General features: G+C 45.2%; 4 protein-coding genes across 4 annotated transcripts; 1 reads left to right on the top strand and 3 right to left on the bottom strand.

Annotated features, from left to right (window-relative positions):
• Positions 1-26,302: 26,302 nt before the first annotated feature.
• Positions 26,303-29,085, top strand: LOC136496636 (G-type lectin S-receptor-like serine/threonine-protein kinase At2g19130). The gene has a single exon (XM_066492366.1). The coding sequence runs from the start codon at positions 26,417-26,419 to the stop codon at positions 28,790-28,792; it is 2,376 nt and encodes a 791-aa protein (XP_066348463.1). The 5' UTR covers positions 26,303-26,416; the 3' UTR covers positions 28,793-29,085.
• A 2,715-nt stretch (positions 29,086-31,800) lies between these two features.
• LOC136495780 (uncharacterized) lies at positions 31,801-32,835 on the bottom strand. Its single transcript, XM_066491611.1, has 3 exons — positions 32,448-32,835; positions 32,251-32,369; positions 31,801-32,133 (listed from the first exon to the last, which is right to left on the bottom strand). The coding sequence occupies exons 1-3, from the start codon at positions 32,833-32,835 to the stop codon at positions 31,801-31,803; spliced, it is 840 nt and encodes a 279-aa protein (XP_066347708.1).
• A 155-nt stretch (positions 32,836-32,990) lies between these two features.
• On the bottom strand, positions 32,991-33,632 carry LOC136495781 (uncharacterized). Its single transcript, XM_066491612.1, has one exon. The coding sequence runs from the start codon at positions 33,630-33,632 to the stop codon at positions 32,991-32,993; it is 642 nt and encodes a 213-aa protein (XP_066347709.1).
• A 17,266-nt stretch (positions 33,633-50,898) lies between these two features.
• Positions 50,899-59,328, bottom strand: LOC136496362 (uncharacterized). Its single transcript, XM_066492019.1, is given in 8 exon segments — positions 50,899-52,120; positions 53,662-53,733; positions 53,952-54,137; positions 54,220-54,310; positions 54,623-54,639; positions 54,641-54,778; positions 56,488-56,566; positions 58,454-59,328. Coding segments are annotated over 8 exon segments (1,863 nt in total). The 5' UTR covers positions 58,915-59,328; the 3' UTR covers positions 50,899-51,301.
• Positions 59,329-70,805: the final 11,477 nt, after the last annotated feature.

The raw sequence follows: 70,805 nt of genomic DNA on the forward strand, positions 1-70,805 counted from the left end.
ATGCTCACCTTGATGATCTAAGTAATGGGTTTCGGAGAGCTTCAGTCGAAAATGTCCGACCAGGACCCGTGCTCATTATTTGTGATGGAGTCGGCCTGGCCTACATGGGGCGCCCCTTCACTTCCTTACCTATCTCTTGGTGTCTATCCTGAGTGATTCGATCGACTTAGGGGGTCCTGGTGATCTCCCTCGGTGGAGATCTTGCTTGGGTTTCTCAAGGTCTGGCCTGGCGAAGTGAGGTGCCAGCCCGCGTGTGGTGTCGCTTTGGTTTTTGTGCCCGGCGTGCGGTAGTGGTTGGTCATGCGGTAGTGGTGGGCCTAGCCTAGGCCACGTCCTAGTCTGATTAGGAGTTGTTCCATCAGGCAGGGCATATCTCATCGGTCAGGGTGCGTCTCATCTGCATTAAATGGGAAAGAGAGAGAGCTCCTCGCTCCACCATTTTGCCTTCTTCTGATCGGCGCGCCTTCCCTAACTGTTGTTCCCTTTTCCTTAAGTAGGAGAGGGGAAAGGGTTTTTTTGCCCCATTCTTTTGCCTGTTCCTCATCTGGCGCCACCTTCCCTCTTCCTTCTTGCCATGAGCGTTCCTGAGAGCCATGGAGGTTTCTAGGAAAGAAAGGGGAGAGAGTGAGGAGGAAGAAAAGAACTCACCAATCCTCTTGTGATCCTAGAGCGAAATGTCGCACTAGAGGTCGTCCACCGTGAGGAAGTCGGTGTTGGAGGCCTTCGTCAAGAAGGGGTTTCTACCACCGCAAGGAAGTGGCACACTAGAGGGTTCCTAGGGGGAGGAGTTTCCACAGCCTTGGCCCAACGAGGTGGTGTCCTTCCTCACCTTCCATGAGCGCAGGTTGGGATACCCCGCGCACTAGTTCTTGCACTGGACTGCTCAATGAGTGGGGTCTGGAGCTATAGCACCTTAATTCGATGGGGGTGCTGCACATCACTAGCTTCGTCACCGTCTGCGAGGCTTTCCTCGGGATGGAGCCACACACGGATTTCTTCCAGGTGGCTGTTCTCCGGGAGGACCCTGACGATGGGGAATTCGACCAAAACCGTGCCAGGTGGGAGGTTTCGCCTTGCAGAGGAAGCCGAGCGTGGGAGGTTCGTACCCTGCATACACCCCCTGTGACTCCAACCGGGGGTGGCATAGGGAGTGGTTTTACATTAAGAATCCAGTGGCGGCGCTGTTCCCGACGTTCACCTGGTGGGAGAGCGGAGAAGTGGGATAGCTAGGTCATGGGGTTGCGCCTGCACAAAGAAGCACAAGGTGGGAGTCATCGAGGAGGAGCTCTGGGAGCTTGTAAAGCAGGGGCCTTGACTGGGGTGCGGGTGTTCCACACCCTCTACCACCGCCGGGTTGCGCCTTTGGTGGAGAGGACATGGCCGATGTGGAGGTACAGCGGCCAGTCAAACCTGGACCGTGCATCACTAGAGGAACTGCTAGACGATGAGGTCTGGAGTGGCCTAGGCCAGGGTGCTGCAGCTAAGGCCCAAGGAGACGGTTGTGGGGAAACCCATACCGTTCAATGCCTCGGTCGTATCTAGACTGGTATGATCCCTTCTTTTTCGTTCTTGTCTCTTCCTCTGCTTTTCCTATTTCTTGATTTTGGGTCATCCGTTCTGTAGGGGCTTGAAAAGTACAAGTCCTGGCCGTACCTTCCTAAGGGACCGGAGGGCGTGGCTCGGTAGGCCACCCAGAAGGAGGCGGCAGATGCTAGGAAGAAGAAGAGAACTAGGGAGGTTCGGTGAAAGTAGGAGAAGGAGCGGGAGGTCACCCGATGTGTGAAGGCCGGGGAACATAGGAGCGATGTCAAGTCAGAACTTGCGTCAGATGATCCTACAGATGTGGACAACATGGTCTTCTTCGACAAGGAGGAGAGTCGGGAGGTCGTTGTGACCTCAGCGGAGCGTCGTGACCTTGTGGCGACATCCACTGGTGAGGAGCATGAGGCAGCACGACGTGCGGTGGTTCCCATGTCGAGGAATCATGCGGCGAGCACGGACGCCGTTAGCGGACGGGGAGCGAAACGGACGCGGTCACCGCGCCCCTTGGCGGTGTTGCCAGTCCTATCATCGCCTGTGGAGGACACGGTTGAGCAAGCCGGGCGGTCCGAGGAGTATACTGGTGCCTGTATGTCGCATGACTTGTAGCCGATGGATGCTCCTCCTGTTGCCCCAGTCCGAGAGTCCTGAGCCGGAGGTCGTAGCGACCCGGAGACCGGGCAGGAGCCAGTCGGGATGACTCCGCCCCCGTCTAAAGCGAGGGGACGCAGGTCGCAGCCTAGGAGTGGTCCTCTTCCTACAGGTCCATCATCATCAGGGCCTGCCTTAGAGTCATGCCGCTCACCTCTCGGTGTGTTTCCCTTTGTTGCTCTTCGATCTTTTGGTGGTTGAGTCTTTTTGGAGTGTGACTTACCTGCAATTTCTGTTAGCGGCCGAGGGATGATGGGGCTGAGCATCACCTTGACTCCCATGTAGGAGACCTAGAGGCCCACCCTACAGTGTGCTGCGGCGAGCAATGGGGGGAGCAGGGTGGTGGTGCAGCGAGCCCTTCCCTTTCAGTGGCGGTTGCTGCCATAGAGATGGTGGCGGTGTCGACTTTGGTGATGATTTTGGTGTCGATGGCAGGGGCTGCATCGGAAGTAACCCTCGCGGCCCCTCCTCCACCGGTCATGGCGGAAGAGGAGAGGGAGACCGACCTCCTGGCCTCACCGGGCGGAGGGTCGCCCGGCTCATCCTTGCCGCCAGGGCTAAAGGCGCCGGAGGAAAGTGCGGCCGGGATGAAGTCGGGACGCCCGGTGGTGGTCCACGCGAATGAAGTGGTGGACATTCCGTTTGATGACGAGGCGGATATCGTGGTGGGGCTACCAGTGTCACCACAGGAGCTGGCGGTGGTCCCATCGGAGGCTAGGCCCTCCGGTGGGCTGCCGGAGGGTGACCTAGAGTGGGCCTGCCCTGAGGACCAAGCGGCGGCATGGTTTGTCCTTTGGGATTCCCAAGAGCGTCAGCTCTGGGACATCCTTGGCACGGTGTCTGAGCTCACCAACCTATCCGAGAAGCTTGGAAACACCCAGAGGTAGGTTAGGTTTGCTCAGCAGTTGGTGGAGGTCGACCTACAGCTTACCGCAGTGGTGAGTTTTCTATACTTTGTCCTTGACCTTTGAACCTTTTGTTGGTTGCCTTAGCGTGCCTGTTTTTTGTAGAGTCTAAAGGAGATGTCATCCTGCAAGTCTCGCTTCCTCCGGACGGAACACGCCCGGATGGCCAAGCTTGAGCGTCGGGTAGAGTCCACCTACCGCGAGTCCTAGGACCGGGCGGCTGAGGCGGCCATGGCACGGGCAGAGGGGCAATGTGCAGTGGAGCAGGCGACTACCACCGAGCAAGGGCTCAAGGCGGCGAAGGCCCGCCAGGCGGAGACTGAGGCCGGGTTGCGGGAATCCCTAGCAAATACCAAGGCGGCACTTCAGGAGGCCTTGGTGGCCCTTGAGCTGGAGCGGAGCGCTTTGGCATCGGAGCGGGTAGCCCTGGAGTCAGCACGGAAGGCCCTGGAGGTGGAGCGGAGGGCCCGATCAGAGGCGGACCAGGCGGTGCTCGTGCTCTGGGGCCGGGTGATGGGAATGGAGGGCGTGAGTGCCTAGATGCGCGAGCAGGCGGCCCAGAAGGCGGAGGATCTCTCCATCCTTGAGAACTTCCACGTCAATACGTACTTTTTCTGTTCTTCGTTGTTGGTTTTTTCCTTTAGCCTGTTTCTGAGCTTGTCGCTCTTCTCTTAGAGCTGGGTGGAAAGGTGAAGACGCTGGAGCAGGACTTGGAGACGATCAAGGCGACCCTCAACCAGAATGCGGAGGAACTGGTCAAGTCACGTGAAGAGCGACGTGCTCTCGAGGGGGATCTTGACTAGATCCATAACGTTGCCCAGCTTGTCATCTCAGACGTCTTTGGGTCGGTGCCTAGCACTAGCGCACCTGTGGTCCAGCTGGCGGAGGTCCCGGATGCGGTTCAGGACCTTATCAGGCGTGGGCTGTTCTACGGGGCATCGAGGGTGCTGACATCGGTGGCGATGCACCATCCGAACATAGACTTCGCCGCCATCTGTAGCAGGTATGCTGAAGGCTTGAGCATGGAGGACATCCAGTCGATCGGGGAGGGCTTGCTGTCGCACGCAAGGTCGATGGCGGAGCAAGTCTCTGCCTAGTGGGTGATGGATGTCCGCCATGAAGATATGGCCAGAAGCATGCGCGGAGAAGATGCTGCCCAGTCTACAGACGGCGCGGAGCCTAGGTCGGAGGCGAACGTCACCCCGGCCCCAACCGAGCCGAACATCGTGCCGCCGGGGAGTGAGCAGCCCATGCCCTCGTCGGTCGTATCGTCAGCAGATGTCGCCGGGCCGGTCCAATAGCTTGCAAAATATAAGTAATTTAGTGAAGGTAGAAGTTTAAGTTTGTGGGGGAGCCCCCATGTAAATATTACTGTGTGCTTAATGACTATCGTCGGTTTTGTTTTCTGTGATGGAATTGCTCCGTTCGGGGGAGCCTGTTCCCTTTCGTTCCTTAGTTTTTCCTTAGCATAATTTTGTTTTTTATTCTTTCTTTCTCATACCTTCCCGTTTGTCCCGTAGGCCATGACCTTGGGAGCTCGAGGCATGGTCCGCGAGGCTCGGCTGCTCGTAACCATAGGGAAAGGCGGGGTGCGATCGGTTGGAATGTTTTTAAAGCAAAGCTACGTAAAGCAAAACTAAGGAACAAACTATCCTGTTGGTTGGGTAGAAAGGAATTTCACCATATGTAAACAAAACAGGGAGGTAGTCATTAAGCATAATGATAGTAGTGTACTCTAGTGGAGCCCCTGAGCGCCTCGGGCCGAAAAGTGTTCGGGTCGGGGTGCTTTTGCAGGAGTAAGATTGAAGCTTAGGAAAAACAACACAGCTGTTCCAGTAGTTCGGAGAGATGGGTGTCATTGTCGTCCTTCGGTTGGTACATGTCCAGTCGGATCACTTCGTCCTTCAGGTCGTTCGGATCCTAGCCCGCTACGCCCCCTTTCTTGGTTGCTGCTTCCTTGCCTTTTTCTTCCTTCAGCCTGCCGGCCTGCCATAGAAGGTGCTTGAGGAGCTAGCAGTCCTTGTAGAGGTGTTTTACGGGGTAGTCGTGGTTGGTGCATGGGCTCTCCATGAGATCATAGAAGTGGCCTGAAGGGCCCTGCTAGGGCTGCGTGCCTGCATGATCAGCCATGGCGACCAACACGGAGTTGGCCGGTCGGCGGCAATTCTTTCTGTTCTTTTTCCCCCTCTACGTGGAGGGGCCTTCGTCCTGATCTCGGTGCTTGGCCTTGCCCTTGCCCCGGCCTCTGTCGGAGCACGGCGGGAGCGGCGTTTGTTGGGGGTTTTGGACGAAGGTTTGTGGTCCTGGGCCATTAGGGCTGGGACTCTAGTCGCTGCTGCGTGTGTCTCAATTCAGTTCGAGCATGTGCGAATATAGGCGGTCGGTGCCGAGCGGTCGTTGAGTCAAGACGAGGTGCCAGTGTGGCCTCCTGTGCCACACTCGGCGATTGTAGCGGTGATCGGGTGGAGCGACCCATCTGCCGCGTTCTCATTCCCCTAGGTGGAGAGAGAGGACACGTGTTGGTGTTGCGATATGGAGCACTCTGCTTGTTGAACGGCGGTGGTCTCCACTAGTGTCCAGAGGTTCCGGTGGATCATCTGTTCATGAGGGTCGTTCGGCTCAGATAGGCCGCGCAGAAGCATTGCGGTGGCGGCGATGTTCTAGTTCAGCCCGAGCGAAGTGTGGGGGATCGTTCCCCCTATCCATGGTGTTGTGCTGAACTTGATGGGTGCGCCCTCGGGCATAGCTCACCGGTCTATGCGCGTGGGGCGCAGTGTGGTGCGTCGGGCGTGCCGACATAGTTGGTGGCTGATGCAGCCACCGTCATCATAGTTCCTCCCTGTTCTCAAGTGTGAGCTTGGGGTTCTCCACATGAGGGTCCGGAGAGGTGAGTCCATGAGGACTTTGCTTCCACCGGTGGGTGTCCCAGAGGGTTCGCCATGGCGCACTCCTAGGATGGATGGTGGCTAGGTGCCATGTCGCCGATGCTGGAACTGTCACTCTCGCCATCGTCATCCATGAGGTCGAGGAAATAGGTGGGAGCATAGCTCACCATTCCCATTAATTCGAATGCGAGAGGGAGCGGCGCAGGCATCCTTCGGAGCCCCCAGGCATATGCGTCCGCGGAAGATGCGAGGCCATAGGGGAACTAGTCGTACGGCGATTGCGTTGGGGACAACGGGGTTCTGCCGGGTAATCGGCGGAAGATAGAGAATAGTAAGTAAATAACAGCATGTATATTACTCATAGCAGGGTTTGAGCAGGAGAGTTTGCTTGGAAAGAAGCGTGGATGCTGCGTCGTCGAAGTCGTGCATCCCAGGAGTCGATGGAGGACGTCCCTCCGACAGGGTGCTGGGTCATGAGCCTCCTCGTGGAGGTGTAGTACGCCGAGTCGGTCGACGATGAAGTCCAGGCTTCCAAAGAGGAAGGCCTGGGATGGCTCGAAAATGGGTGGAACCCGCATCCCGGTGGGCGAGAGTGCGGGAAACTCCAACGAGCCAAAGCGAATCATATAGCCCGAGCCCGCCACGGCGAGAGTGGTGGAAAAATGGATCATCTGATGACCAAAAAGTGTTGAACGTACAACGTCTTCCCCACGGTCGACGCCAACTGTCGGTGTAGAAAGTGACCAACTAGTGAATATGTGTAGTTTTGCTGTACGTTGTGATCGGAGGTGGCCTAGCACTCAATGACACAGGATTTATACTAGTTCAGGCAACGTGCCCTACGTCCAGTCGGGGTCGGTCGGTGACTTTATTCCTGGGCCCTAGGTGCTCAAAGTTTGCAGTGGGGTTACAAACGAGGAGAAAGATGGGTTGTATAAGAGGTCCGGTCGGAAGGGCCGAGAGTGATAGAAACTTCGCTATGAGCTAAGTGTTCAAGCGGATGCTTGAGGTCCGAACCTGGAGGTTCTGTGGGTGTGAGCTATCGATCTAAGGAACTCTGATTAACTAGAATCGGTCCTCTTCGTTGGAGGGAGCGCACCCCCTTTTATAGATGAAGGGACGGCTTTACAAGTGAGAGGGAAAGGGTGCGTATGTTACCGAGCCTTGCGGCCCACGCCTACCGAGCCTTGTTGCCCACACCGGCGGGTACAAGATAATGGTAGACGCCTACAACACTATTGATGTCACTGTAGAATGTCAGATGCATGTGGGAGGTCGTGCTGCCTTCTCCAGAGATGGTAGACGTCGGTACCTGCAAATACTGTTTGATGCCCAGAGGCATGTGAGGAGTCTCACCACGTTCACCCAGTACGGTAAATCCCGGCGCCCATAACGCTATCGATGCCTACAATACTGTAGAGGGAGATGTCGGCGCCTACAATACTGTTTGTGTCAGGGTGGCTGCAGAGTACTGTTCCGTGCAGGGTATGGTCCCTGGTACAATGGTTTTGACTTGTGAGCCTTGCCTTGCTTTTCTCCGCACGTCTCCTGGTTCCTACCGAGCGGGCAGTCCCCGGTCGGATGGATCCAGTCGGCTCTGAGTGCGCCGGTCGGAGAAGAGCGGTGAGCAGGGTTCCTACGAGCCCCGGTCGGAGGGACGTGGGGTCGGAGTCGGAAGTAGCGCTTTGGGCCAGGCCTTCCGATCGGAGAGGGCGTCTGGAGGCGGCTGGAGGCCGAAGCGAGTGCTCCGATCGGAGTGGTGGGCCGAAGGGGTCGACGAGCGAGCGGCCGCTCCTTTTGGTCCAGACCTTCTGGTCGGTGACTGGGCCGTCCTTCCGGCCTGTTGTATTTAGATTTTTGGGCTGAGCCTTGACGCGGAAGCCGGTCCCCGAGGGACCCCGGGTTTATGAACCCAACACACGGCGTGCCTCACCATCTCCTCTCCTCTCCCTCCCCTGCCTTCCCTTCCCTCAATCTCACCGTGGCAGTTCAAGCTCGGTCGACGAGCGCGCGAACGTCGGGTAGGTGCAGCAAGTAGGCGCGGGGTGGGCAGGGCAGGCGCAGTAGGCATGATCAGGAACAGTAGGTGGGGTAGGCGCAGCAGCTTGCATTGGTGGTGAAGTAGGCGCAGCAGGCAGGGCAGGCACGGGCGTCTGGATGGGTGCTAGCGTGCGGACGTCCGGGCACTAGCCATACCGTAAATAAATTTGTTTTGTGTTAATGTAACATGTAATATATATTTCTATGTACCCTGAGATTTGTAACACGCATGCCGGGCTTTTATGTGCCAATAGGTCCTATCATACAAATACAGTTAGTGAATGTGTCATAAACAAGCCTCTATGTACCTCATGTTAGTTGGGATCGAAGTTTATATTTATATGTTGCAACGAAAACATTCAGAATCATGAATAATACAGCAGTAAGCAGTTGGCTTCACCCTACAGTTACGCTGATACATGGAGCAATAATATTTTGAAATAGTCTGTGAGAATTAGTATATTTGGAAGAATATAATACTAAGGTTAAATAGTCTGTTGGTTAAATACTCTGTGGAGCCTTCGAGTTCGAACGTTCAGCGGCTCACAGCAGGGGCCACCCGATTCAGCTGTAGTGTTTCTCCATTGGGATCACCATCCCCATCTGAATACCTAGCTTCTTCGTTCAGCGTTGGGTGCGGCAGAGGTGGGCCGACGTTGGTGGCTGGGAAGGGTGCACGGCAGCGGCAACAACTGGGTGTGTGAGTCGGCGAGTGCAGCCCAAGGCTCGGCGTCGCGCTTAGCCGTGCGTGGGAGGCAGCCGGTGGCTACTAGGTGACCCCGTGTCACACTTAGTTTTTTAAGAATAAAACCAAGTGTAAAATCATATGTGTGCTTAGGAATAACTCACACATACAACGGCAAATTATGAAGTATCAAACAAAGTGCTTTATTACATCACAAATAATTATCCATTACATAAAACATAGTCTTAACAAATAGAGGAATCGATAAATCTAGACTTCTAGAGAGCCTCAAGGACGTCCACCGGTGAAACACAAGTCTAATAATCTTCAGCAAACTCATCAACATCACCACCATCTGATACCCATCCATGATTTTGCCAAATTAAATAGAAAATAACAAGCGTAAGCAAACCACTGCTTAACAAGTATAATAAAAGGGAATGCATGCTCAAAAGGCTAGACACGGTTGAATTACGTAATCACTCTTAGTTGGTCAAGTTTCAATTATTATAGAGCTATATTGCTATGTTATGCTTAAGCTTCCCAAGTATCAATAATAATTAACGATAGATCATTATTAAAGATGACCAAACCAACCAGATACCTATCCATTAAGGATCCAGGCCACTCATGACTGAGAGCACGACTATTATAGAAATTCAAAGACACTCTGCAGAGGTTGTACAAGTTTACCCATATGTCATGATTCCCATTTTCCTGGGTTAATTACTACCAAATTACACTCTAAGGTGCACAATGGAGTTTCACTATAAAGCCTTTCAAATGTCCCTCTAACTAGTTAGTAGCCGTGAGGTTTTAGATTTACCAGTAAATATGGGTACCCTTGTTCCTGAAGTGGCACACACCATCATGGTAGTACACACAAGGTTAGAAGCCAAACTATACCCATCACAGCCCCCCTCCCCACCTCTTGCGTCTTTCGCTAACTACTAACAAGCTAGAAAAACTTAGTCAACTTAGCTAAAGCCAGAGACATATAGCCCTCATGGTTATACGATAAATCCTAGGTTGCCGCTAAATGAGAAGACCATATGGAGAGAAAGAGCACCATAAGAAAAAGCCCAATGCTCTAGCCCCTGGATCCAAGTTGCTAAAAAACATGTTTTAATACCAAGGTGCATATATCTCAGTGATTTTTTAGAAGCAAGCTAAGCAATACTACCTACAAGCATAAACCTAACAGGTCACAAGGTATAAGGTAAACAATAGCAAGGTTCAGGCAGTTCATTGGACACATGCATATGGCTAGGATTTCATTATCAATGAATTGGAGTCAAAGCGCCTCATATTATATATATACTTGCCTTCTTCAACAAATTACTACATAACCTGCAAAGGAGAATTAAGTTTTTTCTTTTCAAAAACAAAATCATTCTTGTGTAACCAAATAGACCAACAAGTTACAGCTGCCCCAAGCAAAACTAAAGGTCTCAGATGTTTTGTAACTCCATTTAGCCAGCCGCCAAACATATATGCTACACTATGGGTTTTGTTAGACAAATGCCACTTGAGAAAAACTCCAAATGAAGAGCACATAACGGCGGTTAAAAACAAGTGTTGAATTGTCTCCTCTTTGTGACAAAGCAATAAGTTTTGCTTCCATGCCAATTACGCTTAAGTAAATTGTCCTTTGTTAACACTACCCCCTCCTAACGTACCACAGAAAAATCTTTAGCTTAAGAGGCGCTTTTAATTTAACCTGGGGTTTGTTTCTGTTGACGGTCTCTACAACAAACATAAACCGTCAATTTAACCTGCATCTACCCTTGAAATCAATCACCAACATAGAAATAGAGGCTTAAACTAATGAATTCCACAAGTTTTGGTGAATATTTGTATGCAGGCCAATTTATCTAGAAAATGGGCCATGTGGGCCATGCCATGACAGTAATACAAGATTATCCACGACGAAACATAGTCCATAGGCCTCTAATCCACTGACATAGACAAACCACCAAAGATTGACACGAGTGGATGGCAGGTGGGGTCAGCCGACCCCACCACCTGGTCAGACGTCCAGTGGGCCAGGGGTTTCAACCCCTCCTTCAATGTGAAGCCTCCACTGCCTTTGAGGATCAATCTCCACCATGATTGAAGGTCGGTTCATTCTAAGGGACGAGATAGCTCATTGCCATGGATTCATGAGCCCACAGGATGCCTGTTGACCCCTATAAAAGGACCTCCAGGCCCCCTCCAGAAAAGCATCCTTTAGGATCATAGATTGCAATTGAAGAGAAGAAGTAGTCCACTAGTAGGATCTATTCTTTGTACATAGAAAATAGTGAGCTAGAGAGTGAGGGAAGAGTTTGGAGGAAGTGCTAGGATTGTCGGTGACTTGTACCTTGGCGGATTTGGGTTCTTCGAGCCTCCAGTCGAGATAACTCTGGTATTTGATTTCTGATTTAAAGTGGTTTTGTGCTTTGGTGTTTATTAGGATCACAACTCTTTTGAGTGCTTTAATCTATAGAAGCTCTAGATTGAAGTAGTAATCATTAGTGTAAGCGTGATTCTTAGACTCTTAGTTACTTATGGATGCACCCTATATTCTGGAACATCTGATAGGCCACGTGAGTGATAGTTGCCTTGGTCCTTTGTAATCCATTTCCCATCTATAGGACTAGTAGGACCTGGTTGCGAGGGAAGAAGTATATTTTGCTACGCTCTTCTTGAGTAATGTCCCTTGGTAAACATTAGAGTACAACACTAACTTAAGTTACAAGTTAAAAGCCATAGAAGTCCTCTCTATACTCCTATTTATCCTAACCTTGTTGCTATCTCCGGTTGAATTAGATTGTAATTAGTCCAACACATTTCTCTATGGATACAATACTTGGAATACTTTGGGTGAAAAGCTACTACGATATCTGTGCGCTTGCGGATTTTCTGCGTGCCACCACAGGTGTCAACAGTATTATTGCTTTGTGATGCGATTTCACCGAGAATTGCCCATTCGGATGCAAAGACCAATAAAAATCATCATGACCTTGTAACAACGCAATATTGGTTAGGCATGCTAATAGATAATTCCACTCCACTAATTTAGGACCTATTTGATCTTGTCTCTTGGAAAAAATAGGTGGGTAGGAACTCAATGCTTCTGAAATTGTGACAAACTTTGGTCCTAACAATGTTGTATAAAACAGGATACTGGTTCATCAAACTATCATTGCCTAACCATTTATCTTCCCAGAATTTGCCATGTGATCCATCTTTAATAATAAAAGATCTAAAGCTGAGAAAATCATATTTCACCTTCAACAAGCTAGCCCAAAAATGTGGGAATCACCTTGTTTTTGTTCCACTTGCACTAAAGGTTTAGATCCTAGATATTTATTTCATAGCAATTGTTGCCAAATATCATCTTTCATTAAGAGCACGGAAAGCCATTTACTCAGCAAAGCAATGTTCTTAAGATGTAAGTCAACTGTTCCTACACCACCCTGATCCTTTGGCTGGCAAAGAATAGACCATTTTGTTAGTCTATATTTTCTCTTATGTTCATCACCTTGCCAGTAAAACATGGATCTAAAATAATCCAGTTTCTTAAGAACCCCTTTTGGAATTGAAAAAAGGACAGCATATACAGAGAGTACTCAAAACGGAGTTTATCAATGTCAATCTACCCCGAATTTATAGATGTTTGCTTTTCCAACTGCTGAGCCTTTGCTCAAAATGCTCCTCTACCATTCTCTAGTCAACATTTCTTAACTTTCTGTAATGTATGGGGGTGCCCAAATATTTAATTGGGAACTCTCCGGATTTGCGACCAAAAAGCTCCGCATAATCATGTCTAGCATCTTCAACATCCTCGAAACAGAAGATTTCAATCTTGTGGAAGTTAACCTTCAGTCTAGATTCACTCTTGTGGAAGTTAATCTTCAGTCCAGATAGCTGCTCAAATGCACATAGCAAAAGTTTGAGATTTTTTCCTTGTCTAGATCATGATCCAGAAATAAAACAGTATTGTCCTTGTACTGGAGAAGAAAGACCACCATCCACTAGATGAGGTATAATGCCATCAAACGGACCCTTCTCTTTTGCTCTATTAATAAGTATAGCAAGCATATATGCAACAATGTTAAATAAAATTGGTGACAAAGGATCTCCCTATCAGAGTCCCTTCCTGGTTTGAAAGAAATGACCAATTTCATCATTGACATTGACAGCAACACTAAGCCCAAAATAAAGGATTTAATCCAAGATATCCACTTAGGCGAAAATCCCTTCATCCGTAAGGATTGGAAAAGAAAAGACAATTTTACTTTGTCATACACCTTTTTGAAATCAATCTTAAGGATTACCCCATTCAACACAAACTCAAAACCAAACATAATACAAAATCAATGCAACAACATTAATGCATCAACTCATTTCTATGTACCTCATATTTGATTCTATTTATGAAATTTTAGTTCTTAGATAGGTTCTATGCATACCAAAATGCATAATGAAATCATATTAACCCAATTTCAAAAATGAGAAAATTTAGGGTGTTACACCCTGCCTAGGCATCAGCCGGGCGGGCGGGCAACATCAACTTATAGGGCGAGAACGGCCCCAGGGCTAGGCATCATGTGAGGAAGGCAGCATGCCGCTGCTGGCTCGGCAACCTCACCTGGGCATCAGCCAGGGGGCCAAGTGGTCGTAGATGGTAGGGCGAGTGCCCCGGTCGCTGAGCCCCTCTGTCCGCACTGCACACTCTTGCGGTGTGTGTGGCTGCATGTCACCCCACGGCTAGCCAGGGCTGCCTTGAACTCCCATGGCCAACCATGGTGAAAGGATATATGGATGGCTAGAGGGGGTGAATAGACTAATTAAAAATCTACAAGCACGAGGACTGTAGGCAAAGTTGATTAGTATATATAAAAGACTATCCTAATGGCCTCTACTTTGCCTAGCCTACACAAAGCAACGCAAGCCCCTACACAATTCAAGTTGCAAGGTTAACTAATTAAGCACTCAAGGACACCAACAACTAGAGGCACTACTAATCAACTAGTGAGCTAGAAACAAGAACAATTGAAGTGCACTACTCACTAGAAGACTAAGCTACACTATAGCAACTAACAAACTAAAGAGCTACAACTGACAAGCAGCAACACAAACGTAAGATATGAAAAATAATTGCAAGTGTTGAGAATGCAAACCAACAAGGGCAAGTGACACAAAGATTTTTTTTCCCTGAGGTTTGGTTGCTTGCCGGCAACCTATGTCCCATTGAGGTGAATCCTTATATCACCACTTCACTTGGCCTAGCAAGCACACAGGCTTGACCCCTACAACATAGTGAACCACAAGAAACCGGTAGATCACCAGGGACCTCTCTAAACCTCGATTGATTTCACAAGAGTTGTTCTTGGCGAATCTCCTGCAAGGTGAACCCAAAGCCCCCTCACAATAGCTAATGATCGGGTGCCCCACACAATCTCCAAGTGGTGCTCATGCTCCCACATGCATCAAGCCGGCTAGGTGACGATAATCACCAAGAGTACATACTCGTTGTCCTGGATGACTCTGGTCAAAACCAAGTGTGCACTTGGACCGGTCAGGATTGGATGACAGTGAACAACCAGCCAACACATCAATGTGATGTGTATGCTAGTCTGTGGCCCTTTCACGGTCTTCACTTACAATGCAGATCTGCAATTGCATGAAGGGATTCTCTATGAGATCACCTGCGGATTGAGAGATTGAGAACAGATCAGGCGGGTCCATCAGAAACACTCCACTCAACTGCAGGGCTGATGATGGAAACAAGACAGGTATGACAGACAAATTCTACTCTACGGCATCAGGTTGCCCCAGAATGGCAAAATCATGCCAAATGCATCAAGTGCTAAAGAATGCACACAAGTTTGTTTGGGTAATTGCCCTTGCACTGGATATTCTTATGGTAAAGATGGTTGCTCTATCTAGCATGATGAGTTATTACTTAATGTAGCTACTGACGGTGATGACGAAATGATTTACCTTCGCCTTGCTGCAGTAGAGTTAGAGAGCGGTAAAGACAATAGGAGTGGCATGATCATTGGTGTTGCCATTGGCACAGCCATTGTCGCTTTGGTTTTTATTCTCCTCATATATAGTGATTTGGAGGAGAAAGGGGAACACGTCTAGACCCACAGTAGACAATGATCAAGGTAGCATTGGCATAATTGCATTGAAATATGCTGACTTGCAGTATGCAACAAAGTTTAACAATACAATCGACTATTCCACAGCAATTCTAACCTCCTACGCATAATCATTAGGCTTTTATTTTTCAAAAAAATAATCATTAGGCTTTTGAATATTATGAAACCATTTAAACAACTCAGGTTTGCCTTCACAAGTACTCCCTCTGTCCTGTTATAATGTGTAGTCCTAGCTTTCTACCAGCTACAAGAAAGATACTCCAAATTTAGACATACCTTGTGTCTAGATGCAAGGAACTTGCTGTCAATCTAGACACCCAAAAGCACTGCTAGAACAACTGATGTAATGGGATAGAGGGGGTACTCCTCTGTCTAATAAATAATGCAATTCTAGGTGCATTCTTGATTAACATATCTAAAGTTGGACGAAATATATAGGTAAAAATACTAAAACTGTAACACCCTAAAATTTGCATTTTTGAAAATAGGATTAAAATGATTTATTTATGAATTTTTGTGCTCATGAAATATAAGAAAAAGAATATTTTTCATTATATTAAAATTCATCATAAGGAGTAGCAACATGGTTGTGCATACATGTTGGTGCATTTGATTTATTTGGTTGAGTAGTTTTGATTAAAATTCAAAATGGTTTAAATTGGCTCTGAAAATGAGTTTGAAAATGGCTTTGAAGTAAAAGAAAAGAAAATTTGAAAATAAAAGAATTTAAAAAGTTGTAAAATTTATTTTTGGAAAGCATACCAAAATTTGCTCATTTTTATTTTGAATTGAAAAGTGTGTTGGAAACCCCATTGGAATTGATTTGGGTCATGTCTGGAATTTGGATTGAAAATGGGAAAAAGGAAAAAAAAAGCATTTCTTCTCCCTCCTTCGGCCCAGCAGTCGGCCTGCTCCTCCCCGTCATCTCCCTCACTCTCCCGTAGGCCCAGCTCTCCATCACCGCACGACCTGTTTTCATCCCCCCCCCCCCCCCGCATCGGCCCAGCACCACCCGCTCCCTCTTCCCTTTTCTTCGCGCTCCGCTCAGTGGGCCGGCCCAGCCAAAGCGAAGCCGCGCAGTTTTACTGACTGACGCGCCGGGTCCACATGTCAGCCATTTCCTCTTCCTCGTGTCGTCGCCGCTAGGAGTTCATGCTGCCCTCGCCCCACGTCGTTGTCGTGCGCGCCAAGCAGCTCAGTCTCTTAAATACTGAGCCCTGCACTCTGCTGCCTCCCTACCGAACCTTAGCTTGCGCTGCCTCGCCTCAAGCCGCACCTGCCGCCGTAGAACCCTAGCCGCCGAGTCACCATCGACCCACCGAGCAAAGCGCCGTCGCCATCCGCTCCACGCCGTAATCTTTGGCCTCGGTGAGTTCGCCTTGGTCCCCACTTGCCCTCTGTGCCCTCGGTTTTCTCTCATGTGGCCTCTAGGGTTGGTTTTAGGTGCGCCGATGAGGTCTCTCGCTGTCGGCTAATGGAGTCCGCCGTGTCTGGCTCTGTTCCGGCCGGATCAACCGTGCGAAGCCACCACAGCCATCCGATCCGTGATCAACGATCCAGATTAGAATATACCTCTTCGCTGGCAAATTTACAAATGAGCCCCCATAAGATTTTAAGTATAAACCCGTCGTCCCTAGATTCTTTCAAAAGGGACCCTATCTTTCTTCAAAATAGGATCCACAGTCCTCAGCCTGATTTAAAAATCAGATTTTATTTATTTTAATTTGAAAATTAAGTTTCAACTATTTACAAAATTGCCACTACCTTCTGTAGACCATATTTTCTTCGTTTTAACTCCTGATTTGATCCGTTCAACTTGCGTTAGGGTCATAATTTCATAATATACATATTTATACTACTGGTAGATATGTTTTTAACTTTTAAATTTCGAGGTTAGATTTAATCTATTATTTTACTAAAGGAAATCTTGTTTAATTCATATCTCCTACGTTTTAGCTCCGATTTGACCTGTTCAAGTTGCACTAGATTCATTACAACGAGATCTACGCATTAGTAACAATGTTTATCATGTCACTATTTCTAGAATTTCATGGTTTAAACTCTAATTTGAATAATAATTATGCAACTAGATTTTATAAATAAAATATGATTTGTTTTACTTTAGTTTTGTAATTCAAATCTAAATTTGACTTAATTCAATTTATATATGCTTAAAACACGTGAAGCTTATAGTTTTATATTTTCTTTTATGAGTAGATCTTTTGGTAGCCATTTCTTTCAAACCGTAGCTCCGATTAGCATGCCTCTCGCGACTGTGTGTTTGTAGAAATGCGCATAATCGTATTTCAAACTCTTTTACTTATTTTTCTATGATTGGTGTATTGTTCTAATGTAGATGTAATTATATGCTATGCATATATGTGTATGAATGTTTGTGTGGTGTTCTACGATTACGTTCAGTCGGTGAGATATATGTATTGATCAAGAAGAAGAAGAAAAAGAAGAACGTTGAAGATTAAAGCTTATCGAAGGATCGATGTTTAAGGTAAGTATAGCATGGGATCTTCCTTGTTGTCCTATACACCTTTAATCATTTAATTCATACTACATGTGTCTACCTTGATTATCACTAAGGATTTTCTAGTACTTTATTACCTTATGCCTTGTTACCTATGGGGTATTGCATTGGGTAGTATGATGCTAGTGCTCAATTAAAGACCATGATCTTGTAACTTGACTAATGGTATATGCAATAAATATTAAAAGATGCTTTTTTAGCAACATGAAACAAGGGGGCTAGAGCATTAGGCTATTTTATGGTGCTCTAGATTCCTCTCCCTAAGGACTTATCTGTAAGTGGTTATCTGGGACTTACAGTACAGCTGTGAGGGCTACATGGCTCTGACTTTAGCTCAGTATGAGGATATTTTCTAGCTTGTTAGAGGTTACCTTTATGGCATAAGAGGGGTGTGTTTCGGATTGGATATAGTGCGGCCTCTGTCCGTCAGTGTATAGGTTGTGTGTCAATGTGTCCTATCGGAAGGGGAGCCCTACATTCACAGGCCACAGAAACTTAGCGGCCCTAACTTGTTAGACGAACCTTTAAAATGCTTCATAGTGAACCCTGCCGATCCTTACTTGGTAGTGGGTCAAGAGGCTGATCACCTCGGGCGAAAGAATAAATCACGACTCACAGTGAAAAGTGTATATTCTCTACAGAGTGTAAAACTTGGTATATCAGCCGTGCTCACGGTCACGAGCGGCCTTGAAACATTTATGGAATAGATGATCACTAATGGTTATAGATGATGAACACAGATGATACTGATGATAAAGATGTTCACTAATGATTTCTGTTTATGATATTCATTATTCATATTTACCTGATCATGTGTTTATATGGGCTTGTGGATAAACTTATTGCCACCCAATTGCTAAAAGATGACTCATTAAAAGCTAATCGCAGTTGAACCAGTGTCAGCCTTCTGAGGCTCATGAACCCCATATTATATTTGTTGATTACGATATGTACTTATGCTTGTTTTACTTTTCAATTATTTATAAAAATCTCGGATGGGTACCAGATTGCTACAGTCTGGAGGAATTAGGCTTATGATCAACCAGTCAGTTGTCCATGTGGAATAGAAGTCTTTATCCGAAGATCGGAGTTGTCTTTTCGCTGCTTGCTATCTAAGGTTATGTTCTTTATACTAAGTACGTTATATATTGAGCATTAGTCTATTGATATTACCCTTATTGTAGCTATATGTGAGATTTTATTTTCTGGGCTCATATATGGTGTGTATCTGGTTTTGTTTTAAAACCGGGTGCTACAAAAACTTATGACACTATATAAGTATAGTATAAAAGTAATGATACTTATTTGATATTATAAATATTAATATTATTTATTTATAGTTAATTAAATTTAAGAAACTTTAATTGTTACTGTGCTAGAATAACGGTCTCCAAATAACTGTTATTATGGAAAGCGTGCTGGTTAAACTTTCTTGAGTTTAACTGGATTTATAAAAAAAATATTAGCTATATTTATATCTCTAAATAAATTTATTATAAAAATAGATTCGATGATCAATCTAATGATATTAATTATGTCTTATAAATATTAGTATTTTCTGTATATATTTTATGTTTGATTTGTTGAAAAGTGAAAACGACGGTGAAAAGGTGACAGGAGTATGTTGCTGAGAAGCCAGCTCTAACCATTGTGGAAAGATGAACGGCCAATACTTACTTCCCCTAGGTGCCTGAGACGTCAGGCCGTCTACTTTTCTCAGTCTAGTAGTATTTGTCGGTGATGACTGATGACCAAGTCCACGCAGGAGGTCTTTAACGTCTTTTGTCCGCTTATTATGTGCTGGGCGTCGCCGAAAATACTGTACATATAGTAGCGTTTTGTTTTATTTGATAATAATTGTCCAATCGTAATTAGGCTTAAAATGTTCGTTTCACAAAGTACAATCCAAACTATGTAATTAGTTTTTGATTTCGTCAATATTTAGTACTCTATACATGTACCGTAAGTTTGATGTAACGAAAAATCTTCTTTTTTTTTTATAGTGTCAAAGTTGAGAATTTAGGAGGAACTAAACACACCCTCAGTCTATTTGAAACAAACAGAAAAGGTTCCTTTCTGCTGTGACTGTGCGTTCGGTCTTTGTGCCGTGCAGTGGATGATACGTCTGGCCGGTTCATCTACGGACGTCGTTGATCGCGTTGCTTTCACTGTGTACTAGTAGCAAGCTCCAACTCAACGCAGTGCCTCCTTATTCCTTTTCTTCAACGGAACAACGCGGTGCCATTTCATTAAAGAGGAAAGCAGCTGTAGTATATACAGGATTTAGTGCTAGCACTGATTGAACGCTTAAAAGAGAGAAAAAAAGAACAGGAACTAAAAAACAGCTAATTTTCTTATTTCTACCGGGCCTCCTCTTGCTCCTGCTGGACAGCGCGTAATGTCTTCGCAAACTGAATGCAGCAGCTTTGGTAATTTTGATTGGACCAAGTACGTGTTGACTCTTCTTTTTGGTAATTTATTTTATCTGTAGAGGCACAAGCCCCTCCAGTCTAATAAAAAAATTGATTGGACCACGTTTCAGTGAACTGCCAGGCTGCCTTTGCATATGCGTGTGTGATTCTGGCTGGCGTCTTCATAATTTTTCAGTTGTCCACGCTGCTAGCAACGCAGGGCTTGTTTGGTTTGAACTCTGGCAACAAATTGCCTGGCAGAGGCGCTGTCTGTGACCTGCTGGGATGCTGTTTGGTTGGTGTCCTCAACATGGACTTTGCTGCCTGTGCCAGGACGGAGATTATCAGAATAGTACCGTTTGCCGGGCTCCGGGACTCGTTTTTGAGCGCCTGGTGCAGGCAAGCTGATTAGCCTGACATTACTGGAGGTGCTTAGCACTAGATTACACGGCCTTTGGTCTTTTTTCACGCAAAAAAATGTACCATGACGCCACGTGATCGTTCATTAGCAGCTGCTACTTTTCTCCATAATCCGAAGTATTATTTTTTAAACATCTGAATCTCTCTTTTACAAAAAAAAAAAAATAATAAATTAATGGTTTCCAATAAATTTACAAATAGTGTACATTATTGATATTATTTACTAAAACACAAAGAGAAATGCATTTATTTGATTAGATACGTATCTCTTCCAACTAATATGCAATATAACGTGGTGAGCATTCTCAGACAGATGTATTTAACCAAACATCTTTCTCAAACTTGCCTGGCAGGCAAAGTAGCATGGATTTACAGGCAACTTCCAGGCAACCATTTTTACCAGGCAAACTCTCCAGGGTTCCAACCAAACAGGCCCTAGTTCTCTAGCCGTTTCTGAACATCAACCACATTCCGTTGACTGACAGGATGATCTACGTATAGAAGATACACAAGAAACGCCTAACAATTATTTGTTACTTATTTTCACTAGTACATAATCCATGCTCTCGCACGGGTTAAAATTTTAAGTGATATAAATATTAGTTGTTATTTAATACATCTAACTAATAAAGAATTATCTAAATTAAGTTGTATGTTTCTTTTTATTTGTTTTCTTGATGCTGATTCGGGTCACACACCGGTAGAGGCTAGATCCCCTGAGGCCGCATATAGCCTATATACGCAACGGAGAGAGGTCCCAACGGCGAGGCTAACCAGCAGGTTGATGAGGCCAATTAGAAACTCGTTATTCGATGGAAAAACCCACGAACATCTCTCGGAAAGACATGTTGGGGAGACGCACGGTGGGTGTTCTAGATCTGCAAGGCCACCTAAAATACCTGCAAATCTTGTCGAGAGATATCCTAGATAGCATGGGGTTGGAAAAGCTCGGGTTTAGAGGTAAAAAGTAAGGTAGACATTGTGTTTTCCTCGATTGGATAAATGGATCTCTCAATCGGTCATAATCCTCTCACATAAATAGAGGGGTGATCTTGTCGTAGTAGGAAACTTACTCCCCACGAAATTTACACGTTCCCCACAAGATTCGAGGAGTTACCAACAAAAAATCATGTTTTGGACTCGGCGGTCTAGTTAAACCGGCTTAGCCTGTTTCCAAAACTGACTTAACTGGTTTTCAACGGGTCTAGGATATTAATTAACCTTCCGGAAGTCGTAATTTCTTCATCTGGACTCCAAATTGGGCGAACTTTATATGTATTTTTATCAGCTCGACGAGAGGAAAGCAATGGCGCACTCCAGTCTTCAATTTTGAGAGACTTAACTGGTTTTCATGGGTCTAGGATATTAATTAACCTTCCGGAAGTCGTAATTTCTTCATCTGGGCTCCAAATTGGGTGAACTTTATATGTATTTTTATCAGCTCAACGAGAGGAAAGCAATGGTACACTCCAGTCTTCAATTTTGAGAGATCAAAAAATCCAACCTGGTCAATTTTGGAAACCGGCCTGACCAGTTTCTGCTGATGATTCAGGGCAAACCCCTTCCGAAGTTCATATTTTCTTCCAGACTTCAAACTGGATGATCCATGATGTTTTTAGATCGTCTCGATGAGAGAATTGCAATGGTAGAGTCTATTATGCATTTTGACAAAGTGTAAAAATTGGCCTAACTGGTTTTGGAAACCGGCCTAACCTGCTTCTACAGTAAATTCTGATATTAGCCCCTTTTGTTTTTGCATGTGATTTCTTGTTCCATCTTTAACTCCCCTGTTACTTTTTGGTTGTCAACATATGCCCCTCTATTTTTAAGTGAAGCATATGCAAGTTTAAAAACACATGACAACCATAGGAATGATGTCGAGTTCATCAGCTATTTTTTGTCTAAGAGCAATACATGTATCGGACATGCTGTTCCAAGGGTGATATATTTATATCGGCCATATCTCAAGCAACTTTTAGGATTCTTGCTTGAATTTCTTGCAACGAGCGCTCTGAAGCTTGTGTCGTTGCATCTTGGTCAAGCCTGATGGGCACCACCTTTGTTGGAAGTATTTGGACTTCGGCTTGCTGCTATTGGCTTTATCTTTACTTGTAGCAGCACTTTGCTTCACTTTTAGCATAATGAAGTGAGCCTAATTCCCAATGACAATTGGCTCTTTAATCTCATTGATCGACACTTCCATGGAGCCCGTTATAATAGATGCTTGCTCAATGCCCTCCAAAAGGTGCAACAGGAACTTGTTTCTTCTTAGGCACATTTTGGAGGTGACAGGACTTCTTTTTTTTTTTATGGCTCAATTCACCAAATTGGCCCTTCGATTGGAATACTTGTTCATAAGTCAATCAAAAGTTGATTGTAATTGCATCTCTTTGCTGCAACTTTTTATCTTGTTGACTCTCCAAGTTCCAACCTCTGATTGCCTTGGTTTTGTAGGTGTGCAGGGGTATTTCCTTGCTTTTTTGTATTGTTTAATGCCTTGGACAGCAGTAGCAGCATCTCCTTTTCGCTCTCTAACGGGAGCTTTTACTTGCCCCTGAGCCTAGGGGACTTGATGGTGATTTTAATATTCTCTTTACCATCGGCGAACTTCTCAAGCACAATTTCATGACCCGAGATCTTCTTAAGCTTGTCGTCTTCCCTTGGATCTCCAATCATCATATTTTCTAGCAGTAGATTCAGCTTGATTGGGCCGAACCAAGATAGCCAGATTCTTTAGTTCTAGAGCGTTAATCGGGAATGACATCATATCAACCTGGAACTTTGATAAACTCAATCGGCCTTCATTAACAGCCGATTAGATTTGCCTCTGAAAGACATTATAGTTATTAGTAGATTGAGAAGCAGAATTGTGCCACTTGCAATATGCATGACGCTTCAACTCATCAAGTGGCAGTAGAGGATGTGACAATTTAATGTATCCCTTTTTCAACATCCCAACGAAGATTCGATCACTCTTTGATACAACAAATTTAAACTTTATCTCCTCTTACCGATTTTTGTGAATCGGTCCCAACGCCACCCCTGGTGATCCCACCGCTAGGGGGCAACAGTCACTGACATGTTGCAACGGCTAATATAATTGAAACACTTGTAGCGTATAATCTGATGTTAATATGAATTAGTCTGATGCCCTTAATCCGATGACAAACAGAGAGGTCCAAAACCAGGCTTTGGACCATCGAATTAGTATGATGATTAACATCGGAGTAATCCCTACTCCGATGCCCTCTCTACCGTGTTGGACATGTTCTAGCGGTCCCACCATGGGGAGGCGCGGTCCCACCACCAGCTATAGTCAATGGGGTCAGTGATCGAGTGAACAGTGTGTGCATATGCATCGATGCCCTTGCGTGCCATGGTCCGATGCCAAGCCCTCGCACACCTTCTCTATACTGACTTGGCAGTCCCACCACCCTTGGGCGCGGTCCCACCGCTAGGGACTCAGACCCCTATTTCTGCTTCTCTGTACATCTTCAAGGTAGCATATAATCTGATGGTAGCTCAAACAGCCTATCATGTGTGTTTTTTAAACTCTTTTTCAATGTGTCCAACTCCACCAAGTGATCTATCATTTCATGTGTGTGAGTTAACCTTTTTCAAACATTTTGAAAGGGTTTTCTCACCTTACCACGTCACTAAGCGTAATGTAAATGCACATGAGTCTCACACTTAGTGGCACTAGACAACCATTGCAACTAAAGATTTTCCCTCTCTATAGTATGGCTAATCTATCCTAAACCCAACCGTGCACTCTTTTGCTCCTTGGTTAGCAAAGGCAAAGCCCTAACCATTACATTTGCCTTGTGGCTTGCTTTTGCTCCATCTTCTTATCATTTGATGAACACTTGCATACATGTGATTATGATCTTCATCTCCATCACCTTCTATGCCTTGTCCATCACCATCAAGTGGACCCTGCTCATCACACTTATTGAAAACATTAGTCCATATGGTTGGCATTCAATACCAAAACCAAACTAGGGCTTTCATCTGGCACTGAGCATGTTGAATTTGTTATATCATAGGATTATATGTGTGTAGTATTATTTTAGTGTCATAGAGTGCTCAAAATAAATTACCAATATTGATATGACTTAATGTTTCAGTCAGAATGTATCGATTTATTTAAAATAATATCTTATAAAATTATTATCATTGACTATTAATATGAACTAAAGTGAATTTGTCATTATATGGTTTGTTAAGTGAACAATTTTCCATGTTTTATAAGTTATTAATATAAATACTTATCCTAATGCATACAAATTTATTTGGTATACATGGTGAAACATAGCATTATGGTTATTTAATTTCACGATTGTAGGAGTCTGAAATATATAGTTATTTTTTTACAATGGCTAAGGTAGATACAAATATAAAGGTCTATATTATCATTCACAGCGACTTAAATAGGTATGTTGAATGAAAACCTAGGAGGTTACTTTGCACTATCTTTCGTAATGATAAAGGTGAGTAATTTATAAAACCATTGGGGGTATTTTAAATTATCTTTTATAATGGTAGATGTGGGTAATTTAGATACAAACTTAGAAGATTATTTTAAATTATCTTTCATAATGACAAAGTTGGGTAATTTAGATGCAATCTTTGGGGTCATTTTTTACTTATGTTTCATAATAGCAGATGTGGGTAATTTTGATGAAAATTTAAAGGGTTATTTTGAATTATTTTTCATAATGGCTTATGTGGGTAATTTATATACAAATGTAGGGTGTTATTTTGAATTATATTTCGTAGCGGTAGAGGTGGATAATTTAGATGTAAAATTAGGGATTACTTTATATATATTTTTAATAGCGAAGGTTGGCAATTTTTTTATAAATTATAATAGATCAAATGGTATTATTGGCAGTGATGATTAGAGTCTACCAAATTAAGGGCCTGTTTGGCATAACTTCAAGTCTGAAAACCAGATCTGGAGCACCAGATCTACCTTGGAGCATCTCCATCTTGGATCTAGGGTCCCACTATTGCTGAAAAAACTATTTGGGAGAGCTCCATGGTGAATCTGTTTGGTTGGCCCAACATCCACCGTGGCGTCATGGCCGGGGCGCACGAGCTCGACAGGGCCAGGGTGAGCCCACAGGGCTGTGCGATAGGGAAGGGGCATGACCTGGGCAGGGCTCGGCGTGGCCTCGGTGTCCATGGCCTGCTTGCCGGCGCTGCACAAGAGGGGCTCATCGGCGCTGCACAGGAGGGCACGTGCAATGGCGACCGGGGGCGAGCGGCGCTGCCTGCGCGAGGGCGGCCGGGGGCGAGCGGCACGGGCAGTGCGGCCATGTGTGAGCCGGCATTGGGGAGTGCCACACGACGTGGGTCGGGTGTCGTGAGGAAAGAAAAGAAACGAACCATTTTTTCTGTGTAATGAGTAGCATTGGTGGGTAATTACCCTCCCCCAACTTCATGAGCACCCCTTGCAGTGCTCCATCGAATCCATGGGTCTGGCCCCAAATATAGATTTTTGTTGACTTCATCTGATGGTGGGGGAAGTGTTTGGGTAAAAAAAAAAATAGGATCCAGAGCTGATTTTTATGGATCTAGAGAACTTGGAGCTATCCCAAACATGCTCTAGTACGTCTAGATACTTCTGATTATTGTGAGAATTTTTATGATTTTTTTTCTAACACGTTTGATGAGAATTAACGTGGTGCGTTCGTTGAGCCTCTCATTACTAGCGGCATCAATTGATCATCAAAGCCTGAGTCCACTCTTCAGTCATCAGGCTTATCACTAGATATTTTGTCTCACTAACACACAAAAAACTTTTGCGCATCAATCTTTATCGATAGAGGGCCGAAAAATTGACCGAAGTTAATTATAAGTGCCTTTCTCAAGAAATGTAAAAAAAAGTCTAAGAGATGCTCTATCTAGAGAGAAAAGGAAGAAAGACCGGTAACGTGCATTGAACGCCAATAGTACTATCTCTCGACTCTTGACTGAGCAAGTCGTCAAAAATAGCGACAGCACTAAGAATCTAAGATTGGTCACTACTCCTATTTAGCCCCCCACCACCGGGCACCGGACGGGCACTGGCAAGCTAGCGAGCAGCTTCAATTCGTTCTCTCCCTTTTCCTCAAACAAAACTTGGTTCTCTCCGATCCCGTTGGTCGATCTCCCCGGCAGCTCCGCCATTTAGTCTCTGCCATGCATCTTCTCCGTCCTTTTGTTCTCTCTGTGCTCCTTTTCGTCATCCTGCACGCACCCCCGCCCTCCGCCGCCACAGACACGCTCCGACCCGGCCATGCGCTTGCCGGCAGAGACAAGCTTGTCTCGGCCAATGGCAAGTTCGCGCTCGGCTTCTTCCAGCTCCAAACAGGGAGCTCGTCCTCTAATAGCTCCTACCTCGGCATATGGCTCGACAAAGTCCCCGTGCTGACCCCTGTGTGGACAGCCAACAGGGACAATCCGGTCTCCAATTCCACTTCGCCGGAGCTCATCATTTCCGGCGACGGCAACATGGTTGTCTCAGCTCAGGGCAACGCCATCTGGTCTACCCGGGCAAACACAACAACCAATGACACTGTCGCTGTGCTCTTGGGCAATGGCAACCTTGTTCTAAGGAGCTCCTCCAACTCTTCGCTCACATTCTGGGAAAGCTTCGACTACCCAACAGACACCCAGCTACCTGGTGTAAAGATTGGATGGAACAAGGTCACAGGCTTGAACCGTCGACTTGTTTCGAGGAAGAATTCCATCGATCTATCTTCTGGTATGTACTCCTCGAGGCTGGATCACGATGGGGTTGCCAGGATGCTATGGAACTCATCTGCTGTGTATTGGTCTAGCACGTGGAATGGTAGATTCTTCGGTTCGGTACCGGAGATGTCTGCAGGTTCCCCAAACGCCAATTTTACGTTCGTCAACAACGACCAAGAGCTTTACTTCACCTACAACATATTTGATGAGAGCATAATCACACTCACTACGCTGGATGTCTCTGGTCAAAACCAAGTGCGTGTTTGGACCGGGCAGGATTGGATGGCAGTGGACAATCAACCAGCACATCAGTGTGATGTGTATGCTGTCTGTGGCCCTTTCACGGTCTGCACTTCTAGTGCAGATCCTTATTGCAGTTGCATGAAGGGATTCTCTGTGAGATCACCTGCGGATTGGGAAATTGAGGACAGAACAGGCGGGTGCATCAGAAACACCCCACTGAACTGCGGCGCTGACGATGGAAACAAAACAGGTATGGCAGACAAATTCTACTCTATGCCAGGCATTAGGTTGCCCCAGAATGGCAAAATCATGCCAAATGCATCAAGCACGAAAGAATGTGCACAAGTTTGTTTGAGCAATTGCTCTTGCACTGCATATTCTTATGGTAAAGATGGTTGCTCTATCTGGCATGATGAGTTACTTAATGTAGCTACTGACGGTAATGAAGAAATGATTTACCTTCGCCTTGCTGCAAAAGAGTTAGAGAGTGGGAAAGGCAATAGGAGTGCCATGATAATTGGTGTTGCCGTTGGCACAAGCATTGCCGTTTTGGTTTTTATTCTCCTCATGGTGATTTGGAGGAGAAATGGGAAGTGGTCTAGACCCATAGTAGACAATGATCAAGGTAGCGTTGGCATAATTGCGTTCAAATATGTTGACTTGCAAGACGCAACCAAAAAATTCTCAGAGAAGCTAGGCGAAGGTGGTTTTGGTTCTGTATTTAAGGGGTGCCTGAGTGACTCGATTGCCATAGCAGTGAAAAGGCTCGATGGCGCCCGACAAGGAGAGAAACAATTCAGGGCAGAAGTAAATTCAATTGGAGTCATCCAGCATGTAAACTTAGTGAAATTGATCGGGTTTTGCTGCGAAGGTGATAGGAGGTTACTCGTGTACGAGCACATGCCAAACGGCTCCCTGGATTCTCACCTGTTCCAAAGTTATGGTACAATTTTAGATTGGAACATGAGATACCAAATAGCTCTTGGAGTTGCTAGAGGTCTAGGATACTTGCACCATGGCTGCCGAGACTGCATCATACACTGTGATATCAAACCACAGAATATACTTCTGGATGCATCTTTTGTTCCAAAAATTGCAGATTTTGGGATGGCCAAGTTACTTGGGAGGGAGTTCAGCCGTGTTGTGACTACAATGCGAGGAACCGTCGGATATCTTGCTCCAGAATGGATCAGTGGAACGCCTATTACTCCCAAAATCGATGTTTATAGCTACGGGATGGTCTTGCTAGAGATCGTATCGGGAAAGAGGAACTGTATTGAACATTCGTCCGGTCATACTGAAGGCCAAGGAGACTATTTACCTGTGCAAGTTGCACACAAGCTTCTCCATGGAGACATTCTGAGCATTGTCGATGCAAACTTGCATGGCGTCGTGAACATAGAGGAAGCTGAAAGAGCTTGCAAAGTTGCATGTTGGTGCATCCAAGATCTTGAGTCTGATCGGCCCACGATGATTGAGGTGGTACAGTTTCTCGAGGGAATATGCGAACTAGAAATGCCTCCAATGCCAAGGCTACTCAGTGCTATTGCAGGAAGCAGCCCACATCAGACGAGAGTGTGATCTCTATAGCTTTTCAGGCAAATCTAACAACCCATGAGAAGTATGTCAGTTGGGATGGCAAATAAATTTGTCTTGTAGTGTACAAATAAATTTGTTTTCTGTCACATGTAATATTTTGTCTTGTAGTGTAAAAATAAATCTGTTTTCTGTAACCTACAATATTTCTGTGTACCCTAATATTAGTATGTGCCAATAGGTCCTGTCATACAAATAAATGTAGTAATATAACCGTGCCATAAACGGGCCTCTATGTATGCCACTTCGACTGTCAATTGGGATGGGAAATGGATGAGATCAACAATTATATTGTTATTAAAATCCAACCCTTCTCTGCGCAGCTTGAGCTGCTGGTGGCATGCAGTGTGTTGAATACTGACGAGTTATTTGAATACTGATGAATTGATGATGGGAAAGCTTGATGCAGTATGTTTAGTCTAGCAATGATATGACACCTCTTGACAAGTAAATTAAGGATATGTAACACTATCAGCACGCATCACCATATTATTTTGTAGTTCCAGAACCAACTGGGAAGCCTCTGCTTCACCAACTGTGACTATATTCTGTAGTTACGGTCTTCCGAAACCAGCTGGGAAGAAGCCTCAACTTCACCCACTGTGTTGCTGAGTGCTACATATATATTGTCCTATCTGTTCCAGCTTCCCTTGTCCTTCACTTAACCATGCCTCTCTTCCCCTCCCTCTTCAGATTTCTCTTGTTCCTATACATCCTACAAGATTGTGATGCCACAGACACCATTGCATCTGGTCAAGCACTTGTCGACAGTGACAAGCTCGTCTCCAGCAATGGCAAGTATGCACTTGGCTTCTTCCAGACAGGCAGTAAGTCCTCCAACAACACACTGAACTGGTGTAGGTATTTGGTTTAACAAAGTTCCCAATTTCACTCAAGTATGGGTTGCAAATGGTGACAACCCACTCACAGATCACACCACATCTGAGCTCAAAATCTCTGATAGTGACCAAGCCACCAAATCCATAGTCTGGTACTAATGATTTGGAGGAACAAGAGGAAAAGGTACAACTTCACACTGGAAACTGCTCAAGGTGGTAGTGGAATTGTTCCTTTTAGATATACTGATTTGCAGCATGCTACAAGAAAATTCACAGAAAAGCTAGGCGAAGGCAGCTTTGGTTCAGTATTCAAGGGAGTTCTGCAGTGACTCAACAACAATAGCAGTGAAAAGGCTTGATGGTGCATATCAAAGAGGAGAAACAATTCAGGGCTGAAGTTACCTCAATTGGACTTACCCAACATATAAATTTAATTAAGCTAATTGGGTTTTGCAGCAGAAGTGACAGCAAATTGCTTGTCTATGAATATATGCCCCACCGTTCCCTTGACATTCATCTATTCTCAGGTGATGCTAAAATCTTGAATTGGAATACTAGGTACCAAATAGCTCTAGGAATTGCTAGAGGACTAGCCTATTTGCATGAGAGCTGTTGAGATTGTATTATACACTGTGATGTGAAACCTCAAAACATACTTCTAGACGAATCATTCATCCCCAAAATTGCAGACTTCGGATGGCAAAGTTCTTAGGTAGGGAGTTCAGCAGGGCTAACTACAATAAGAGGAACCATAGCATACCTTGCACCTGAATGGATTAGCGGAGGGGCAATCACACCAAAAGTTGATGTTTACAGCTATGGGATGCTTTTATTGGACATTGTTTCGGGAAGGAAGAACTCACCTAGAGAATGTACCACTACTGGTGATGATGATACTTATTTCCCTGTGCAAGTTGCAAGCAAGCTTCTTGTGGGAGATATTGGAAGCTTGGTGGATGACAAGTTACATGGCGATGTCAATCTAAACGAAGCTGAAAGAGTTTGTATTTTGTAAGGTTGCTTGCTGATGCATTCAAGACAATGAGCTCAATCTACCGACAATGGGTGAAGTGGTTCAAGTTCTTGAGGGTTTAATAGAATTAGACATTCCTCCAATGCTAAGGCTACTTCAAGCTATCGGAGGTTCTCATTCGGCATGAGCGTAGTTTTTATTTACCGGAGAAAAAACTTTTAATTCTAAGGGTTCACTAAACTTTTCATTAGCTGTGACAGGATTAGCATTTATGTTGTTTTTTATAAGAGAAATTTTATGGTGCTTGGAAAAAATGACAACCATTCATTCAACAAGATCGAAAGGTGGAAAATATGAGAAACTCATTGAAAAGAACTTTGTGGGCCGAAACCATAAATTAATGGACTAGGAATTAATTACAAATGTATTTTAAAGGGTATAATTGTACTTACATAACTAGGTTTATCTGATTCGATCCAACTCAAACAATGCAAAGCTGAACCCGATTCACTAGCCATGGACGTTGTCTTCTCGGCGGCGGCCGTCAATCCCCTTTCTTGCTGGCACTCCCTTCCCTTTTCTTATGCAACCATGCCGACCCTGGGGAGCGCATCGGCCTCTCGCGATCGCCTCCCGTCCCTGCCATCTTTCCCCATCTATCTGAAGCCGAGTAGGTGGGCACCGGAAACTCTGGGCCAAGGTTTTAAATAGCCGGCTAAGCCTCTTAGTTGCTGACCTTCTCAGCAGCTAAGCACAGCTATAGCGGGAGATAGCTGCAGCTATACCATTTAGCTGTTTTTGCAAAAAAAAAGAAAAAAAAGACATGACCTTGGCATAACTTGATAACCATTACCGATTGATACATAACCAGTTGAAAGGAGTACATTATAGGTTCATAGGAGTACATTACAACAGGCAAAGTGGCTAACAGAATACTGAAACAACAGTTTCACAAAAGTACAACATTCTGGAATAAAGATAACAGTACAACACAAAAGGTCATCAAGAGTTCTGGACAGTGGATACTAAATTACTAATACGAGGCAATATTGCAATCTTCATTTCTTCTAGTCTCACTAATCAGACTTAGAGACATAGGAAGAGGGAGACTTATCAGAGTTAGTAGTCTGCATTAGAGTACCATCAGCACAATCTTCTGAATCAGATGATGGAGCTTCAGGCTACACTAGGCCATTTCTCATCAAAGACTGCATGCTCCTGACTTTCCTCTTCTTATGGTGCACAGGCCTTTTCCTTTTAGCTTGTGGTTGTGCTTGTTGTGGTGTGTGCTTGTGTGATTCTTGTGCACATTGTTGTTGTTCCATTTCACTTGGCAAAGGCGTAATACCAGTAATGAATTCATTATCATCATCTGCCACAACATCATCTACTTCTTTCTCCAAAGGATCTCTATCCTTCTTCTCTCTCTTATTTCTTAACTTAGAATTAAATTTAACAAACACAAGATCTCTCATCCTTTCATGAAGTAGCCTATTGCGCTTCTTTGTATGAACCTACGAGTCAAGTAGTGAAGATAAGGCTGCAGGTCAGATTTAAATTCCATGAACAAACATTAAAATTCAAAAAAGATAGCATGCACACAAAGATGCATATCATAATTTTCTTTTTACCTGTTCAAATACTGACCAGTTCCTCTCACAAGCTGAGGAGCTGCAGGTCAGACTCAGAATCCTTGCTGCCAATTTCCTAAGATTTGGTGTGCTTATGCCATGGTGCAGCCACCATTTTGCTGTACAAACATTAAACAAGTTAGAATAAAACTATGACATTCAACAATCAAATTAAGTTCACATATTCAGTTGTTCACCTGGATTGAAATTCTTGTTCTTTCGCTGCCTCGTGGCAATTTCACTTCCAAAACTCCCTTGCTGATTTTGATACATGTCGAGTTCTTCAATTATCTTGTCTTGGGTTTCTTCATCACCAGCCACCATCTTTGTAATACAGGAAATCACACCTGCTGCAAATGATCCATCTTTCACAATCTCTGACTTATTTGGGTAATAGTAGTAGGGGTTCAAATAGTACCTAGCCAGGTGTAGTGGAGTCTTGAGCTTGTTGTCCCATCTTCTATCAATGATATCCCAGACTTCTTTGAAGCGGCTCTCATCATTATCAAACCTCTGAGAAATTTCTTTCTTCGCCTCCAACATTAATCCATGGAAGAATCCCATTGATGGTACATCGCTGTCCATTCTTCTCAACACATTAGCCAATGACTCAAAGTAATTAACTGCAATGTCAACATTTTTCCAGAAGGTTTTAGATCTGATCACTTTGTTGGCTTTCTTCCCCTTGGCCTGCTTCAAGTAACCCAATTCCTCCATCTCATCTGATTTAAATAGTCTTGTCAACTCTTTTTTTTGTTGTCCAACAAGCTTTTTAGATTCAAGTAAGCAGTGGCAAATCGTGTAACCCTAGAGCGAACCAAGTCTTTCTTAAGAAACTTCCTCATCAAATCCAACACCCTAGTATGAGCATAAAAGAAAACAGTCACTTGCCTTGCATTAGCAATGGTCTCCTCAACTGGTCCAAGCTTACCAATATCCTCTAGCATGAGATCCAAGCAATGAGCAGCACATCCATTCCAAAATATTGAAGGTCTTTTTGCTATCAATAGAGTTGCTGCACTTGTATTGACGCTAGCATTATCAGTCACCACTTGGACAACATGTTCTTCCCCTATCTCTTCTATGTACCTATCCACAAGTTCAAAGATATATTTGCCATCTTTCCTGTCACCCGAGCATTCCACTGAATCTAAGAAGAGTACCCCATGAGCACTATGCACAACTAAATTCATCACTCCCCTACCCTTCCTATTTGTCCATGCATCTGTCATGATAGAACAACCTATGAGCTCCCATGATTCCTTATGCTCCTTGAATCCATCCATCACCTTTTCCTTCCTTTTCTGCAAGAACGGTCCACTCATCTCATAGGGACTAGGCCCTTTCAGATTTCTACCAAATTGTCCAATGGCCTCTAACATATGATCAAAGCTAGGAAGGGTGACTGTGTTGTGTGGAATGCTAGCTTCATAGAACCACTGACATATGTACTCACAAGTTCTATCCCTCCTCTCTTCTCTTTTCTGAGTTGTTAATGTTGTTTGAACCTTATTGCTTAGATTAATTCCTCTCTGTGTCATACTAGCAGATTCTTCTATAGAAGGAGGCTTGTAGTACTTGTCAATAGTTTGACCACCTGCTACAGATCTAGAGCTACTAGATCCTCTTGTCGCCTTTGGCTTCACCACAAGAGCATTATTGTCATGATCTGAACCTTCACTGCCACTTTCACAATCTGAGTTTTCTATGTTAACTTCAACTCTGTCCATTTTCTTTTCTTTGTTTTTTTGTTCTTTTTCACTAGTCTTCTTCGTAAGAAAATCAAATATCTCTTGCTGCACTGGAGCTGGAACTTTTCCACACTTAGTAGTATTGAAACCTTTAATTCCTACAAGATGGTACTTAATTCTTGTAATTCCACCACTGTAGAGCTTGTCACAGTACTTGCACCGTAGGTGATGTTTCTTGGTTATGTCTAGGCAGAAACAGTGAGCCCATGCAGGGTCATCTGAGTTGATACCAGGTTGTTTTGGTCCAGCTTCTACTGAGATAGAGGCAGCACTGGACGGGTTACCTATACAAAGAGCAAACTAAGTGTTGATGTTTGACCACCGATAGCCTGCCACGGGGTCCCCAGGGCAGTATGTTCGGGCTTCAGCGTATGCAGAACTCGACGGTTAACGCAAGAGATAGTTGATTTATCCTGGTTCGGGCCCTTGATCTTTGATCGAGTAATAGCCCTACGTCCAGTCGATGTTAGTCTTTGCGTTGGATTGATTGTCAAGTGTTGTTAAAAGTCCCTCTCCTTAGGATCCCTGCCCTCCTTTATATAGTTAGGAGGTCAGAATCCTAGTCGGTTTACAATGAGAGTTCCTAATAGGATTACAGAATAATACTACTACTAAGATTACAGGGGAAGAATCCTAGTTAGACTAGATCTTCTCCCTTTCTTGCGGGGTATCCCATGGGTCTCGCACCGACAAGCCCCCGAGCACTTCATGGTTGAGTTCTGGAAGCCTCGTCTTGCTCCTTCAACTCTTGTTGAGTAGGAACAAGCATCGTCTGAGTGCTTTCCTGAGCGAAACCGTGTAGCGCTTCGTGAGATCTTCGCGTGGTGTGTACCTTTTTGAAGAAAAAAATACTCCCATTTGGATGCAGCCCTCGAGCCTCTTGCTGTTTGGCACAAGGAGCTTGAGGGTCTTTTCTTGAAATCGCCCTAATTCTTCGTCGAAGGGCTCCCGAGCATATATCCGGGTTCTTTGTCGAAAAGAGCTCGGATATAGCTATGTCCGGGTTCTTTTTGTCGAAAAGAGCCCGGATATAGCTATGTCCGGGTTCTTTTTGTCGTGTGGCCTTAAAGTCGTCTATCTTGAAGAAGGCTTCTGAGTGACGTGCACTTTTTTGAAGGAAAAAGTGCACTCACTGAGTGTAGCCCCCGAGCCTCTTGCTATTTAGAACAAAAAGTTGGAGGGTCTTGAATCTTATGTTGTTTGAAAAACTATTGTCTTGGAGTAGTCCTCTTGGTGACGTGCGCTTTTTTGAACAAAAAAGTGCACCCTAATGTTGTCCTTCATCTTTCCGTTTTCGTTCATCTTTGTGAAACCTTCCTTGGAATTCCTCCTTCTCTTTCCCTCTTTCGCTACTTTTTCCGCCTGAAGCCACAACCCCGCCGCGATGACACCAATGTTCTTGGTGGCTGCGGGATCCAGTTTCGCCAGGGTCTTAAGAGCAAATTTTTTTACTATGACCTGGTTGATTCTGTAAGGGATTGGCGTGCTAACTGGTTCTATGCTGCCAACTTGATTCCTCCTCTTTCTGTTCACTCCAGATCTGGTCCCTTGGTTAATGACCGATGAGAAAAGAACCCTGTGATGACTGCTGAGCTCCAGACAATCAAGCCTTTTCTCGAGAGGATTTGCACTCTGAAACAGCAAGGCTTGACCGGCTTCGGTATTATTTCAAGTTTTCTTCATCGTCGAGTTCAACCTTTGAAGGAGCACGAACATTGTAGTTTCGAGTACTCTGGGGCAGAGGACCCTTCTCGTATGGTCCCTGCCCTTGAGTTGACCAATGAGGAGGTGCTCGAGCATCTCCAGAAGATGCTGAAAGGAGTAAGCGTCGTTCCGCTTGCTATCCTTGAGTACAACGCTAAGAACCCACCCCCTGTTGTGAGTTGTTCTTTTCTTTATGCAGGTACTTTTGATTCTCTTTTATTGTATCCACTTTTGCTTAATCTTCTTTGTCTTGTTGTTTTACTCTTTTATAGGAATTGGGGCGTAATTTCGCTGATCCAATTCCCCTTGATGATCTCCCTACAAATGTGGAGGCTGGGGGTAGTCTTGCTGGGGCATCCTTGACTAGTAAGTTTCAAACTACCATGATGCTTCCTGGTTTTTCTTCTACATTTTCTGACGTATATGAAGAGTATGTTCCTCGTCTAGTTCCTTGAGCTCCTCATACTTTTGGAAAGAGGGGGCGAGCGGATAGTTCTTCTTCTGCTCCATCTGCTGCCAAGAAGTCTCGCCAGTCGAGTACTCATCCAGGTACTCCAGTTGTAGCTAGCATGCTTTTAGGTGAGCATATTAATACGCTCTGTCCTTTTGCTGTTTGTTTTTATCTTTGACCGAGTACTTTTGTCCCTTTTTTCAGCTAGCGCTATGGTGGCCTTGGTCGAGAGTGAAGAAGAAGAGGATGATGATGCTGCCCTCGTTACTCGTCGGTGAGTTCTTTTCTTGTTTTCCTGTTGTTGAAAACCTCTTCTTGTTTTGACTTTGGTCTTGTTCTCTTGTAGTAGGCGGTCATCTGGTTTGAGTTCTTCTAGGGCTCCTACACCTGCCGCGCCACTCCTATCGCAGGGTGGTTTGAGTCTTCTGGGGCTCCAGTACATGCCGCGCCGCTCCTGTCGCAGGGTGGCGGTGACATTTTTGCTACTGTGGTTCCCCCTGCGAGGTCTTCTTTTGGCTTTATGAAGAAGAAGATAGCTGAGTGAGTGAATTCTGGTTTTATTTCTTTGCTTCTGTTCTCCTTTTTTTCTTATTCTTTTTGACGAGTTTCCTTGTCAACTTTCAGGCCTTTGTCTTCCCCGAGCCTCCGGTCGACTTCTTGTCAAACCTCTGGTGCGCCCTTACATACTGAGTCTCAGGACTTAGAACGCACGGTCGCCAAGGTGGCTGTGAGGGGGACAGAGTCCGCTGCTGCTGAATTGCCGGCTCCCGAGGTGACCGTGGCCATGGCGGTAGGTTCATCTGAGGGATTGGCCGTTCTGGCTCCCGAGGTGACCGTGGCCATGGCGGTAGGTTCATCAGAGGGATTGGCCGTTGCTTCCCAGGAGATTGCCCTGGTCGTGCCTTCTTTGCCTTGGCCGTCTTCTCTCTCTCCTCTTCTTGCTTCTAGTGGTCCGCCTTTGGCTAATGATGTGGTGCAGCAGTTTGATGCCACTCATCGATTATCGGAGCTAACCGCCGCTTGGGGAAGCTTGTCGACCCTTGCGACTTCTTTTGGGGAAAGGCTCCAGGTAAGTTTTTCTACAGTTCTTTCTTTGGATTGTTCATTTTTCTTCTGTCCTTATGTCTTGTTTTTCTCTCTTTTTGCTTAGTCTTTTTCTCATGATCATACTGGCTTCTTTTTCTCATCTGAGAACGAGAAAAAGTTGTCTTCTGAGGTGAGTACTCTGAAGACTGAGCTTGACCTCTGTCAGGCCGAGTTGGAGTCTGAGCGTCAGACGCATCAGAATGAGGAGAAGGCTCTTCGTGCCCGGGTAGTTGAGGTAGAAAAGTAGAGGGATGTAGCTGCCCAGGAGGCCTTGAAAAATGTGGAGGCCATGAAGGAGTGCCATGGTATCGTGAGTTCTTTTTTGCTTCCCTTTGTATTCAAAATCGCTTTTCTGCTGACTTGTCTTTTCTTGCTTGGTCTAGCTCTCTGAGTTGAAAAGCAGAAGCTCTCAAAGGGTATCGAGGAGATGAAGACACTTGTTCATACTAGCCACAATAAGGCTGAGGAGGTAATTACTCAAGCTGAAGAAGAACTCGCGCTTGCTAAGTTGATTAGGCGTGGAGCTGACAGAGATCTTGTGCAGGCCCAAAAGACCGTTGAGGACTTAACTAGCAAGTTGGCAACGGCTACTGAGAACTGGAAAGCTTTATGGAAGTCTTTTCAGTCAGTAGCCGACCTTCTTCGGACTTTAGTAGATGATGGTCATTCTTGGGCTCAGTTCATTCCCCAAGTGCCGACCCGTTTCCAGGAGTTCGTGAAGAGGTGTGCCCATCTTTGTACCAGGAACGTCCTTGCCTAGGTCTGGGTTCTTTCTCCAGACTTTCCTTTATCCAAGGTTGCTGATGAAGCCGAGAGCCAAGAGTACCTGGATGTTGTTGAGAGGTTGGAGCCTGAGGTCGATGACTTAGCCAGGAAGATTGTAGATAATCTTAACATTGATGTTTCTTCTCCTGATGACAATGCCTGATGTAATCGACCTTTGTATTCTAGCTTCTATAATAAAACACTATACTTGAAAACTGAATGGAGAATCTTTATTTTTTGTTGATGTCTTCTTTGTCTGTATTTCTTTGTCTTGTAAATAACTCGGCTTTAGTAAATCATTGTCTTGACAAACTTTCTTGATCTATCGAGTGCTTTTCTGGCTTTTGTTTGTGCCTTGTAAACAACTTGGTATATGTAGATTGATGTATTTGATAGACTTCCTTGATTTGTTGAGTGCTTGTCTGGCTTTCGTCTATGACTTGTAAACAACTCGGTATAGACCGTTGTCTCGACAAACTTTGTGTTCTTGTTAGTACTGAAAAGACTTAGGATATCTCCAGCTTCTTCTTCTCGGCTTAGCTCGAAGTGTGGTCAGCATCTGATCCTATCTCTGGTTGCAAAAATATCCTAGGACCGGCAAGCCCCCGAGCACTTCATGGTAGAGCTCTGGAAGCCTCGTCTTGTTTTCTTCAAGTCATGTTGAAGAGGAACAAGCATTGTCCGAGTGCTTTCTTGAGCAAAACCATGTAGCGTTTCTTGGGATCTTCTAAGTGTAGCCCTTGAGCCTCTTGCTATTTGGAACAAGGAGCTGGAGGGTCTTGTCTTGAAATTGCTCTGATTTATGTTCAGGCTTAGTTTCAGTCATTTTGCTTTTTGGTTCGGGTGTTAGCTTATTAGCTACCCTCATCGGCGGGCTCAAGCATCTTTTCAGCTCTTTTGCTCTCGGCCGGTATGCTTAGGTGTCTTTTTAGCCATTTTGCTTTTTGGTTTGGGTGTTAGCTTATTAGCTACCCTCATCGGCGGGGCTCAAGCATGTTTTCAGCTCTTTTGCTCTCGATCGGTATGCTCAGGCGTCTTTTCAGCCATTTTGCTTTTTGGTTCGGGTGTTAGCTTATTAGCTACCCTCATCGGTGGGCTCAAGCATGTTTTCAGCTCTTTTGCTCTCGGCCGGTATGCTCAGGCGTCTTTTCAGCCATTTTGCTTTTTTGTTCGGGTGTTAGCTTGTTAGCTACCCTCATCGATGGGCTCAAGCATCTTTTCAGCTCTTTTGCTCTCGGCCGGTATGCTCAGGCGTCTTTTTAGCCATTTTGCTTTTTGGTTTGGGTGTTAGCTTGTTAGCTACCCTCATCGGCGGGCTCAAGCATGTTTTCAGCTCTTTTGCTCTCGATCGGTATGCTCAGGCGTCTTTTCAGCCATTTTGCTTTTTTGTTGCTCATTGGAAACAACTCAGGGAAAGCCATAATAAGACATGTGTTTGCCGGGAAAGAACCATCTTTATTGATCATGAATATCGATAGGTCATAATAGTACATATGTTGTTGATGAGCGCTATCTTTGTTGATCATGAACGTTGATCTCTTGTGGCTTGTATATATATTTTCCCTTGAGTTGTTTTCATGCGTAGAATCTTCGTAGCTGGCTGATGTGCCATGTATTGTTGACTTCTTTTCCGTCTTCAGTTATCAACTTGTATGTGCCCGGTCCGATGACTTTTGTGATGATAAAAGGACCTTCCCATGGACTGAGTAGTTTATGGCATCCGTCGGTTTTTTGTATTCTTCTTAGTACTAGGTCTCCGACTTGTAATGATCGAGACTGGGTATTCTTGTTGTAGTGGTGCCTTAATCCTTGGAGGTATCTTGCTGATTGAAGGGTAGCATTTACTCTGACTTCTTTTGTACAGTCGAGCTCTAATCTTCGGGTGTGTTCTGCTTCTCCTTCATCATATTGTTCTATCCTTGGTGACATCCAGATCAAGTTGGCAGGTAGTACGGCTTCTAATCCGTAAACCAGGAAGAAATGTGAGTATTCGGTGGCCCTGTTTATTTGAGTTCGTAGCCCCCATACGACCTTGGTTAATTCTTCAATCCATTTTGATCCATAGTCCACTAGTTCTTCATACAGTCTTGGTTTTAATCTGGCTAGTATGAGTCCGTTGGCCTCTAGATGTGCGACTGATGCGTAATCTATTCTGAAGCCGCAGTCCTGTGCCCAACTTTGGAATTCTATGGCTGTGAAGGGAGAACCCAAATCTATGATGATTCGATTGGGCATGCCGAAGCGGTGCATAATGTCTTGGATGAACTCGACTGCTTTGGCTGTGCTGTATTTTGCGAGTGGTTTGAATTCAATCCACTTGGTGAACTTGTCAATTTCTACGAAGATGTACTCAAAGCCACCTTTTGCTTTCTTGAGAGGTCCTACTTGATCTAGCCCCCAGCAGGAGAAAGGCCAAGCAGGTGGGATGCAGATGAGGTTGTGAGCTGGCACATGAGCTTGTCTTGACAACCTTTGCATCTTCTGACGAGTTCTTCTGCGTCTTTCAAAGCGGTTGGCCAGTAGAAACTGGTGCGGAATGCTTTGCCGACTAGTGTTCTTGAAGCGGCGTGATTTCCACAGCAACCTGAGTGTATTTCATCTAGGATCTCTTTGCCCTCTTCAAATGAGACGCATTTTAGCAGTACTCCTGATGATGCGGCTCTTCTGTAGAGCTTGTCTCCTACTAGGACGTAATTCTTGCTTCTACGAACAACTCGGGTGGCTTCCTCTTTTTCCGCTGGCAACTTATTTTCTTTGATGTAATCAATAAAAACCTAGGTCCATGAAGTGGTGATTACCAAGATCTGGGTGCCTTTGGCTGAGATTTCAGGAGTTATCTCACCGGGTTATTTGATAGAGGGAGCTGATAACTCCTCTATGAATACACCGGGTGGGACCTTCGCCCTGTCTGATCCAAGCTTGGCGAGGATGTCTGCCGCAATATTAGAATCATGCAGGACGTGTAGAATTTCTAATCCTTGAAAATGTTTTTCGAGCTTTCGTATTTCAACACAGTAAGTGCCCATGTTTTCTTTGGTGCAGTCCCAATCTTTGTTGACTTGATTGATTACCACTGCTAAATCGTCGTAAACGAGTAAACGCTTGATTTTGAGGGTAATTGTCACTCGTAGCCCGTGGATGAGGGCTTCGTGTTCTGCTTCATTGTTTGTAGCTTGCCATAATATCTGAAGGACGTACTTGAGTTGCTTTCCGTCTGGAGAAATTAGGAGGATGCCTGCACCGGCTCCGCCTAGCTTGAGTGATCTATCAAAGTACATCTTCCAATGATCAAGGATGGTACTTGACATAGGTTGTTGAATTTCTGTCCATTCAGCAACAAAATCAGCTAGGGCTTAAGATTTAATTGCCTTTCGTGGGGTGAAATTGATATTGAGAGCACCAAGTTCAACTGCCCACTTAGATATACGTCCTGTTGCGTCTCTGTTGTGTAATATGTATCTGAGTGGGAAATCTGTCACCACGGTAATCTTGTGGCTTTCAAAATAGTGGCGAAGCTTGCGTGAAGTGATCAGGAGGGCATAGAGTAGTTTTTGCACATGCGGGTACCGGATTTTTGATTCTGTCAGTACTTTGTTGATGTAGTATATGGGGCGTTGTACTTTATATACACATCCTTCTTCTTCTCTTTCTACGACAATCGTAGTGCTGATCACAGTAGAAGTTGCCGCAATGTACAGCATCATGTCTTCGTATTTCTTCGGAGGTGTGAGAACTGGTGAGGAGGTGAGGTATGCCTTGAGCTTCTTGAAAGCTTCATTGGCTTCTTCTGTCCACTCGAAGTTATATGTCTTCTTCAGCAATTTAAAGAAAGGTAACCCTTTTTCGCCCAGTCTTGATATGAAACGATTGAGGGCCGCCATACAGCCTGTTAGTTTCTGCACATCTTTGATACTTCGAGGAGGGCCCATCTCTGTTATGGCTCGAATCTGCTTGGCGCTTGCTTCGATTCCGCGATGACTGACCAAGAATCCGAGTAGTTGTCCCGAAGGAACTCTGAATACACACTTGTTTGGGTTCAATTTCCACCTCCATCTTTTCAGGTTTTCGAAGGTTTGCTTTAAGTTTTCAATTAGTGTATCCGGGTTCTTTGTCTTTACTACTACGTCATCCACGTATGCTTCTACGTTTTCGCCGATCTGATCACCGAGGCATGTCTGGATAGCTCTTTGGTAGGTGGCACCAGCATTTTTGAGTCCAAATGACATGGTTTTGTAGCAGTAGGCACCGAATGGAGTGATGAAAGATGTCTTGCTCTGGTCTTGTTCCTTTAATGCGATCTGGTGATATCCTGAATAGCAATCAAGGAAGGATAATAGGGCATATCCTGCTGTTGAATCAACTATCTGATCAATACATGGTAGCCCGAACGGATCTTTCGGGCAGTGTTTGTTGAGATCTGTGTAGTCGACACACATGCGCCACTCGTCCGTATTCTTTTTCTGTACTAAAACTAGATTTGCTAGCCAATCTGGATGGAGGATTTCTCTGATGAATCTGGCTGCCATTAGTTTTGTAATTTCCTTTTTAATTGATGCCTTCTTGTCGGGTGAGAATCATCGTAGTCATTGCTTCACAGGCTTGGAGCCTTCATTGATATCAATTATGTGCTCAGCCAACTCTCTTGGGACCCCTAGCATGTCGACCGGCTTCCAAGCGAAGATATCTTTGTTGTCTCGAAAAAAGTTGGTGAGCGCGTGTTCCTATTTTGCCGAGAGGTGGGCGCTGATGGTTTCTGTCTTGGAGGGATCGCCGGTGCCCTGGTCGATTTGCTTGACGTCAGCTTCTTTCGTAGGTGCTAGGATGCTGGGTTTTTTAGCCGGTATCACATGCTCTTCTAGGCTCATTTCTGCTACAACAGTAGCTATTTCTTTTCTTCCATCGGTGCCCTATGTTTTTGCTGCAATTTGGATTGCCTAAACATCGCAGTCAAAAGCGCGTTTCAAATCACTCCGAAGAGAAAGGACACCGTTAGGCCCTGGCATCTTAAGCAACAGGTACGGATAATGCGGTATTGCCATAAATTTTGCTAGTGCTGGGCGCCCGAGGATTGCGTGATATGATGAATCGAAGTCCGCAACTTCAAACTTGATGAACTCTGTACGATAGTTTGAGGGAGTCCCAAAAGTAATCGGTAGAGTGATTTGTCCAAGTGGCATTACGGCCTTGCCGGGTACTATGCCATAAAAAGGCGTGCTTGTTGGTGTAATCATCCCGGCGAGTTGTAGTCCCATCTTCCTTAGAGTTTCTAAAAAAATGATGTTGAGTCCGGCTCCCCCGTCGATTAGTACTTTCGTAACAGTCATACCAGCAATAGTTGGATCTAGAACCAGTGGGTAATGGCCTGCATTTCCTATGCTAGTCCATTGGTCTTCTCTTGAAAATTGGATTGGATACTGTGACCAATTGAGATATCTTGGTGTAGCAGGTTCTGCTGCCATGATGGTTCGTAACGCTAGCTTTTCTTGATGTTTGCTTCTAGAATCTAGAACCCCGGTAAAGATTACTGCTACTGTCCCCCTGGATTTTTTGAATCCCTTGTCTTCGTGGTTGTCATCTTCTTTTTTCTGATTGCCTTCTTTAGTATTCTCCTTACTATCTTTCCTTGTGTATCGATCTTTGAAGGTGTAGCAATCTCCGATGGTATGATTTCCTTTGGGGTGTAAGGGGCAACGCATGTTTTCAATGTCGTCATATCTTCTGGGCTTGGAAAACTTCCTTGATTTGTCAGTCACTGCTACGGTGTTGTCTGGTCCACGTTTTCTTTCCTGTTGTCTGTTGTTTCGATGATTTTGCCTGTCCGGGTTGTCTCGGTTGTTTCTATCCTGGAATCTTTCTCGTGTTTTTTCCTCTGCAGTAATCATCTTTTCCACTGTTCGTCTGAATTCTTCATTGTTTCTTGGGTTTTCTTTGCAGAAGTCTTGAAATTGCCACCTAGCCATGATTTTGTGAGAGAAAGCTTCGATTACTTCTCGTTGGGTGATGTCATGTACTTGAGCTCGTAGTTCGCCAAATCGTCGATAGTAATTTCTGATACTTTCACCTCCTTTCTGCTTGAGTCCTTTTAACTCTACATGGGTGATTGGGTGTGTAATGATACCCGCAAAACTTTCACAGAAAGCTCTTTGCAAGTCTTCCCAATTTCTGATTGATCCTGGATTCAATTTGTCAAACCACTAAAGGGGCATGGTTTCTAGGGCCATGGGAAAGAACAAGGTCTTGATGTCATCGTCCCCTCCGACCAATTCAATCGATTGCGAATAAATTATGAGCCACTGCTTTGGTTCGGTCTTGCCATCATACTTGGAGTGGTTGGACGGCTTGAACTTGTGAGGCAGACGTATTGAGGCAAGTCTGTTTGCAAAACAGGGGAATCTATCGTGCGTTCTGGCTTCTATATATTCTGATTAAGCGCCCCCTTCTTGCCAACTGTTGTCTTGGTGAGAGTAGTTTTGTGTGGCTGTCCGAGTAGGTGCTTTGCTTCTGGCCTTTCTTGGTTGTTCGACTCGGTCATTTTGACTATGATTTCTTCTACTTTCTCTGTTATGACTTCCACTTGGTCCAAGTCTCTCGAAAGCAGACTTCCTTTGGTTTTGATCTTCCTGCTCATGAGATGTTGACCTGTCAGGTAGTCTTGAGCGGGCCCTTCCATCGTGTGTCCTTAGGACTGTTGATCGGAGGAAGTCCCGGAGTTGTTCTTGTTTTTCATTGGGATGTGAAGTCGCCCTGAGTTCTTCTAGTGCTTCTCGGATCTTATCGTAGGGTGTATTCGCTGCTCGTCCTTCTTCGACCTCTCGCTCTGATTTTCTTCTATTGTACTCAGCTAGGTCTGACTCATATTTGATCCAAGTTTCCTTTCGCTGCTTAGCACGGCGTTGACGTCCTTGTTTCAATTTGTTCTTTCTCTCTCTGGCTTGCCTCTGACTCTCAGTCTCACCACTGTGCCCCTGGATAAATGGTGATATGTTGGATTCAGATTCATCTGAAGACCTGACGTCGGGTGCTTCTAGGGGGACCAATGGTGATCGAGGACGGCGAATCATGAATACTTCTCTAGCGTGAGTTGTTCTATCATCGTCGTTGGTTTCCATACTGCCAGAGTTATTGATAACTTCAGTAGAGGCTTCAAGGTCACAGATTGAGTCTCCTTCTTGGTAGGGTAGAGTTGTTGTTGTCGCGTTGTTGACTAGTTGAGTGCCACTATCCTCAGGAACAGAACCTGGCCAGTGGACGATGCAGTCTTGAGATGTTATAGTTAAGACGAGACCTTCCTGGGCTCCTTTCAGTGGCATTCTAAGCACCAGATTGGTGGATCCTTCGGGCTGTGTCTGATAAGACATTGCCATGTTGTGGAGTCCGAACGGAAGAGGACCCGACTTCTTTAAAGTACTTTGAGTGTACTCCGAGTAGTATTCTTGATAGGTTGACGTCGTGTTTCGGAGCTTTGTCGAAAAAGAACTCGGTTTTCCAAAAGAACTCAGAAAAGACTCCGTTTCGGAAGCAGAACCTGAGTTTGAATCAGATGCGTGAAGTCGCGAAATCTGAGTTGGATTGGACATCACGAGTTGTGCGAATCTTCCGACAAGCTGATCTGTCGTTGTCGCTGAAATGGAAAAGTCCTGATGATGATCTGAATCTTCGAGGAGACGGTCTTGGAGCTTGCCATCGTCGCCTGCCTCACAGATCCATGAACCGAAGATGAAGGTTGATCCATTTGAGAAGATCATGTTGTCAAGGTCCATCGAGCTCTCGGATGCAAAGTCACCGAAAGCCCCTACCTGGCTCAGCAGCTGTCGATGTTTGACCACCGATAGCCTACCACGGGGGTCCCCGGGGCAGTATGTTCGGGCTTCAGCGTATGCAGAACTCGACGGTTAACGCAAGAGATAGTCGATTTATCCTGGTTCGGGCCCTCGATCTTTGATCGAGTAATAGCCCTACGTCCAGTCGGCGTTAGCCTTTGCGTTGGATTGATTGTCAAGTGTTGTTAAAAGTCCCTCTCCTTAGGATCCCTGCCCTCCTTTATATAGTCAGGAGGTTAGAATCCTAGTCGGTTTACAATGAGAGTTCCTAGTAGGATTACAGAATAATACTACTACTAAGATTACAGGGGAAGAATCCTAGTTAGACTAGATCTTCTCCCTTCCTTACGGGGTATCCCGTGGGTCCCGCACCGACACTAAGCCACATTAAAACCTAAATAAGACAAGGTCGTATTGCAAAGGCAAAGTAAGCCACTATTTAGAACTGGTTCAACAAGCACGGATCTTTCAACAAGCAAAAATATGAACAAAGAATTTATCTGCATATGCCCCAATCAAAATAATGCAAACTGATATAGCAGTTATTATCATTTACCACCTAGGCCAAACAAGCACGGGAGGCAAGTATATGAAATTAGAGGTAACAAATATTGACAGCTTGTTTACATATAGTGAGATCTGTGACATACAAGCAAAAAAAGAGAGGAGGTTGTGAGCACTGACCAGATTGTTATGCCATGCCGTCGTCGTTGGTGCTCTACTGCTACTTCAGTGCTTCGGAGACGAGGAGCACCCAGCGCTGACGGACCTCCTCGTCAGACTCGCGCCGCTGCCTCTAGCGTCGATCGCCTCCACGAGCCGCCGCCAAAGGGCACAGCCACCGGCCTCTGTTGATCTGCTCGATGCCGCCGCCGCCGCTGGTCGCCTCCTCTTCTTGCAGCTAGAGAGCGGGCGCTTGGAAGCTAGGTGCTTAAGAGCTAGGGTTTGCAACACTTTAGCCACCTCTCGTCTCTGGTCCAATTAGGCCGGCTTTCTTGTTGGGCCAGGCCAGCCGCGTTTCACAATTTAGCTGCGCTAAATTAAGGCCAGTTTAGCGGCTATTGCCGGCTAAACGACGCTATTAGCGCCCCGCTTTTCTTAACACAAAAAATTGTATCGCTTAGCTGCTTCCATCTCCAGCAGCTATCTCTGGCTATAGCTGCAGCTATAGCCGGAGATTTAAAACTTTGCTATGGGCAGGTGGGCGCGCGATGGTCTGCGGGCAGGCAAGCGGCAGCGACAAGGGCAGCATGCATGCGTCCGCTAGTGGGCTCCAGGAAGGCAAGCCACGACGACCTTTACCAGGTGGGCGACGACGACTCTGAGTAGGCAGGTGGCAATGGGCTACGGGCAGGCAGCCGGCGGCAATGGGGGCAAAATGGCGTATCGCGAGCGGCAGCCGTGCGTTTGGAAGAAAACCATTGCTTCATCTCCTATGATCTCCTATCTCCGTGCCATCCATGTTAAAATGTCGCATAAAAAACGTTCACGCTTCTTGCAGGAGATAGGAGATCGTAGGAGATGAAGCAATGGTTTTCTTCCAAACGCACGGCTGCCGCTCGCGATCCTGTACACGCTTAAATATCAACGTTAAAGTGACATTTAATCCAAAATGCAAAGTTCGTGAAATTAACAGTAACGAAGAGCGCGGCGTCGTGTGTTAAAGATAGGATGGCATGGAGATACGGCGGAACTTATTCGTAGATTTATTGGCACACAAAAGAAAAATATCAGAGATTTCTTCCTGTCGATATAAAACATTATTTTAGCCGCATCATGAAAATGTCTATAAAGTAGAGTCTGTGAGCGTACGACGCCGTGCTCTCCGTTACTGTTAATTTCACGAACTTTGCCTTTTGGATTAAATGTCACTTTAACGTCGGTATTTAATTTCACAGTACTGTTATCTTATCGTGCAATTCGTGTGTTTTTATTATAAAAGTTTAGCCGTCCCGTAGCAACGCACGGGCATGAACCTAGTTAGAGAATGGCTTGTTCGGCTTCTTTTTTCAGCCGGAACAGTGTTTTTCTCTCACACCAATTCAGCCGGAACAGTGTTTTTCAACCAGTTTCAGCCAAGTTTCAGACCAGCGAACGGGGCCGCCCCGTTCGCTGGTCTGAAACTTGGCTGAAACTGGCTGAAAAACACTGTTCCGGCTGAATTGTTGTGAGAGAAAAACACTGTTCCGGCTGAAAAAAGAAGCCGAATAAGCCATTTTTAAGACAAGCGAACGGGGATAAAGTCAAAGTACCAAAATAACCTCAAATCAAATATAATTAATTAACTTTTTGCATCATCAACGGCTGATAATAGTTACGCAGGGTGGAACCACCTGTTCCTCCAGAGCACAGTACCGAACCTCTTTTTATAAAACTTGTCAGATGTGGAATATACAATTTTGCCAGTTATTTTCAATAGATTTATCATAATATTTGTCTTTCTAGTTGTAACACCCCAGAAGAGAAAAGACTATAGCCTTCTTAAGTATTACCACACCATACTTCAACAAGAACATAACAATAGAGAACATTGAACATCAGCGAACATATAGATTAAATGATAGAGAGACTTTATTGTTTCTAAAACTAACATAACAAGCCATAACCATAATATAAGCTCCAACATAGACCATCTCTATTATTACAAAAGAAGAGTTTATTTGTGGTATATATCAACAAATATGCACTCGTACGCTACTCTCATCCCGCCAAGCATCCGAGAAGTTCATGTATCTAAGATTGGGAACAAGTGTGTGAGGTTTATGAAAAATCTCAGCAAGCAAACTGCATTAACTAAGCTATTCAAACTACAGTTCGATTAATCAACAAATTTAAACAACAATAATAAAACAACAAATACTTCATGAGTTGCAACATATGACTTTATTTCTACCCACACGTCCTAAGGAGGGAGAGTAAGAGTTCAACCACATTGCTCACTTCAAGTGTGTAGTTGTAAGGGTACTTACCGCATTAATCCGGCTACAGTTTCTTCAAATGCATCTCAAATTGGAAGTGCAAATGCAATACTGCAATGTATGTACTTTACATACTTCATAATTTATAATTCAAGTAGCACCACAAAAAATGGAAAAAAAATGCATTCTTCAAAGTAAAACAATAACTTCAAATTTCAGTTTATATGACTAGCATGAGGTATTAAAATTTAGTGGAAGCAATTCAAATAACAGAACTAAGCGTGTGGATCACAACGCTACGTTGACTTGCCTTCACCGAGGATTGAGCAAAAGACACACTCTAAAGAAAAAACCATCTGACCACAAGAAATCCTTATTACCAACACTACCATACAAGTAACTAAAAATAATGAACAATGCACTACAATGTCATCCAAAACCCGTCGTTCAAGCAATCCCCATCGTTCATGATAATACCACTTTTTATTCTCTTTTTCATAGACTTTTAACCATATATAAAAAAATTCTCAAACATTATCAAATCATAGAAACTTCATTATCTTTTTTTTTTGCGACTAGAAACTTCATTATCTATGACATTGACATAGCGAGATTTGCCATATGATATCTTCGAAATGGCATAAACAACCATTGAACTTAATATTCTGACGACCAAAACAGGATAACATACTTCCAAAAAATCATAATTGATGATATATGATCCAGAAACTTGATGATATATGATCCAGAAACTATGTACTTTATCAATCTAGAAAGCTTAAAACAAAACCTATAACTTTTTCGGATCTAAAGTTCAAATTCTTCCATTAAGATGGCCAAAAATGGATTAGATCTACATTCTCCAGAACTCCATATTCTCGTCAGTGAACAACAATCATCTTATAACTGGTCATATCTCCCAAAATATAGGGTTCGTGTGGGTGATCTTGGTGTCAGAAGAAAGGTATTGAAGTGCTATATAACTTTGTTTACTGGTGACAAAATTTATTAAGGTCACTAAAATGCCTAAAAATGAAGATTAATTGAGACTGCACAATGAGATTAATTTTGAGGATTACTCCAACTAAACCTCCTCTAATGAAATGATTTAATCCATAAAACTTAACCAAAAGATGTGAATTAATATTTGCCACTCACGTAGGGCAACCGCAGCGAAAACGGTGACAAACACCTAGTGTTCCACTCCTTGCTTCCCTTCTCCAACTCAGGGCAATTCTCACCGCTACGACCCTCCCGTCGTTTCAATCTAGACTAAACGTAACAAAGTCATCATGGGCAGCAAGAGGAACCAGAAATTTAGGACAAATATATAGAGTAGAAGATGTATTGGTTTTGTAGGAGGGATGAGCACGACGACAGATAACGGTAAGCCTAGCTTCTCTCCTCCCCATCTTCTCTTTCTCCGGTTATTTCTCCCGAGCACGAGTGAGAGGAGCAACGGCTCTAGATTTGTGGGGCTTGACTCAGATAGGGGAAGGATTTCAACTCAAATCAAGGAAAGGAAAGTCTGGATTTATACTGTAGCATGTGGTCACTGTAGCTCTTTCGCCAGCCTTCGTGCCTAAAACACCTTTGTCACCCAAATTCTAGACAAAACCTGTGGCTCAAACATATTCAACGAGCCCTATGCGCCCATAGCCTCTGATCATCCATTTAAATGGATAAATAAGTCAATTTTTGAACTCCCTTTGAAGCGCTCGGTTGGAACTTACAAAAAAAAAACTTAATCAATCTTTAAAACACATATTTATTCCCTATGTGTTCATGGGTGTTACAGTAGTTCAATTATTTGGTATTATAAATAAATATATTGGCTCTTAAGTACAAAAATTGATAAACCAAGAAACTTCGAAAGTAAGAAAAATCTGACTTAGAATAGATTAAACATAGAATGAAGGAAGTACCAAACAGTAAAGCACGCCCTGGTATAGCGAAACCATTGAAGCACTAGCAGCCACCAGTGAAGCACTAGCAGCATTTGACGTAAACAAGGGAAGTGCATAAGCAGATTCAGACTGTGAACCCAAACAAAAAAAAAACAAATTAGAGGGAATATGACATGATATGATCATTGTAATGCATTGACGTAAACACAGAAAGTGCATAAGCAGATTCAAACTAACCCAAACATAAAATCAAAGGGTATAATGGCATGATGTGATCATTATAGTTTGATTGTTTGATCCTCGTTTACTCAGCAGCCTTCTGGCTAGACAACTCACTGTGTCAGATGAAATGAAAAACACAACAAAACTGTGTACAAAAAAGAATGTAACCCCAAGACTGAAAACATATCCATAAATCAAGTATACATCTAATGTCAATAAAGGCAAAAAGAATATCCAGGACCCTTGATAAAAATCACACATTAAAACATCACTCATTTTGACGGGAAAAAAAACCATGTACTTGAGCGATTCCTTTTTGCAGGGCATGAACAATCGGGAAGCTCCAAGTGGCTTGCTCTGAGCAGATTCTTCAGGAACGGGGTTATGAGCAACATAGCTAGAGTGACTGGCGCACACATCCACTGTATCAGACAATACTTGGAACATCTCCAGCCCAGCTACAAACAGCTCGTGGCCACCGTGTCCTAATGCAGTCCACCAATGGTGCGTGCTGATTAGTCTGAACTGGGGGAGCTAGAGAAAGAATACTGTCATCCTTGCTGCTGCTGGTTGATGCGCTTACAATATCAGCCAGATACTCATCTTGAGTCCACCTTGGGGGGACAGTGACATTTAGCTTGCATAACCTGGGTCTCTGTATAGGGGATGAGCCACCTGCACTTGCATTCCCATTCAGCACAGACTTGGCAATTCCATTGAAGTGGAAGATGGTGAATTGCTTCTTGCCCATAAGGCCAGTTGGATCCTTCATGCCTCCGGCCCTTTTATCCAACTGTAGCAATGCCTGCCAGAATTCACTCCATACTATAATGCCAGCATTACAAAGGTCCTCGAGTTTATCCGAAGGAAAATTTATGTCAGTATCCCTGAGGACTTGTTGGAAGCCCTCAACGCTGATAAAGCCTCCACCTCCACTTTGATCTTGGGCATCGAAAGCCCGTCTTATTTTTGATTCGCGCTCTTCCAGCTCATTCTCCTCTTGAACGTTGGGGTTCAGGGCAAAAAGGACAGTGTAGTGACTTTCACTTCCCACAACCCATATTGGCCACTTTGGGCACTTCAAGTACTGACCAACCTTGCAGAGATTTAGTGATTCCAGGAGGGTAAGAAAACCAACTTCAACACTGTTTGGTATGCCCTTCAAGGACATGCCACCACCAAGGTCCATCTTGCCATCAAATACATTTGGAACAGCCTCTCCACAGAGTAATAAATTCACAATTTCCTGAAAAGAAAATTAAATCGCTATATCTTATTTGACCAGAATTGTATTAATAATGATGAACAATGTGGAAAATAAATAGAGAATAAAATGTTACTATATTTTAATAAACATAGTACTGGCAAATAATATCTTATATCTGTTATGACATTTGTTCGAACAAATGATGGTAACACAGCTTATTTCCCGATTAAAATAGGATTTCATCAAGGGTGAGCCTTGAGCCCGTACCTCTTTGCTTTGGTAATGGATGAGGTTACCAGGAACAATCAAGGAGATATCCCTTGGTGTATGTTGTTCACTGATGATGTAGTGTTAGTGGACGAAAGTCAGGCGGGAGTAAATAGGAAACTAGAGTTGTGGCGGCAGACCCTTGAGTCAAAAGGTTCTAGATTAAGCAGAACTAAAACCAAATACATGAGATGTGACTTTGGCGGAGCTACACAGGAGGAGGGAGATGTGAGTTTGGAAGGTCAAGTAGTGCCTATCTAGGATCGATGTTACAGAGAGATGGAGATATTGAGGCGGATGTTAGCCATAGAATTAAAGCAGGACGGATCAAGTGGCGACAAGCTTATGGCGTTCTTTGTGATAAGAGAGTACCACAAAAGCTAAAAGGCAAGTTTTACAGAACGACGATTAGACCGGCTATATTGTATGGAGCATAATGTTGGCCTACAAAGATTCGTCATGTTCAACAACTGAGTTTTGCAGAAATGCGTATATTGCGATGGATTTATAGTCACACAAGAATAGACCGAGTTAGGAACGATGATATACGTGACCGCCTAGGGGTAGCACCAATTGAAGAAAAGCTTGTCCAACATCGGTTGAGGTGGTTTGGCCATGTCCAAAGGAGACCATCAGAGAGGCACCAGTGCATTGTGGAGTCCTAAGCCTAAGCTAATAATGTGAGGAGAGGTAGAGGTAGACTGAAATTGACATGGGGGAAGGCAATAAAAAAATATTTGAAAGCTTGGGATATACCTAGAGATTTATGTTTGAATAGGAGTGCTTGGAAAGCAGCTATTGATGTGCCTAAACCGTGAACTAGGGGCTCTTGGCGGGTTTTAACTCTAGCCTACCCTAACTTGTTTGGGACTGACAGGCTTTATTGTTGTTGTATCTGTTATGACATTTAATATTGACATATCCAAGAGAAGCCACATTATTAACTGCTATGACATGTCTATGTCACATCTGCTAAAGAAAATACTCCATCTCAAAATATAAGGTGCAGTTTGACTTTATGCGATCTTCTAGGTCACACTTTGACCGCGGATTTCTCTTTTACTCCCTCCATCTCAAACTATAAGTCATTCCAACTTTCGTGACGAGTCAAAGCATCTCCAGTTTGACCAAATTTATATAATAAAAAAATAATATTTATGATACCAAATAAGTATCATTAGATTCTTCATTAATTATATTTTTATAGTATACCTATTTGATGTCATAATAAGATAACAAAGTTTGAATTTTGAAATATGTGCAGCCTAATGTTTTGGGACAACCGAGTATGTTTATGACAATGATATCTATACCTGTGAAGCATGGCCAAATGGAGCAGTGACCAATGGCTGGCTTGGATCATCCCTGTCTGCTTGGATATCTTCCTGTACTTAGAAGGACAATCATACATGGTCAGAAAATGAAGATAGTGTTGACATGGTTCAACAAACAGGTTGATGGGCACTTAACAAATGAAAACTTTGTTTACCACTACAACTTAAGATTGAAAAACTTTGTTTTCGACTAGAACTATAAGATTGGGTCAAGAGGGGACAATCCTCATGAAAGCAAGTTGAGAACTTAAGTACTGATAAACACATACCAATCCTCGTGAAAGCAAAGCAGAGATAAGAAATAGCATGGCTCCCAGTCGACTTTCAAACAAAGGAATGTTAGCCAAAAGGGTGTTGAATGCATCCTTCCTTGAAGTAAATGTACTTGTTCTAAGAACTTTCTGCAGATCCATTGCTGATTCGACAGAAAGATCTTCCAAAACTGCATCGATTTTCTGCAATAAGTTTCATAAGAGCATTAGCCACATCCAAATAATCAAAGCTTATAATCAACTGATCACCACCACATCCACTTACTCCACGATTGGCACACGCAACAGATGCTACAATAGCTCTTTTTCCAGTTCCACATAAAAAAAGAATCTCCACCATAGCATGAACCAATGCTCTACAAAGAACATCATCAGTGACAGTTATTTAGCTTAAAGAAAAATATCAAGTGTACATTGATGTATATCCAATGGAGTGTATAATATTATTATATAACACAAAACAGATATGGAATCATTTGCTCTCTCCAACAAATACATGTATATGGTTTCTGTAGAGTAATAATTCAAAAATTGCGTGCATTCATTGAATCCAAAATGCCAATATTTTAGCATTCCATAAGAATAGTGGCTCGTACAAAACACTTAATAAATAAATAATGACATTAAAATACTGAAATCAGCACCATTTGTAAGGAACGAGAAACCACCTTGTCTTTCTATCATCAAGTCAGGGACGAAAAATCATCCCCTGCAGCAAAAGAACTCTGATAAAAACGTCTTTGTCCCAGAGTATACAGCGGGTTACTAAACTCTGGATTACTCAAGTCATCAGAAAAAAACAGAAGATATTTAAGGACATAAGCCTGCAAACCAATTATAAGCTACCATCAGAAATGTTAAGCTTGCAGAGAGCAAAAGGAATTTAGCAACAGGCAATGAAGTAGATAGTTAGATTATTGAAAAACCAAGAAACTTTAAATCAGATGGGGACTTCATGCATACAAAAGGGTATATATTTGATAAGCTATCTTAGCTTTTTTTTTAAAAATTGATGCAACAATTGGAAACACCAACCTTATCTCCTCAAAGCATGTCTTTCTGGACTTCAGATTATAAAAAAAAAAAAAAGGATTTCTTTCATCAGGATGGCTCTAAATGATACTACGAAGTTGAAAGAAAAAGATTATACCAATGTGAACGTTCTTCAAGGTAGTTAAGCCAAATGATTTTGGTGTTGCAGCTTCCACTTGGCAGAAGGGGAATATTAGCAGTTACCATTTTATCAATTTAAATGATATCTAGAATAGCATTGATAACACATGGTCAGAAACTAGAAACAGAACCTTAGAAGTTCACATTTTAAGGCACAAATGAAAGTTTGAGCAGAAGATCAGGGAATGGAAGCTTTCTGCCCCCAATATATGCCACAAACTACATTCAAGTAGTTAGAACTAGGAAAAGTGTAAGATGCACCGATGGTCCTTAAACTTGTACCTACTCCCTGAAAGCTTACAAAATGAAGATTTTGGTACCTTAACTTGTTAAGTGTGATACTTGAGCTTCAGATCTCCTTAATTAGCAAGTACCTACCTATGTTAATGCTGATTTAGCAGTTCTTGAGGCAGGCTACAGACAGAGTAGGCAAGCATTTGAACATCAAGTGGCACACTTAATAAGTTAAGAACCAAGATCTCCATATTAAAAGTTTAGGGACCTAGATAGCACCACTAAAAAGTTTAGGGGCCTAGATAGCACCGGTAAACAATTTCATGAGCCACTGGTGAATTTGACCCTTAAGAAAATGAAGGAATGTTTTCAAAGAGACCTTAGGATGGGATAAGACACCTACACATGTCCAGGAAATCTTTGATCAGTTTATAGCCCTTCATGACAAGAATTATCAGATTAAACTTCTTATTTTTTTTCTATTGTGATGTGGGGAATTTGGACAATCCGAAACAAAATGGCAATAGAAAAACGTTTTCTGGGGTCATCCAATCAGGCTTTTTATAAGATCTTTGCTTTATTGTATAAATGGTGCAAACTAATGAAGGGGGGAGATGTCAAGATCTTGGAAAACATGGTCGACAAGGTGAAAGAGTGGAATTTCTGGCAGCAAACTGAGAATATGGAGATTGAAGGGATCATCTAAAAAAATTTCTGTGTGGGGAGTGAAACTGTTCTGTGGTCTGATCTATGTGTTTGCTTTGCTCTCTTCTTTGGAACCGAAGGCCTTGAAGCACCAGGAAGGAGGGCGCTATCCTGATGCCGATGGAGTTGCAGAAAGGAGCATCATTAGTTTTTCCTTTTTAGCTTAGTCTTCTCTGGGTCCTGTGGACCTGTTACCTTTTTAGCTTGCGAAGGTCGTTTGCTTGCTTGTAGCAAGTCAGGGGTCTTCTATCTAAGGTGTTCTTGTTTTTTCTCTGTTTTGGCCGGTGTTATGCACGGCGCTTTCAGGTTTCTATGCTTTCGTTGTAAGCTGGTATCCCCAGCCACTATGTATCGGATACTTGTTTGCTTTATAGAAGCAGGGTTTACCTCTGTCAAAAAAAAATGAAGGAATGTCACATACCTGCACGGTTGCTAAGACACCACAAGGACCTCCTTCATGTTGTACAAGCCCCATAGTTGTTTCTGGGTCGGAGCTAAACCTGCAGTTGTTTTAAACAACAGTAAGACAAAGAAAAATATCTGTCCTTCAGTTCTTGTAGTGAAAAGCATAATATGTTTGGCACTGTTTTTATATCCAAGCAACTTTGTGCACATGCAACAAATAGTGCAAGATTGTAAATGTTGGTACTTGGTACTTGGCCTTGTCCTTGTCAATCCGAAGAAGTTTCTAGTAAATGACTAGAGCAAGCCACAGCCCACGATGACAAATAAATTAATTATAGCACCTTCTTGTGTTCCCTAAGCAGGGATCATGACATGAGTCTACATTTGATCTATCATTAGCACCAAGCGCCATTTTACAAAAACACTTGTAACATCTGTAACAACAAAATATACACATCAAACAGTTTCTTTGGTCTGTGAAGACAATCCATGGTAGGCCACTAGCCATCCTTGTTTAAATGTTACCAAACAACATTCAAGATGCTTCGGTTAACTTCCCTATATCTTTTGCTCTCTCTAGGCTCCAGAACCATAATCCTAGATATACAAAAACTAACTCTATCAAAAGGTGTTGTTGACTTAGAACCTAAAATTGGTGTGCCAGGACCTTCATTAATATAAAACAGCTCTTTACTCAATATACTTCGGATAAAATATCACCAAAAGAAAATACAGAAAATTAGAAATGCTACTTTGAAAACCCTAACTCTGGTCTTCAGAAACACTAACAGAGTTGCCTTGAACATCTCACGTTAGTTTGAGCTTGCTAGCCCAAGAACCTTGTCGGGAACTATCAAGCATGGCCTTGTGCTCCAAGATCATATTCAAAGAAGGAATCTTAAACTAATAGCAGCTCATACATCAGGAACATATTTCCAGATAAGGGAAGTGACAGCTATAAGTCTTGTCCTTATCTACTTAGGATACTTATCTAGAGTAGTTAGTGACTGTGTCAGCCCTTATCTTTATCCCTAGCATCTACTTTAGCATCTCTAGAATATGTTGTAGCTTTCTTAAGGCTCAAGCAAGCTATCCTATATGTATCCCTAACCTGCCATAGTTGTGGCATGGCTAATGAAATCTGAAATTCAGCCCCAAACCTGTGTTTTGGTTCTAACAGGAAGGAGGCTAACGAAAAAAATGGAAACCATCCAACGTAATCACCTTTATTAACAGAATAAGAGATACTAGGCACATAGTAATTGTGATGCAGAGAACAATAAAAAAGGGCAAAGAAGTAAAATCAGTTTCCATTCGTGCGGACACCGTGTATTTGCAGTGATACAAGATAAAAATATTAAACTAATAGCAGCTCAGTAAGTAGTCCATTACATACTGCAAACAGGAACAAAAATTGCCTTTTTTTTACAGTACTAGCCTATATAAATGCCGATGCAGTTAAGGGCAAAGCAGTAACGTATGCGTGCCTCATACTTTAGCAATGCAGGGAGTGGTTATTGACATGCAACAGCTCTGTAAGTCCTAGACTTTAGCGCAGTTAAGCATTACTACATGCCAATGGTAGAACCATAACAAATCTCAGATACACACACCCTTCAGCCATTGTCGCAAAACTACACAGGAACAACTACTGCCCCTAGATTATTAGACTGTCACCTCACCATCCTTTCACCACCAAGCAATATAAATACTCAGTCCTCGTGAAGATTGTAACAGAGGTCTCAACACCCATCAGAAACACAAATGGCATGAACAAGCAAACTGCATTCTTGTGACAGACCACAGACTAGCTACATCTTCATCGGAACAGAAATATACTGATCAGAGTAATGTCTTATTACTTTATTAGCTCCAACAACTAGATGAAAGCTACAATGTCCACCAAAATCCATATCTACAAGCAAACCAAGCCATAGCTTACACGCATAAGGAAGAGACAGTAGCAACTAAAAGAACCTCACCTTATGCCCTGATTACTCCACTGCGCCAAGACCGTCTTTGAAACCCCTCCCCCAAACACCATTGCCCACAGATTCTCAGCGACATCTGGAGGCAACTCCTCCCCTTTTTCTTCCTCCTCCTCCTCCACCTCCTTCGCTTCCTCCATAGATACGCCAGCTTGTTCCGGCTCCTCCTCCTGCTCTTTGGTGGCCTCCAGGGCGGGGGCTGCTGGCTCCTCCACCACCGGCTGCGGAGAAGACCGCGCCACCGAGACGGCGGCCGGTGAGGCGGCGGCACGGAGGCGCTTCTCGGCGGCGGCGGCCATGAGCTCACGCTGCTTCCGGCGCGCCTCCGCCTCCGGCGACTCCGCAGCGGGGGGCGGGGGCTTGCTGCGCTTGGGCTCGGGCTGCGCCGGCGGGGAGCCCTGGAGGCTCATGCGGAGCGCCATCTGGAGCTCCTCGTCCTCCTCCCGATCCCCCATTGGAGCAGCTCACGCCGAGACCTAGCCGGATCGATCCGCCCCCAAACCCTAGGGCGGGCGGGCCGGGGGTTTGGCGCCTGCGCCTCGGGCCCCGTCAGAGGCCCCGAGCGGGGAACAGGGTAGCGATGCAACAAGAGAATGGAATCTGGGCGCGGGGCATCGGGATCCGGGAAGTGGCGGCGGCTGACGCGGCCAAAGTGGCGGCGTATTTGTAGGGGCGGGGTCGTCTCGTCGCGGCGACGAGGCGACGGGACGGGACCGGACGGAGGCGGTCGGGGTGTCGGAGATGCGAAGGCCGAAGGACTCGTCGGGACGGGTCCTCCGGGGACTGCGCTCCAACTCCAACCGAGCTCCAGTCGTCTCCCGGGTATCTACGATGACGTGTGAGGACGGGTTATGCTGGTCTTGTCTTGTAGTCATGGCGCATGGGATAGTTTTTCTTTCGGGTAACGGTGAAACGGCTGCAGGAGTCGAGTGTCAGCTTCTTGCTTCGGAGTTTGGGCCGGGAGCAGGGGCGGATCCAGAGACGAGTCACCAGGGGGGTAAATAATCTCTACCACTAAAAATCATGCATCCATATACTAATAATAGTACAATACATGTTGTTTTGGGCTGCTCATTGAAGAGCTGCTCCTTGTATTTTTGGGCGCCACCCCGGGCTGCAGCCCCCCTAGCCCGGGGTGTGAATCCGCCCCTGCCGGGCAGAATGTGTGAAAATTCTTTCGAGCCAAGGCCTTGTTTAGATAGCGGTTAGAAATCAGTATTGGGCATTGTAGCATTTTCGTTTGTATTTGATAATTATTGTCCAATCATGGTCTAACTAGACTTAAAAGATTCGTCTCGTAATTTACAATTAAACTGTGTAATTAGTTATTTTTTTATCTACATTTAATATTCCATACATGTGTCTAAAGATTTGATGTGATGGAGAGAGAGTGAAAAAACTTGGAATCTAAACAAGGCCCAAATGCGTGTGAATTGAAGGTAATAATAACTTCGGTCTGGCAAATTATTGTCTGGGTCCGCAAGGAGTATTTATTATAGCGTTTAAATTTTGTTTATAAAAATGTCATTGCAGACAAATTTATAGGTTCCTCCTAGATATGGACTTTCTAGTTTAGTTGGAGCTTAGCAGCTTGTTTGGGAGGCCGTATCGTATCGTAGATTATTTACTGCTGGTTGGTTTGGTGTGAGAGAAAAATATTATTTATAGCTGGAAATTTATGATCGTTTACGAGTAAACGAACAGGCTGTAGGTTAGCAGCTTCCATACTTGTTACGTCAGCTAGAAACTAGTTCAGAAAACCATAGTGGGGCCAGCGCTTTTCTTTTCCAATCCACGTCCGTTCGTATCCTCTCATTTCTCGGCTTGCGTGGCGCAGCTTGCAGTGAGGGCGGGTGGTGTGGCCGCCAGCCACGGGAGGAGCTGTGAGGCGTGGGGGCAGGAGCCAGCGCGCGGACGACGATGGCTTGTGACGTGACTGCGAGCCACTTGCGGCGAGCAACAACCGGTGCCGAGGCGGATGGTGCGCATCGCGTTCACGGGGAGCTGGATTAAAGATGGTAACGGGTAAAATAGCCGTGCATACATGTATCACGAACCCGCACCCGTGAGAATATTTCTATGCCTGAGCCCGCGCACGCCACCCATCACGGACAGCATAATGCGCCCTCGCTCGCAATCCACGGGCATGCCTTACCCGCGGGCATGCCCGCATACCCGCCAACCTCAAAATAGTGAGAAATAGGATAGTAGAATTGTAGAAACAGACACATCCATATATACATCTTACACCAAATTCAAACATGTAGGCATCAATTTGAGCAAAATCAAATCCATGGCGTCGAAATAGGCATCAATTTAAGCAAGATTGATTTCTTATATGCTGTTTCGCAACAAATATTTGCTAGTTCCCATGTCACAAAATCCAAAGAAAATATCAAACATAAATAAACAAGAATCTCTCAATCGTAAGCTTCTTGCATCATGCACCATCCATCATCCATCACTCACGGGACTTCAAGATGCGACAAGAAAAGGCACTGCATCTACGGCTTGGGGATTAGGAAGCAGCGAGAAGGGCTGCGAGCCAGCAGCTTGCGAGTGAGCAAGACGAGAAAGGGAGCGCGAACGTTGACCGCATGCCGACCACGCGACTGGATCTGGGGTGGATCTGAGCTGGGGGAAGCGCGAGTGGGGATGGGAACTGGAGAGGAGGTGCGCGCCGCGACCGCACGTGTGGGGGTATTAACCCCTATACCCTTACGGCTATGCTTGGACCGGTCCGGATCAGGGGGTCTGGCCCACTAGAAGACGACGTGCGGCCCTGGTCAACCTGTTCGGAATCCCACGCAAGGAATCATGGCAGATTTGGAGGTCAAGCAAGATCCTAGTCGGTTAGAATAGGAATCATTATCCGGCCACCTACGGCAATTGTAATTGACTAGGATTAGTTTCCAGATCTGTAACCCTGCCCCCGGACTATATAAGGCGGGCAGGGGACCCCTCTAAAAACATCTCTCATTGATATACAGCAATACAATCAGACGCAGGACGTAGGTATTACGCCTCTACGGCGGGCGAACCTGGATAAAATCTTGTGTCTGTCTTGCGTCACCATCTTGTTTGTAGCTTGCGCATCTGTCTACCGATAATCTACTACCTTGGACATACCCCTAGGTAGACTGCCGATCATATTTCGTCGATAGTGGCGCGCCAGGTAGGGGGTATGCGTACTGCTCTCCAGGCGAACAAGATGGTCATCATCCCCAGTTCCATGGCTACGTCAAACGGCCTCACGTTCACCATCGGCCACATCACCTGGACCACCGGCTCCGACGACTTCATCGCCATGACCCCGGAGGAGGTGCGGGTTCAATCTACGCCGACCACTGCTTCACCTGCATCGGCTACGGCTCCGACCACGGAGGATCTGGCTCTGACCACGGTGGATCTGGCTTCAACCACGGTGGATCTAGCTCCGACCACGCCAGCATCGTCTTCAGCCACGCCGACAACCCATCGTCTGCTTCCTCGCTACAAAAGGAGGTAGATCGACAACACCGACTTGCTCGACTCCATCGATCGGATCGGCACCAAACTTGTCGAAACCCTGGCTCTGGTAAGTTCGGTTCAAAGTTAATCTAATGAGCAGGTAACTACGACCCACAACAGATCTACCCGACCAGCTTGGGCCAGTCATCCTGCATGACTCAGTACGGATCTTGTGGTCACATCTACTCCTGAAGGGCGCTCCGTTCGTTGCCGGCCAGCCCCTGCGGTGGGTCTCTGGCTCTCTAAGTACGAAGCCTCAATGGAGAACCACCAGGTCCAGCCCTATGGCCTGCGCAACTTCATCAACATGGTCCGAATTGAGGATTATCAAGAAGGATCGGTCCACATAGTTTAAGAGGGTGGCTCAAGCTCCTCGTCCGGCATCGCATCTAATGCCTCCGTTCACACCGAGCACCAACATCATGACGATGAGGGCGTTGAATACGATCTGGATATCCCAGACCATGCCCCGGGATTTCCGCGATTCCCATCCTTCCCACCAAGACGAGGAGACTTGATCAATGTCGTCAGTAATGATGAACCACCGGCAGTCGGCGAAACAGAACAAGAAAGGCTAGCACGCGAAGCACGCAATATTGACCGGTTTAATCGCCGACAAATTGAAGCCGAGGCAGAAGAGGAGGCCCAATGCATAAGGGTCCCGCCACGTGACCTTAACAATGCCTTTGACAGGGTGGGGGACAAGCAAGTCTTCAGGACTCCAAGCGCCAACGTAGTTGTTGCTATGGCGACAATGCAATGACTACCCAATACCCCAGAAACACAGGCAGTTCATAATGATATACAAGCTTACCTGACGGCTGCTATGGCCCAGACCGTAGATATTGTAAATCAAGCCCGAGCTCCATCCGTCTCAGTCGAATCAAGCCACAGCCGTTAGTACTCAAGTCGCTCACATCCACCCAACCAACGTGGCTCGCGCAACAACGACCCATTAGACAATCGTCAAGGCAGAAACGGTGGCCATGATGGTGGTCGGGACGATAACCACGTCAGGATGACAACCGCCACGACTTTTGGGACGACAACCGTCGAGACAACCGCGATAATCGCCGCGATAACCACGGTTATAGGGTTAATCAGGATGGCAACCGAGATCATCATGATGACAATAACGATCTCCGCCATTACCTCGGAGGACGCGATCTGCGCGATCGCATCAACCAAAGAGCCAACGATCGTGCATCCCACAAAAGCTATCGCCGTATGGAATATGATACTGCCTACGGCCCTCCGGGTTTGAAGCAGTTCACTCCGCACCTTCGCCAAGTCATATGGCCCAAGAACTTCAAGCTCGAAAAACTTCAGAAGTACGACGGCAAGGAGAACCCCGAATTATGGGTCATGCTCTACGAAACTATGTGCAGATCAGCCATGGCTGACGAGCACGTCATATCTAACTACTTCCTAGTCGCTGTCGGCCATGCAGGTCAACAATGGCTGGTCAGCTTGCCGGTGAACTACTTTGATTCTTGGCAAGAGCTCAAGCAAGCTTTCATCGACAACTTCATTGCTACTTGCGAGCAACCTGGCAACAAATATGATCTGTAGCGGATTTGAGACCGGAAAGATGAGCCACTACACGAGTACGTCTGGCGTTTCTCGGAGATGCGCATCAAGGTCCCATCAATCTCCTACAACGAGGCAATCGAGGCTTTCATTACTGGTCTCCGCTTCCATGATGCCCTACGGGACAAGCTCCTTCGCAAGAGACCTTAATCAGTCACGGCGCTCCTAGTCACTACCAAGAAATATGCGGATGTTGACGATGCTAAAAAGATAATCATCGAAGAAGCAGCAAGGGTGCCACGCTCTGACGACCCTCCACACCGTGACGACTACCGCGGCAACCGTGGTCGGAACAACAATTTTGATCGCCGTAACCAGCGCAATGACCCCCACGACCACCACGACCAGCATAATCAGCGGCGTAATCGCCGTGATGATTACAGGGGTAAGCGTGTTCGGGAAGACGACAGCGAGGTCAACACCGTTAAGAAAGGTGGTGGACGTCGCAACTATGAAGAAGACTATGCCAAAGCATTGAAAGGACCCTATCAGCTCCACCCCAAGTCAAACCATACTATGGAGAATTGCCACGTTCTCAAGTCTATCTACACACGTCAATAGGCTCCGGATACGTTCGACAAGCCTAACGACGCAGGGGAATAGCGCAACGAAGACAACGATGATGAAGACGCAGATCCCCGTCACAAGTACGTCAAGCCAATCGATCGTGTCCACACCATCATTAGAGGCAAAGTGTCCATCGAGACCAAACGAGAACGCAAGCTGCTCGCCCGCGCCAGCTTGAACATGGCCAACACCGACAACCTCATTGTCGATCCATGGCTCCCCCCTTGGTCTCACCGCGAGATCTCCTTCAGCAGGAAGGACCAATGGGCGGCAATACCTAAGCCAGGATGTTTTCCCTTGGTCCTCGATCCTTGTATCAACAAGGTTCAGTTTGACAGAGTGCTGATTGACGGCAGCAGTTCCATCGATATACTATTCAAGAACAGTTTGCCAGCCCTGAAGATAACCCAGGCGGATCTCAAACCATACGAGGCACAGTTCTGGGGTGTTCTCCCTGGTCAGAGCTCTACACCTCTTGGGCAGATCACGCTACATGTGCAGTTTGGTACCCTGGACTACTTCCGCACCGACTACGTCAACTTCGTGGTCGTTGACTTCGACGGCACCTACCATGCTATCCTTGGTCGACCATTGCTCACCAAATTCATGGCCATACCTCACTACAGGTATTTGGTGCTCAAGATGCCTACCGAGAAAGGGGTTCTAACTCTCAGGGGCAATGTATACGCAGCTTATACCTACGAGGACGACAGCTTCAAAATAGCAGAGGCTCACGACCTCTCTATTTGCATGGCTGAGACTATGCTCGACACTAAGAAGACCTTAGCCGACCACCTGGAGATCCCAAAACTCGAGGCTCCACGCAAGAACATCAAGTCTAAGGAGCACAAGGTGATCCAGCTGGTCGACGGTGATCCCGGCAAAACGGCCCTTATTGGGGCCAACCTGGATCCTAAATAGGAAGACGCGCTCGTCAAGTTCTTGAGGAGCAACATGAGTGTGTTCGCATGGAAACCTGTCGACATGTCCGGTGTACCTCAGAACTTGATCGAGCACTCCTTGAATGTCAACGGCGAGGCCAAACCTATCAAGCAGAAGCTACGACAGTTCGCTCGTGACAAAAAGAAGGCGATTAGGGTAGAAGTTACACGGCTTTTGGTAGCCAGATTTATTAAAGAAGTGTATCATCCGGAGTGGTTAGCCAACCCGGTTCTTGTACGCAAAAAGAATAATAAATGGAGAATGTGCGTTGATTACACTGATCTCAACAAACACTGCCATAAAGACTCCTTCGGCTTACCTCGCATAGACGAGGTCATGGATTCAACCGTCGGTTGTGAGCTGCTTTCCTTCCTCGATTGCTACTCTGGTTATCACCAGATTGCTCTAAAAAAGGACGACCAGATCAAGACATCTTTCATCACGCCTTTCGGCGCCTACTGCTACACGACCATGTCGTTCGGGCTCAAGAACGCCGGGGCTACCTATCAACGCGCCATATAGGCCTGCCTCAAAGACGAGATAAAAGATGACCTCATCGAGGCTTATGTTGATGATGTAGTTGTCAAGACCAAGGAAGCACATACCCTTGTTGACAATCTGAAACGCACCTTTGCAGCCCTTAATACATTCCAATGGAAATTAAACCCAAAGAAGTGCATATTTGGTGTTCCTTCTGGTATACTGCTTGGCAATGTCGTCAGTCATGACGGCATATGCCCTAACCCAGAGAAAGTCAAAGCTGCCTTAGACATGAAGCCACCCAAAAAGGTGAAGGATGTCTAGAAGCTTACCGGATGCATGGCTGCTCTTAGTCATTTTATATCAAGATTAGGCGAAAAAGGACTACCATTTTTCAACCTGCTCAAAGCATTCGAGAAGTTCGAGTGGTCGGAGGAAGAAGACGCTGCCTTCACACAGCTGAAACAATTCCTTACATCACCTCCGAACCTCACTACTCCCAGAGAAGACGAAACCCTCCTACTTTACATTACGGCAACTAATCAAGTGGTCTCCACTGCCATGGTGGTCGAGCGTGATGAGCCTGGCCACGCCTACAAGGTACAGTGACCAATCTATTTCATCAGTGAGGTACTCAATGAATCCAAGACTAGGTACCCACAGATTTAGAAACTGATCTACGCCATACTGATAACATCTTGAAAGTTGAAACATTACTTTGACGGATATCGTGTGGTGGTCATGACCGAGTACCCTCTGGGAGACATCATTCGCAACAAGGATGCGAACGGGCGCATCATCAAATGGGCAATGGAGCTATGCCCTTTCTTCTTGGAATTTGCAAGCCGTACTACAATCAAGTCTCAGGCACTCGTCGATTTCATCGTCGAGTGGATAGACTTAAGCACACCTGATTCTCAGGGGCCCGATGAGTATTAGAAGATGTACTTCAACGGCTCCCTCAACATCAATGGTGTAGGAGCAGGAGTCCTTTTCGTGTCACCATCTAAGGAGCAGCTCTAGTACGTCCTCAGGATTTATTTCCCAGCATCTAATAACACCGCCGAGTACGAAGCATGCCTACATGGTTTGCGCATTGCGGTTGAGCTCGGTGTCAAATGTCTCTATGTCTACGGAGACTCGGCTCTGGTCATCAACCAACTCAACAAGGACTAGGACATGACCAGTGAAAAGATGGATATATACTGCAAATCAATCAAATTACTGGAAGGCAAGTTCTATGGCATCGAGCACACACACGTGGTCTGGGACAAAAAACAAGCTGCAGATGCGCTGTCAAAGTTAGGATCATCCCGAGCCAAAGTCCCACATGGCGTATTCATTCAAGACCTGCTCACGCCTTCCATCGAAGAGGAAGATCCCACGGTCGACAAGCCTCTAGACCAGCCATTGATGGCTATGGTTCCGGTGTCAAGCACCACCGAGCCATCTTCGACCACTAATCAGCCCGACTGGAGAGTACCTTTCATGAAATACCTGATAGATGGTAGCAGTTACACTGATCGGACAAAAAATGAACGCCTGATGCATCGCAGTAAGCAGTATCTGCTCGTCGATGGCAAATTATGGCGCAAGAACGCAAAGGAGGAAATCTTGATGAAGTGTATAACCTAGGAGGATGGCGAACAATTCCTAGACCAAATCCACTTTGGCTCCTGTTGCAACCATGCGGCTTCGAGAACGCTGATTGGCAAGGCTTTCCGAGCAGGGTTCTATTGGCCATCAGCTGTAGCCGATGTAGAGAAGCTAGTCCGCCATTGTGAGGGTTGTCAGTTCTTCACCAAGAGAATCCACGTACCAGCACACGAGATCCAGACAATACCAGCCTCTTGGCCCTTCGTATGCTGGGGACTGGATATGATCAGGCCCTTCAAACTGGCTCCTGGGAAACTTACATGTGTCTTTGTGCTGATCGACAAATTTTCTAAGTGAATAGAGTACATGCCTCTGGTACAGGCGTCTTTAGAAAAGGCTGTCACGTTCATCGACCAGGTCATCCACCGCTTTAGCATACCCAACAGCATCATCACTGATCTGGGTACTCAGTTCACCGGGAACGCTTTTTGGGACTTCTACGATGAAAGGAGCATAGTAGTAAAATACGTCTCGGTGGCGCACCCTAGAGCTAATGGACAGGTCGAGCGGGCAAATGGTATGATCTTGGATGCACTTAAGAAGAGGGTGTACAGAGAAAATGACAAGGCTCCCAGAAGATGGCTCAAACAGTTACCAGCCGTGGTCTGGGGCCTCAGAACCCAACCCAGTCGTAATACCGGCGTATCACCATACTTTATGGTTTACGATGCTGAGGCAGTGCTCCCAGCAGATATAGCCTTCAGATCAGTACGGGTAGAGAACTTTGACGAAGACAAGGCCAATGAAGCGTGGGAGCTAGAAGTGAATAGTGTAGAAGAGAAGCGGCTCGATTCTTGCATACGTACAGCCAAATACCTTGTTGTTTTGCGCAGGTACTACAACAAGAATGTTAAGGAGCGGTTCTTTATGGTTGGGGACCTGGTCCTGAAGTGGAAGACGAATCAAACTGGTGTCCACAAACTCGCAACTCCATGGGAAGGGCCCTTCATGATCAAGAAAGTTACACGACCAACGTCTTACAGGTTAGCTCACCTGGACGGTACGGACGTATCCAATTTATGGCACATCGACAAGCTTAGGCGTTTCTATGCTTAACTACTAAGATATGTACTCCTCTTGTACTTTCAATTTAATTCAATAAAGCTATTATGATTTTTCCGACCACTCTAATGTGTCACTTTGAAGTCTATTGTTATCCTAACACAACCAATCAAAACCGACCACCATTCCTTCCTGGGTTTTCGAAGTAGGCCCTGTCTCTGGTTCTTCCCAACGCGTGCATGGGATCTGCTCTCTACGTAATGGGTGATCGGCAGGTCCCCTCTAGTTTGACTTGTCTGCGTCTACGTGTGCACAGGCTACGCACCTCACACTCCGACCATAGGACAAACCAGGGCCATACAAACCTGACAGGATGACGTGTTGACTAAACTGGTACAACTAAACAGAACGCTAACATGTTCTCACTTAGTTACACCAACACGAGATCCAAGCTTAAATACGTTTTCCACAAAATAAACAAGCTTATGCTGATATACAGTTACGTTATTACAAGCTTGCCTGAAAAGGTCTAAGTTTACAATAACACAACTACATCTTCTACTACAGCTATAGCCTATACTATTGGTTGGTCGGGTCACGTGGCACCTGCTGCTTGCTGGGCCTGACATCGTGCTCGAGTCCTAAGGACTCCTGTACTGGTCGAGCTGAAGAAGATGGCCCCGCCGATGCTTGGCTGGTCAAGATCGTAGGCTTCGCCGGTTGGCTCAAAACTGATGGCGTTTCCAACTGACTTGTTGATGGCGTACCCTATACAGGTGTTGTCCCGCCTCCACATAGGTTAATGTCGCTAATTATCTTTGAAGACAAGTCCAACTAGGTCATCCAAAGCACCTCAGCCTTGTCTGGATCTACCTCCTTCGGGTATCCAGCCTCTAGGCGCTTGAGATCGATCAAGGGGTAGTGAGCACGTACCATGCTTAGCACATGTGCGCCTGTGTACTCACCCGCCTCCTTCACGAACTCTTGGAACCATCTCCATGCCTTTCGGCATCTATCGACCAGTCCGAGCTACGGCGTCCTTGGCACGTCCTCTGTAAGCACTGGGTCGATAAGGTTGAGGACCGGCAAAATGCCCGTTACCACCTCCTGGCACCAGTCTTTCCATGTGTCCCGATCCTCGGTGATCTCTTGGCACCACACCTTCCAGCCATCATGATCTTTTATCACGGCTTCCAGATGCTTCTTGGCATTGACTTTTAAAACTGCAAACCGCAAAAGCCATTAAAACATCATATCACGACAAGATAAAGCGGGCAAAAAAAGTGAGCAAAGGGGCTTGGAAAACTTACTTTTTAGTTCCTCTTTCATCTTGGTCATGTGGTCCTAAAGCTGCGACTGGTTGTGCGCCAGTTTTCTATTGTCCTCCTTTCAGGCGATTACACTCCACGACCGCATGATTGTTCTTCTCTCAGAGATGGACCACTTCAGCTTCTAAGCCTGCACTACAGCTATTACTATCAACAACGCAACAACACTTGTCATGCACTCATTGTGATAAAGTGACTACTTACTTGTTCTTTCCTGTTCTTTGTTACTGAGCAGGACGACCAGGTTCTGGTTCTGGGACTCTTGTTCCATCCTCTCATGGTTGGCAGGCTTCAAGTTGGTGACAGCAAGCAGTTCCACTTCCGCCGTCAGCTCTTTGTTGCTTGTAGTGATCCCCTCGATCTGGTTCGAAGCATTTCTTATGGTACCTTGCGGTCTTCATTAAGTCCTATGTGCAAAAAGCTAAGTAAGAAAGTTTGACTACACAGCAAGATCAGGTGACGAAGCAAAACATACCTGGACCTCCATCACTAGTCGTTTCGCCGCTCGTTCAACCTTCTTGGTCTCTTCGACCTCTGGGATTTCCTCATGAACAACCCATTGGTCGTTTCGCCAGCGCGACACATATACATGTTGTCGCCTATCCTGTGGATGGCCCAGGACCTCTTCTACTTCGTCCTCTTCGGCCTCTTCTTCAAGTATCGGTGCTAGTCCGGAGTTAGCAGCTTTTGCGATCACTATGGCCTTCCCACGGGCTGCAGCATCGACAAATGTGCTTTGTGCTCTTGACTCCAGCCGCTGCTCCTCGGTCTAACCCATTACCCCTGGTGCTGAGGTGTCGCCCTCCGCAGGGTTGGTGCTCGGAGCACTTGTGCTTGGCTCGGCTCTTCCCTCGACCACCTGCTCAGGAACTGTTGTCTGGCCGCTTGTCTGCTAAGGCTCCGGCAGACCTTTTGCTATGGGTTCCTCCATGGCCAGCTGCTGGGCAGTCTTCTCTGATATTGCTGGCGAAGCCACGCCACTCCCGACTAGTTGGTCCAGATTTTCGATGGACGCCGACCTAATATATCCAAGATAAGTTCAGAAGGCAACCGTAATCAATATAAATTGCAAGCTTACATCAAGGTTACAAATACTTACATGTTGGAAGCATGGAATGATGTGGCGAAGGCGCGTCTCTTCGGTCATGCTTGCTCTACATGCTGTGCGGGTGACACCTGGTCTCCCTCTACGTCCAGCATCAACGCTGGGGCTTGGTGTCGACCCCTCCGCCGCTTGTCCTCGACGTTGCAGTGGTATGCGATGTGAGTCC

Source organism: Miscanthus floridulus, chromosome 12, assembly GCF_019320115.1.
Source record: "Miscanthus floridulus cultivar M001 chromosome 12, ASM1932011v1, whole genome shotgun sequence".
NCBI classification, from domain to species: domain Eukaryota; kingdom Viridiplantae; phylum Streptophyta; class Magnoliopsida; order Poales; family Poaceae; genus Miscanthus; species Miscanthus floridulus.

Excerpts from the sequence above, each read along its gene's own strand:
- LOC136496636 (XM_066492366.1), top strand. The coding sequence starts at position 26,417 with ATGCATCTTCTCCGTCCTTTTGTTCTCTCTGTGCTCCTTTTCGTCATC.
- LOC136495780 (XM_066491611.1), bottom strand. The coding sequence starts at position 32,835 with ATGGACAGCGATGTACCATCAATGGGATTCTTCCATGGATTAATGTTG. Across the intron at positions 32,370-32,447 it reads GAACAAGAATTTCAATCCAG|CAAAATGGTGGCTGCACCAT; the intron begins GTGAACAACTGA and ends ATGTTTGTACAG. Across the intron at positions 32,134-32,250 it reads ACTGGTCAGTATTTGAACAG|GTTCATACAAAGAAGCGCAA; the intron begins GTAAAAAGAAAA and ends CTTGACTCGTAG.
- LOC136495781 (XM_066491612.1), bottom strand. The coding sequence starts at position 33,632 with ATGTTAGAGGCCATTGGACAATTTGGTAGAAATCTGAAAGGGCCTAGT.